This window comes from Pipra filicauda, unplaced genomic scaffold, assembly GCF_003945595.2.
Source record: "Pipra filicauda isolate LSUMZ 115617 unplaced genomic scaffold, ASM394559v2 scaffold601_size279085_pilon, whole genome shotgun sequence".
Taxonomy (NCBI): domain Eukaryota; kingdom Metazoa; phylum Chordata; class Aves; order Passeriformes; family Pipridae; genus Pipra; species Pipra filicauda.
In genome coordinates, this window is record NW_024104756.1 from 1 (window position 1) to 70,851 (window position 70,851).

At 54.1% G+C, this 70,851-nt stretch overlaps 1 protein-coding gene across 1 annotated transcript; it reads right to left on the reverse strand.

Annotated features, from left to right (window-relative positions):
- Positions 1-1,635: 1,635 nt before the first annotated feature.
- On the reverse strand, positions 1,636-37,616 carry AJAP1 (adherens junctions associated protein 1). Its single transcript, XM_027751396.2, has 6 exons — positions 37,512-37,616; positions 21,349-22,016; positions 14,009-14,096; positions 12,223-12,465; positions 10,909-11,039; positions 1,636-6,300 (listed from the first exon to the last, which is right to left on the reverse strand). Exons 1-5 carry the CDS (start codon positions 37,538-37,540, stop codon positions 10,967-10,969), a joined length of 1,101 nt encoding a protein of 366 aa, XP_027607197.2. The 5' UTR covers positions 37,541-37,616; the 3' UTR covers positions 1,636-6,300; positions 10,909-10,966.
- Positions 37,617-70,851: the final 33,235 nt, after the last annotated feature.

Below are 70,851 nucleotides of genomic sequence, written 5' to 3' on the forward strand. Positions count from 1 at the left end.
TTGATTGATGCTTAAAATATCCCCAGCAATTACTTCGCCCCGGTATAATTATAATAATTAAACTTGGATAATGCTTAGTCCTACTTTTTATCAGAACTGTGCGCTGCGGCACCAGTGTGTGGTGTTTTGTTTCCAGCCTCATTTTCCAGCCTCACCCTGTTGAGCAGTGCTGAAGGGACACGAGCTGGCAGCCTCCAGCTGACAAGGGGACATTCACCCTGTCACGGCACCTCCAGCCCCGGGAACCGCTCGTGGCACTATTTAACCCAGGGCACAGTGTGTGGTGGCCATGCCCTGGCCCTCGGTGCATGGTGGGGTGGGCAGCAGGAGGGGATGCTCCTGGCTCCACGCTGGGGTGCTGGGTGCTGGAGGGAGCAGGGATGCTGGTTCTCCTCTTTGGCCGCTCGCCTTGTTGTCCCCCCCAGTCTCTCTCCCACGGCTCAGCACAATATTTCTCCTCTGTGCTCCCAGCAGTGACACTTGGAACAGCTCAGGCTGGTGAGTATGTTTCCGGCTGTGATAAATATCAGGGAAAGGAATGAGATCCCAACACTGTATTTCATGCCCTGAAATCCCACTTGCATCTGGAAATGAAGAGAGTTCTCCAGCTGATATATGCAGCTCTGAGGCCATTCACATCCTGTTCGCTTGTACACATTGTCACGGTGATTTAAGCTGGCAATTTGGCCCTAAATGAAGAGCATCTCACTTTGTCCCTCCCCATTTTCCTATATATTTTCCCGCAGAAGGGAGCTTTTTGAGATTTGGCTGGGCTGGGGCTGGGCAGCATCCCTGGTCCTGGTTTTGTGCTGGTCTGGCAGAGAGAGCTGCAGAGGATCCCAGCACTGCGGGAAAGCTCCTGACGCAGCCTGGGAACGCGAGTGGCAGGTGGCTGTGCTGAGCTCTGTCTTCCCAGGTCATCCCTCTTTAAAGCCAACATGGACACTGAGAAAGGCTTTTCCCCCTTTTTCAGGTCAGATGGCGTTGTGAGGAATGGCAGCTGTGCTGTCCCATGGTGGTCTGGAGAAGGGGGACACTGTGAGAGCACAAGAGGCTATGGGAGCTGTCCCTACTGCCTGGCATGAGCCCTCCTCGTGCTGCCCGGTGCCCACGTCTGTCCATCTGTCCATTGAGCAGCTTGTGGCTGCACAGCTGCAGGGCCAGCTCAATTGTGAACCATCATCACCTGTGTCACACCCAACGTGCAAACCAGAGACATCACTTAACAGGTACCTGCTCATGGCCAGGACTCCTCAGGTAAAAGAGGTAACTGGGTGAAGTGATTCCATAGCAGAGCTGTTTGTTTAAAACATCATTAGTGACACTTAATTAATTCCCCCCGAGCCCTAGGGGTGCTGGGTAAGCCTCAGGACCCATCACCCTCCTGCCAGTGCTGCAGGGTGCAGAGGTGGGGGCTTCAAGGGGACCCGAGGGGATGTACGAGACCCTCTTCCCAGGATGAAGGCAGGGCCATTTCTCAGCCTCTCACCCAAGGGTTGCACAGCTGGGGACAGGGGGATTTCCCCGGGGAAGCACCCATCCTTGCTGATGGGTCAGTCCCCCTACACCCCAAACCAGCCCCGTCCCCTCCCCAGGAACCGCAGCCGCGCGCGGACGAACCCAGGCACCACCGGCTGCGCGGTTCTCATATCAGTTTTAATAGCAACATCAGAGTACTAAATATACACAGGGCAAGGGGACAGGGGGGGCATTTACAGTGCTTCCAAATACACGGCTTCCACGGACAGAGACAAATTAAAAACCACTCGGGAAGAAAAAGGTCCTTTTGGCATCGCCCCAGCTCAAGCCGCGGGCACGCGGAGCGGCCGCGATGCCGAAAGGCGGCAGCGCTTCCACCGGCGCTGGGCTGGCCCGGCACCGCACCCGGACGTGCCGGCTGCCCCTCCCGGAGCGGGATTTTCCCAGGAAAAGAAAGAAGTACTGGGTGATGTAAAACCGGTTACAAAGTAAAACTGTCCTCATGTTAGAAAACGGGTTTTTGGCGAAATAAAAATAAAGTGTAAACTTCGCTGTACATGTCCTATCGAACAAAAAAATAAACCCCTCGGAACCTAAAATAGAAGAATCTGGGTCAGAAATCTGTGCCCTTAGTGTACATTTTTGTGCAACATATACTTTATTCAAAGTAAATATTTTCTCCACTCTTGACACTATTAAAAATGTACCTACAAATGCTGAGAGTAATCCTTAAAAATGTGTGAGAAGCGTTAGATGAGCTCGGGAGACCAAACCCATGGACTTGGAAATGGCGAGGGATTTCTTGCTGGTTTTGAAAAAATCACTTACAGATTTTATACCTGGTTGAACGAAAATTCCAACCACATTCATCCTGAAATGGGCGGGCTGAGATAGGATAGATATATTTTTGTTCTATTTTATTTTTTAATTTTTTTTTTTATAAAATATATAATATGTGTAGAATATCTACTATTTAACTACCATTTGAGCTGAACTACCTTCCTTTGCAACAAGCTGCCAGTGGAGAAGAGGTAACCTGAAATCTGCCCCCGCGCCGGCTCTGCTGTCGCTGTGGTGACCTCGCGGTGGGCTCGGTGCCGATGGCCCCACGGAGCACCCACACAGCCCCTCCACGCCACCGCCACCGGCCGCCCTCTCTCCAGCTGGGAAGACAGAGTGAAGGTAAACGATCGGATCTGGAGAGACAGGCGGCCGCCCAGGACTGGCCCTGCCTGGGGTGCCGTGGGGTGATGCTGCCCTGGGGAGACCCCGGCTTACAAAGATCAAGGGACTGAGGATCAAACCCTGCCCACCCTGCCTGGAGGTGCCATGACATGGGAGCTCGGACCTGTAGTCCCAAACCAGCTCAGCTGGTGCAGGACAGAGCCCACTGGTGCCAGTGGTGCCCACGGCTCTGCCCGCAGCCCTTGCCCCTGCTGTCACACCACGTCCTGAGGCTCCTGCTCAGCGTTTGCAAGGGATTTGGAGGGAGGAGAGTCCTGGGTTTGCTGCAGAGCACAAGGAGAGCCAAGCTCTCCTTGCTGTGGGTGGCTCATCCCACACCACTGCCTCTCTAAGACAGAGCCACATGTGACACACAGACACTCCATGACACCTCTGGGGGACGTGGCGGCCTCTTGGCTGCCATGGTGTGTTTCTCAGGGACGACTCAGGGGCAAAGGAATCTGGAAAATGAACCAAAAAGAAACAAGCAGCAGTGGGCTGGGGGCTTACAGCAAAGCAAGGAGCAAAACTTTTCTTTTTGCAAGCTTCCAGGACCCCAGGGTGAGATGATGTGCCCAAAATATGACACAGCTCCTGAGGGAGCATGTCCGAGAACATCACGCTTCCCTGCTTTTCCACGGTGGGAAGATCTGCTCAACAGACTATGCCATGGAAATGCAACTTTCTGTTTTCATTTCTTTCTTGTTTTTTGGCTTTCATCAATAGGAGGGAATGAAACCACCACAGTTCATTTCACTGTGCAAGACCTTGGGATGCCTGGGCCCTGCCTTGTACATCACCACATCAGCAGCTCCAGCCCTGTCCTTTCTGCTCCTCCTCTCCCTCCTCCCAGCAGCGGCCCCGTGTGCCTGGCATGCATGGGGGGAGGCTTCCTCTGATAAAGTGCAAGTGCTGTTGGTCCTTATAAATAAGGGAAGATTGTGCATCTACTTTTGTTCCCTGGTTCACCGCTCAGCTCTGGGTGACCAGGATGTGTCCTGCTGCAGACTGTGGGGGAAGCTCGGGAAAATCCTGCTCTCTGAAACCTGCTCCTGTCCTTGGGGTCACAATTATTCACCTTCCTTCTCTCTCCCACACACACATACACACACACACACACACACTCCTTCCTCTCCTCTTCCCCACCTCCATAGGGAATTCCCCACGAGCCGGGTGCCTCTCCATCCCCATCCCCACCACCGCTGGCACTGGTGCTGCCTGCAACACCCTGCCATGCCCCGGCTCTGCCTGACAACTTCCCTGCAGGCAGCAGGTTCCATCCATGCAGAAGCAGAGCACTGCTTCGAACGCCCTGGAACGAGGGAGCTGAGATATATTTCATGTCATACTGCTATCATGATTACACCGAATACCCACGGGAATGAAATAAATAGGAAGATCAATGGGAGAAGCACAAGGGACGTGGCTCCAAGCTGGAGCAGATGGATTACCATGAAGTCACAAAAAGGAGGAGAACCCAACACCTGTGCCAGTGAGGGCAGCTCGCAGGGCCTGCACCACTGACACCAGTGCCACAGGAAAGCCCCAGGACACTGAGATGACCCTGGAGCAGTCGCTCAGACTCCACACTTTCCAAGGGCAGACACTCCTCATGTTTTCCCAGGGCAGGCTAAAGCTTTGGGGGGTCACTGCTCTAGCAAGACACTGTCTCCCCTCCTCTCTGGAGGCATCCAGTGGCTTTGGAGAGCTGGATACGAGCCACCCAGGAGACCCCACTCTGCCCAGGGGATGGTTGGCTCAAGTCTGCAGGTAATTGTCAGGGCTGGCAAGGAAGACTTCTGTCCGAGGCAGCATCCAAAAATTCAGGAAAAATAATCCAGACTGTGCAATTCCATGGGAAAAGGACAGAAAAGGACATGGGAACAAGAGACTGCACGCGTGGCTTTGCGCAACACCACAGGGTTCTACTTTTTTTTTTAAATGCACGTTCATTATCATAAAGAAAAGGAGCTGAGTAATTAGTAGGGGAGTAGAAATGTGGATCTGGACAATTCTAAAAAAACACTAGTATTTACCAAGGGCAGTTTACAAAAAGAACTGGAGGACTTTGGTCTGATCTCTGCTGTCGTTCTCACCCACCTAACACCGAAGGGACCCGAGCGAGCCCCATCCTGGTGTCTGATGTGCAGCACAACACGGTAGCACCCAACTCCATGGAAAGACTTGGAGAGAGGGCTTAGGGTCAGCTGGCATCCTCGTCAGCATCCACCACCACCACCCACCCCAGCAGGAGCTGGCTAGGCCATGGGTGTCTTTCTAGAGCAACACACCAAATCGGAACCCGCAGAACTGTGCTTCCCTGGCAAAAAATCCCATTAAACACCACCCAGGACTGTGGACAGCAGACTGTGTCTTCTCTTGCCACAGCAGAGCCAGCCAAGACCAGGAGAGCAAGGGAAGAAGCTCCCTTAATCCCACAGCTCTGGGCTGGGGCAGGAGGCAACAAGCTCCTTCCTCTTGTTTCTCAAACAGGGCTGAGCAAACTTTGGTGCTGTGGCCTATTTAGAAGCCATTTTCCAAAAAGACTCCCACATCCCACTGCCAAAATTTGTCTCCTGTGCCAAGAGAGGCCCATCTTTTGGAAGTCCACCCCTAAAACCCACCTTGCCCAGCCCCCTCTCATGGTGGGGATCTCAGCTCTGGACATGGGGCAGGCACAGGCTCTCCAGCTTCTTCCTATAGGCCTTGATGATGTATCTGGATACAGAAGCCTGGAAATACCTTCACCACTGCCTTGAGCTGTGTTCCAGATGGTCTTTGGGAAGCTCCTCCCCTGCTCCCTGCCAGCAGTGCAGCCCCGGCCGTCCCCCACCACAGTCACGTCACCACGCTGGAAAAGCATTTCCAAAAAGAACCAAAACTATATATATATATGTATACATACATATATATGTCTATACATACACACACACGTATATATATGTATATATGTCTACCTATATATACACATATAGGCTGACAGACAAGCTGCCAAAGTAGAAAACGTCAGATCACCCGGTTTGCATGATGCATGTTAAAGAAATGAGACTTTTAGCCCATGACATCTTCTTTAAAAATGAGTATTTAAGATCTTCAAAAATTGCTACAGTACAAAAAGTGTTTGTGTGTGTATATATATATTTTCTCTCTACATATACCATATGTATGTACGCGTATGGACCGGAATGGATGACCCCACCAGAAGAGACGCCCCACTCATCCTCCACGACGCTTCCAGGCGTTGCTGACACGGCTCCTCACAAAGTCTTTGCATCGGTTCATGGCACATAATGGTATTATTGGCACAGGTTCAGAGTCACCGTCCACGGCCGGGCTCCAGGCGCTCAGTCCTTCCCTCTTCGTCCCTCGCCAGTTCCTCCTCCTCCTCCACGGGATTCTTTGCTCACACACCTTCCTTTCTCTCCTCCCAAAACCGTGCTCCTTGACAATGCAGTTACCTATAGGCATGTTCATTTTTATAAAAATATATTTGGCCCATAGAACGCTGCTCTTTGAGTCTCCTACTGGTAAACAGAAATGGTAGGTACAGGTAACCCATTATTTTTTTATATTTTTTACAGGTTCACCAATGGAATCCTGTTGAGGACGAGAAGAAAAAGAAAGATTAAGTCATGACAGGGAATTGCACTGCAAGTGGGGGCTTTTCCCTCTTTCCCCCCGGCCGTAGTGGCATCCTGGGGGAGTGGGGAACAGAGGGAGTGGGGTACCAGTGACATCCTCCTCCTCCTCCTCACCAGCTGCCAGTCTGTGTTGGGGACCTGGGAGCACTACTTCTATCTCCCTGTGGCCTTCTCCAGGAAAAGATTTACTCTCAGTGATCCCTGTGTTCTGCAGCTTCTCATACTCAGGCCACGAGCAGTGAGTGCTCTGGCAGACGAGAAGATGATGACAAGCACTAACAAAATTTGCTAAAGTTAAATCTAAAGAATCAATAGGGAATTGGTTAAGCACCAAATCAGAGATCCTACTGAAGTCCTTAAGCTATTTATTTACTGTCTACACACATCCCTAATCCACGCTGTGCCCTCTGCCTGGCTGGGATCAGCACTCAGAATGCAGGGTGCTTTTTGTCCCAGGGCTATTTCTCCAACACTATTTTTAAGCAAGATGCCCAACATACACCATCTCCAAGAACAACCCCGGAGTCTTAATTAGCGAGACAGATTTTCCAGAGTCCTTAATCTCCTGCGCCGGGGCTGTGCTGGGACTGCTGTTATTCCTCCAAAGACAAGCTGGGATTTTTTATGATGACTCATTATCTGTTAATGTTAACACAAACCATTTGCTGTTGTTAGGCAGAACGGGGCCATCACGGCAGCTGCTGCCGTGTTCAAGCCTGGCATTACCACACAATGCTGTCAGCTCTCACCACCTCGTGCCAGGGTAGGGTCAGGCCGATGTCACCAAATCAGCACAGCTGCCAGGTCCCAAATCAACCCCTCCCTGCCATCAGTGCCAAACATCCCGTGGCTCTGGGTGAGCACTGGTTAACGTGTGATGGCAGGAGGTACAATTGGTATTGTATCCCAAATAGCCTCTTTGTGCAAAGTAGGTCAGTGCTTGATCAACCTTACAGATTTTTGTATAATCTCATTCCATGGGGTTTTTCAGTCAAAGAGAGTGGGATTAAGGACAAGAATAATGCGGAATCTCAAACTTCATTTCAGAAAGCCCCAAAGCCAGGATGAAATCAAGCCAAACCAGCCACCCTGCGCTGTGGTGCCTGGCCAAAGCCACTCAAGTCTTCAGCAAACGTCACCTGTCGTTCTGCAGAACATCGTCTGCTCCTGCCTCTGCCTGGATGCTGTGTGTCCTCCAGTACTGCTGGCACCAGGGCACAGGGAGTTCTCCTTCTCATACCTCCCTGCAGGTAATTCCTCAGTGCTTTCACTGACTGCTTCACTCCTCACCTACGCAGCCTGGGACGACACTGCAGCTGCAGCTACCCCGGGCTGCTGCGGATGGGCCGGCTCCTGTGCCTGCAGGAATAGCTGCCGAGGTGTGACATCCACCCAGGTGTGACATCCACCAAGGAGCTGGGGCCCGGCTGCTGGCACAGGCAATCTGCCATGAAGCTCCACCAGCTGCTTGCCGCGGGCGGCAGTGCCCGTGCGGGAGTGCCGGCGTCCCGGCAGGGCCCGCGCCAGTGGCACAGGAACCCTCCCAATCGCTCCTGCTGGCACAGGAGGAATCTGACCCTGGAAATAGCTTCAACATCTGCTCACTGTGTAATTATATGAGATTCACCACGTTTCCTGACAGCCCCATGCTGCCTGCAGCTCTCTGGGATGGAGACGCTCCGCGGTGCCATCCCTGACATTTGCTGCCTCAACTGCTCAGCCCAGCCTGACGAGGCCATCAGCATCCTCCAAGGCCAGGCTGCCAGTCGGACAGCACAGAGGTCAGCCCTCACGCCAGGCTGAGGGACTGTCAGATGGGAAGTTCACATTAAACTCCAACTGGGCTCCCAGTGCTCATCTCAATGAAACATCTGCAGCACCTCTGTCCATCCATCCCTGTCCCTGTCCATGCTGCCTGCCTTGTGCTTCCAGCTCCAGGTCCACACCTTTGGGAGCGCTAATCTGCCTATCAGACAGCTCAGAGATGTGAAGTGCTGTCAATTAAAGCTTGTAAAACACCAGAAGAAAGGGACTGGGAGGAGGAAGCCGCATGTAGCCCCTCCAGCCAGGAAGCTGCACATGCTCCAGAGCATCCTCCATCTCTGCTGAGGTGCAGTGGGTCAATGGCAACTGTCCCCTTCAGGCGACCTTGCTGTGGTTGTGAACACCAGCCAGGAAACAATCATTCCTCCGGCAGCAGCGCAGCCCAAGCAGCTGCATCTCCTTGTCCACCAGCCTCTCCTCAAGAGCTGGAAAGGCATCCTCCATCCCTCCACTCCTCCAGCACTTCCCTCCATCGCACTGCTCCTCTGGCACTTGGCAGCCAGTGAGAGCACAAGGCAGCCACGGTGGCAGGGACAGCCTAGCAGGGAGCTCATCTTAAATCCATCTGCACTTTACACAGCGACATGTGAAACTTGGGAGCGTTCATTTCACCTGAGGGATTTCCCACGGGCACCTGGCTTGGACCAGGACGTACCACTTATGCAAATGTATTCCAGAAGCACCCTAGTGCAAACACACCTACACACAGATACACGTGCAGAAAACAGGTTTTGGATTAATCTTGTTTTGTTATCCTTAACGAAACCAAGCAGCAGCTTCCAGAACTGTATGTGTAATTGAAACGCTATTACAGAGCTAATGCTCCAGGTAAAAGACGGATAGATTTTTCCAGAGCGCGTCAATGCGCGTTTTATGGATTCCATGAAAACAGGTCAATGAGAATTTCAAGGATTTAATAAGGCGTAATGGAATGGCTTCAGGCTATTTAAAGAAACATATGGAGATGGCCAGGGAACGGTCTTTGGCCTGAGGTTTCACAGGACCTTGGGTGGGAGCGGCAGCACTCTGAGCTGCTCCTTCTCCTTCCCTGGACTTGAGGCGTGAGAGCTGTGGATGCACCGAGTGCAGCTGGCTTGTTTTGTGTGTTATTTCTTTTTCTTAATACACTTTAAGTTGATGGAGAGACATTCCAAACTACAAAGCTGAGGGTGGAAAAGGCACACCCCAATTTGGTGAACCTGAACGTGGTAAATGCCAGGATATGTAGGAATGAACTGCACCCTGCCCTCGCCCCCACGGCAGCAGCACTGGCTCTCCCAGCCAGCATTCCCAGCTTTCCCAGTCAGAACTCCCTGCTCTCTCCATCTGCATTTGCTTTGGAGAGCCCCAGTCACTGCCAGAGTGAGAGCCCCGGGCTGCAGCCCAGGAGCAGGCACAGGGGGTTATTGCCTTTCTTTCTGAGACTGGTGTTCCCTGCAGAACCTCCCTGCTCATCCTCCTGCTGCCCTTGCTCCTGGCATCAGCTCCCACCTGGGTTCCTTCGCCCTCTGCCCCGTGAGACAGCAGCCACAACAAAAGAGTCAGAGAAATAAAACAAGCACATCAACAGGTGGGGAGTGAGAGCCCTTAACCTTCCCTAGTGAAGCCACTTTGTCTGAGAGGTTCCAGGGGGGCAGCAGGGCAGTGCCAGCCAAACCCCTGCTCGCTACCCCGCTGCGCCAGCACACACCTCACCCGCCCTGCCCAGACACTGCTAGCCCCAGCACAGCCGAGACCATTAACTTTTTATTCCCTTCCATTCTAATCTAATTATATTTCTGTGTTCAATAGCTGTGCATAATGTTAAACAGGCTATTCCGAGCGAGCTGCAGCCAGGGAAGGTTGGAAATTTCATTTACACTGAATATATGATTCATTACAGCAGGGACTTGGGACAGAGCAATTAATTCACCTGAGCGGGTGGCTTGAGCAGGCACCACTGCCCACGGTGAGCTGGCACACACAGACCCTTAACTGCTTTCCTGCCACCACTATCGGCTGCGCCACCTTCAGAAGGGACACAAGGAGGTGGAAATGGCTCGAGCCAACTCAACAAAAGACAAGAAAATCCCCTAAGTCTGTACTGTTGCAACCAGAACAACATCCCTGCACTCCTTTGGTCGCAGCATCTCCCCAGGTGTGAGAGGGAACTGGGGCTGCACACGCAGGGTCGGCTTTGCAGAGCAGGGGGGGCTCGGCAGCAGGACAAGGAAGAGGAGGAGGGTGAGGAGGCAGAGGACCCCAGCAGTGAGCATGGAAGTGTTTATGACAGCAAACAGCACCAAATGAGCTTTCAGGTGCTGATGGAGTGTGCATGTGGACGGGTGGCTCCGGTGAGGCAGGCTGTCCATCACGCCACCAGAGGTTAATTACAGATCAGGCCATTTCACAGCACGGAAATTACTGTGGCTTGTTGAGGTTTTAGAGGTGGGCTGGAACCATGGGATCAGGCTGAAGTTCAAGGCTGCCCCAGGGACCCTTTGCTCATCCATCCCAGTCTCCACCTGCTAGTGTGGCCCGTCTGCAATTAATCTCCCTGGAAAAGCCATTTGGCACTCAGTGCCCCACCCATGGCAGGGTGTCAGCCATCCCAGCCAGGTGAGCCACCCTGCTTGAGTCTGACACCCTGAAGGAAGCGCAAGTGGCAGGATGGCACCAGGCAAGGTACGATGGGCACGGTGGGGGGCACAGGATGGGTGTGGGATGGGTGCAGGATGGACACGAGGAGCGCGGTACGTACCAGGAAACAGCCCGCTGGCGTCTGCCCTGCCCCCAGAAGTCAAACAGGCTTCGGCCAGTCAGCAGGAGATTTCAAACCATTTCTCAGACACAAAGGCCACGGGAATAAGATGCCGGTCAGAAGAAGAGGGTCTGCAATGAGCAGAAAGAGGGGCTTGTACACGCTGGTACGTAACACACGGAGCAAGCCAGGGTGGCCTGCTGCAAAATCAGCTTTTTTAGGGGAAAAATGACATCTCTCTAGAGTGATGCTTTGAATGGGCCTGGGTCTGCCAGGCTGCTGGGAAGTGCTCAGGGCCAGAGGGTCGCAGAGAGTATCCCTGGATGGCAGAAAAGCTGTGATCCCTGCCAGCCAGAACACAGGCATCCTCTGTTACCTGGCTGGGGTTCACATCAAACTAATGCAGGTGGACACCCAACAAAATGGTGTGACAATCCCTGCCAGTTCTCCATCTTCCGAGGTCTGAGGATACCCTGGAAAATGTGGACCAGCACAATCCCATGCACATGCAAAAGATGCTGGTTAAGAAGATGTTTGTGAAGCTGTTGGCTCCAGACCTGTCCTTGGGGCAGGCAGACACAGTCTGTGGATGCCATGCACTCCATGGTTCCACCAGGCTGCTTGGAGGACTACTTGCTTGTTTTCTCCATTAAAACCCTCCTCCCGGCTTTCCCTCTACCTTTGATGGGAACACACATTTACCATGTGATAAAACCACACCGGCACCTGGTGAAAGGGCTCTGGTGCCAGCCTGGGGCGTGGGGAGCCCAACCCCATCACTCCTGATCCCCTCCCTCTGGGCAGGAGAGGGGCAGGCAGAGCATGGCTGTGTCCCTTGCACCACACCGGAGCTGCCACGACACCCCTTGTTAACGTGACATTATTTCACGGCAGCCAAAGGGTTCATTTGGCTCCCACCGCCTGCTCCTCCATTAATCACCTGCTCGTTCACAGCCCGGCAGCTCTGCTGGTGCCACTGAGGAGATAGCACAGGCTGGAAGATGGATCCAGCGGCATTTTACATGCTGGCAGCAGCAGCTGGGAACTGAACACACTGTGTGGTGCTGAGCACTGCTAGAGCTCGCCGAGCCATGTGGGGCCAGGGACTGCTGAGGCACCTACCCAGCCCCACTGGCAGGACAAGGGGCCTGGGGGCCAGTCCCACACCGAGCTACGGGGCAGGTGAGCACTGTGAGCCAGAGATAGATGGCTCTGCCACATGCCCCTGGGGCACTGCCCTTGGGCACCGAAGCCTCATCACCAGACTGGGACGACGCTCCCCAACCCACCGGGAAACCACGGCGCCCAGCTCACCTGTTTCCATTGAAGGTGGTTTTGTAATCCCCGGGCGAGTGCAACGTGTCCTCTGCGTAGACGGACACGGGGGTCCGGACGCACTCGTGAGAGCACTGCAGCGTCTCGTTGTAGGCGGTGAAGATGTCGAGGGCGCTGGGCACGCGGGCGGGGGCGAAGTCGGTCAGGTTCTGGCAGCTCTCCTCCTGCTGGTCCAGCTTGCGCTGGTGGCTGTTGCGCCGCGGGCGCCCGCTCTGCGCGCAGCTGGATGGGGAGACAATCAGAGAATCAAGGAATGCTTTGGGTTGGAAGGGACCTTAAAAACCGTCTGTCTGGGGCCAGGGCGTGCGATGTGGGTCAGCCCTGCCCTGGAGCACCGGCCCTCCCTGCACCAGCAATGCCCAGAGTCACCCAACACACGGAGTGAGGGACTGAGGCAGTTTGGTTAGAGCTGAGCAAACTGCCAGGTGCTGCTTCTCCACCTGGGATACACCTGGGTGCTGCCTGCACTTCCCTGCTGGGCATTTTTTCTGGTGATTTCCCAATTTCACTTTCTATAAACCATTTCTATTCTACACTGCTCACTGGATTAATTTTTTCCCCTTTTTGGCTTCAGCAGCAGTTACTGAGCTGTTCTGCCAAGCCGTGGTCAGCCGGATCAATGACTCGTACTGCTCACCGCCGCAACTGGAGACAAATCCCACAAGTGTTTTATAAACTATTTTCCCTGCTCCTTCACTGAAACACTGCGACGACTAGGGAGCTTTAGTGGAGTAAATCCTGTCTGAGATACAGGAGGGAGCGTCACCAGTTCGTCCCAAAGCACGCTCAGCTGTGGGGCCAGAACCTCAGCGGTTTGGGCCAGTTGCTGCGCTGAGTTACGGCTCTGCCGAGATGGAGATGCCTCCATAGCCCTGCAAAGAGCTTTTCCTCTCATCTGGGGAGCCAGCGGGCTCCTCATCAACCTGGTGTTCTAATTTCCTCCTGGCTGCAGGAATCAATTTGCTGCAGCACCCACAGAGAGCTGGGCTGGGCCAGAGGAGAGAGCCACTGGCAGGAGCGCACGGCCGCTCCCCCAGCCCCGCGCTGCAGCCGTGTCGCTACGCCAGCAACGCTGACCTCAAAGTAGGCCAGTTTCCCTGGGAAAATAGGTAAAGTGAGGAGCGCCTGGAGCGAAAGCTAACCTATTTTGCCATACGCCCAGCCACGCTGAGAGAATAAACAGGAGCAAATGAAGCTGGAACAGCACAGGAGCGCCCTGGGGGATGGGGCATGCTTCAAACCACGGCACCCGAGGGGCTCCGAAGGTGCCCTTTCATCCCTGGGATCCCAGGGAAGGGCAGGAGATGCAGCTGCTTCTTGCTGAGCCAGGCTGGGGATTTAAGGAGCAGCATCAAAGCTGCTTAGGGAAGGCAGCAGAGTTGCTGCCGGCAGCACCGGGCAGGTCCCGGGAACACCCACTGTGGCCCAACACAGGGCTCTGACCTGTCCAGGAGCCATCACATGACAGCTCAGCCCCACAGTGGTGATGCACATGTGTCCTACATGGGACTCGACCACCCAATCCCAGCCATGTGCTGGACCCAAAGCCACCAGCCAGGCGGGGAGAGGTCAGGGAGCCGCAGGGGCACGGCTGAACCCTGGTACACCAACCTCCTTCTGAGGGTATAAACCCCCCATTTCTTCCTGCAATGCCTTTCCAAAGCCATCCTAGCGGGTGCCAGGGGATTTGGCACTCACAGCTGGACACAGCTGGCATTCCCATCCCCACCACCCCCCAAGCCAAGCAGAGCAGGAGGGACCTTACCAATTTTTTAAGACAAGAGTTGTTATCAGCGCAGCTATGACCATGATGAGGGACACAGTAATAGTGATTATCTGATGAACTGCCAGACCTGTGGAGAGAAGAAATGAGAGAGAGTGGGGATGGGAGCTGAGGGGACCCCAGAAGAGCCCCCTGCCCTGCACAGCCCCCCACCAGCCCTTCCCAGTGTGCAGCCACGCGCAGCCCCTGGCAGCGGCGCTGCAATCCTCTCTCCTGCCTTACACAAAATGATCTGTAAGCCAGGCTCCTCATTTCCTATCCTCTCAAGTATGTTCCTTGTCAGCCCGAATTAGGCACGAAGAACGGAAGAGAAGTGAAGACGTCTCCCCTCCGGGACGGAAAGGGAGACGAGCACAGCCTTGCACTGGGCGCAGGATTCACCAGGGATAATAATCACGGCGCTGATGGCTGCTCACTTCGTGCATCGGGTGGGCTCATTTCCCCCTCTTCACCTTCTACAGGGTATCATTTTGGCTCGTGGATCATTCCTAATGAGCAGTTTGGAAACAAAAGCAGCTCGCTGTACAGTATGTTTGTGATTCTGTGCAGCCTTACAGTTGCAATTTCATAATGAAATGATTTTTCCTGGCTGCAGCCCAAGGATGTGCTATTTTTCACAAACAGATGTTGCAGCTCCTGATGGATGGTAGTTTTAATAAATAAATAAGTCTTAGAATGACAGGAAAATAAGCAGTTTTATATATATATGCATGCATCTGTGCCATACGTGCATAGCAGACCCAGCTCACACAGGTGCACGTGGCAAGGGAATCACTGCTCCTTCCCACACCAGAGCACACGGGCTCCTGGCTGCATGTCCATGGGCAAGGATGGTGTTGGTGTCGAGGCCATGTCTTGGCCGGAGCTGGGGGTGCCTGGGGGCCATCAGACTGCAGAGCTGGGCAGCACTGAGGCAGCCACTGCTCATGGGAAGGATTCACCCACAGCCCCGGGTAGGCAGCAGCCAACTCCTGTGAGCCAGAGCCACAGTACTCACTCCTCGGCTGCTCCACCTCTGGCTTTCATCTCTTGGGGGAAATTCACAGGGAAACTGCCACAGGGCTCCCCACCTCCCACTGGCACCCAACTCCCTTAAGGTTAGGTGTGGAGAAGGACTTCTGGCCCCACGCTTTGAGTTCCCGGAGGATGGTCACGATGGGAGCGTGTCCCGAGGGGCCGAGGAGCGCGGCTGGCAGCTCACACCGCGCCTGCCGGGTCAGCAGTGACGCCCACCCCGGCAGCAGCCAGCCCGGCCGCGTCCCGCACAGCAATCTTGGAGCAGCTCCCAGTGGGACGCTGCTGAAAAAGATAAAAGGAAAGACTCTAAAAATAAAGTCAAACCAGCCCAGTGCCCGATTCCTTTGAAAACAGAAGCGGTGTTGGGGACGAGACCTTCTGAAACACTGGGAGCTGAGGCAGCGGCGGCAGGGCCACGGGAGAACCTAACGATGCAATTAATCCTTGCATTTACGTAATGGGAAAGGCACAGGCAGAACAGATTGCAGGTGGCTGAGCACTGGGAAGGATGGCAGCTCCTCGGAGCAGGACACATGGATTTTAAGAAGGGCTGGATAATTTTAGACTCCATCACATACATAAGTTGCCATATGTACCAGCACAGAGGAAAGTTCCTTTGCATCGTGTATTAATTCTGCACCAGTGCCCAGGGGGATTTCAAGGGGACAGGACATATTTCTCCCAACAGTGGTGACAGACAGAGGGATTGGACTCGACAGGTGACCAGGATGGTTCCCTGGGAAGCCCTATAGCGACACTCACTGCAATAAAGGCTACTGGGTCTTTATTCTTTGCAAATATATCCAATCCTTTCCCCTGGGCCCTCAAAGAATGTAGAGCTGTACGGAGCAAGATCAGACAGAAATAGCCAATATTCAGGGGATGGGATTAATGGATGGGGTACCCTGGGAGATGGGAATGTCCCACAAGGGACACACAGCACCTGGAGGGGCAGGTGAGATGGAGAGAGATGCTGCCAAAGGCAAAGTGGTATTTTAGGCATGGCCCTTGGAGCCTAATCAGATGGAGGAAGGGGACTTGGAAGATAAAATCAATAGCTCATAGAGCAAAATTATCCTCCTCCTCCTCCTCCAGCATGGGAAGCTGCCTGGCACAGGCATAACTCCCAGTGAGAGACTGTGCCCCCAGAGAGGGACCCTGGGAGCAGGGATTACGATGCCAGGGTTTTGTTTGCTCATCTCCATGGCAAAAGCTCTGATCCCAATGGGCCACAGAACCCGGCAGCCACATAGTTACACATTCTTAACTGCAGAAGCAGGGAGCTGCAGGGAGGGCAGACACGGGCACGGGAGGACAGGGAGGGACACCTGGCACCAGCCATGGCACCTGCAAACACCTCAGCCCTGCGAGGGGCCAGGGAGGGCTCCCCCCGCCAAGGCTTTTACCAGGCGATTTGACGCAGTGACCATTTAACTGGAGGGTAATTACAGGAGAAGTATTTAATGGAACTGAAAGTGTGTCCAAGCCCCTGTGCTTCTGCTAGTGCAGCAGAATTCCGTGTGCCGCCTGCCAGGAGGGAAAGCTCTTCAAAGGAGCTCTCTGAACCCTCGGAAATGCTGAATTATTGCTGGGTTTTTCCACTCCCGTGACGTCCGAGCGCACTCCACTCTCACCAGGGCTTCTCATCCCCCCCCGTGGGGGGAGAGGGGCCACAGCATCCCGGCAGGCAGCACAACCCAGCTCCCAGTTCCCCACACCCTGGGCAAAACCCCAATCTTCTCAGAGCAAGCCACTGCCAGGGCTTTTTTTATCTGTTATTTTAAAGACCATATATTTGCTGCTGAGATGAAAGCGCTGAGGTTTGGCCTTTCTGGCCACCTTTTGAAACGGCTCCCGGACAGCTCTGCATCAACGGAATTAATTCCATGAGAAAATCCATTCGAGACTAATGTCTTGCTACTGCAGGAGCACGCAGTGGCAGTGAACAGGAGATATAAGCTCTTAATTAAAAACAAAGAGAACCTCTATCCCCCAAGGCCTTTATTTCAACAGCTCTGGTTAGGGAGCCTGTATTTTTCATTTTCCCAATAAAAACAGCTACGAGCCACAACTCTTTGAAGACCCTCGTCAAGGCCTCGAAGCTGCATAAAATTAAAACCGGAGAAAACAGCTCCGTTTCATTTGGCAGGGAGAGATCTGGAGTTACCATTATGTGCCAGATGCTGGCTGCACCCGGCCAGGGCTGCACTGGAGCATCCCAGCCCCTTCCTGCAGATGTGCCATGTGGATCTCCCTCTCCAAAGCAGAGCTCTGCACTCATCCTCATCCCTGACATGAGTCTCCTTCTGTTCTCACATGCCCTGGGCAGCGGGATGCCGATGCCTCCTCCTGAGCATCGCGGAGAGTCTGGAGCAAACTGGCTGGACTTGAGAGGCTTTACAGCTTCCCCAGCCATCAGAACTCATATCTGAGCCCCAAGAGCCTCATACCCTGATAAAGCTGCTTTTGGACAGAACAATTCAATCAGGAGGGTGTTGTGGCCACCCAGGGGGGATCAGCCAGACTCGGCCACAACATGAACCTACTGCTGGTTAATAGCTTGTAAGGAAAATAATTTACAAAAGCCACGAGGCCTAGATAAATGGGAGGAGACGTGGCAGGAGCCTTCTTTGAAAGCCTTGGTCCAGTGCACAGCCAGTTCCTCCGCTGCCTGACTCACTGTGCCATGAACTGCCTTGGGTCCTCTCTTTACACCTGGTAAATCAGGGTGATCATTCTAAAACCCAGCCCAGGGAGTGTTAGTCATCCTGAGGTAAAAATGCAGCTTTTCAGCAAAAAACCCACCAAGGTTCCTGGTAACCTCCTAATATTTTGGGCTGCACTGATGAAAGAAGGAAAATATCATGCTGCTGCTGCTTAGTGTTCCTGCCAAGAAGGAAGATCCTACAGGCTTATGCTAAAGACACTGGGACTTATCTTCTCAGGTGTTACAGCAAATATCACCGAGAAATAAATACTCAGTGAGCAGCAGAGGAGAGTTTCTGGCTCATTGAGACGCACGTGGGAGGATGTACAGAGGCACACTCACCATCTGTGCATCCCGGGGAGGGAGAGTCCCGTCTCCCTCGCAGGGAGAGCTCAGCTGATGGCCACGCTCCTTCCTTGCTTCCACCATCATCCTCCACCCTTCAGGAGAACTACAGCTGCTGCACGACCTTACAAGGCATCCTTTGGGAACCTCATGGGAAGGGTGACCGGCTGTGCTGGCCCAGGAGACACCATCCAGCCCCCTCACCTCCTCTCCATCCTCTCCGGCTGCGGCATCTCCCCACGCCTTGGCACAGCGGATCAAAGAGGCGGCTCCATCCCGACCGCCCAGGGTCTTCTTTTAAACACATTTTATCTTTAATTAATTCCTTTGAAGCCTTTTGCATCCACTATCTCCTTGCATCCAGCACCCCCCTACTGCACCCTGTTTCTGGAGGCAGGGTCATCCCCAGCAGGAAGCCAACGTGTCTTTATTACTATTTATTCCCAACATGCTCCCAGCCGGTGGCAGGGAGGGGGCAGCAGGTGGGCTGGGGACAAAATGGGCTGAAACCTGGCTGCTGGCACAGCAGGCACTCACACTCACACCCACGCAGCCCCTGCCTCCACCTGGGAGCACTCCAGCCCTGGGAAGGGGGTGTCCCTGAGCACCAGCTCCATCAGGAGCTCGGAGAGCGTGGTGCCAAACGTGCTGCCACCGGCCATCAAACACCACTGAGAGCAGCAGACGGCACGTGGAGTTTTCTGCCTTATAAAGCACTTAAAGGTCTAATTAAAGACAGCTTTATCCTAATGCTTCTGAAAGGAGCCTCGGACAAGCCAGTGAGTGCAATTCCTGCATCACTCTGACAGCTTCAATTCATTCCGCTCTCCTCTGCCTTGGCTGAGGCTGTGGGACTGGGGGATGCTCTGCCTTGGTGAGGAGCCCAGCCCACGCACAGAGTGCCTGGTGAGGGCTCCTCACAGCCCTTCCCGCTTGCAGCACGCTGGAATTTTAATTATTCCTCTCTTTCCCTGCTCCAGAGTAAAATGATTATGACAGCCCCGAAAAAGGAAGCACATTTTTGAAAAGCACAAGCATAACCTACGCCTGGGTGAACATCTTGTGTGCCCAGCTGATGCCAGCAGTGCTGTGCCGTGCCACAGGGGTGGCATCAGGACAGGCACACCTGAGCTGCAGGTCACCTGAACCCCTGTGGCAGCACCCACTGAGCCAGGGCATGAGCCAGCCGCTCCTCTCATCCCAGGCCTTACCAGCCATCACTTGTGTGCCATCTCTCCTGCCTATGAGCTGAATAATTCCTATTCCAGAGGAATATTTTTAAGCTTGTTTTTGCTGCCAGTAACTCACGGAGACATTGTTTCTGGCTTTTTTTTCTCTCCTTCTCAGTGAGGAGGAGGGGGGCGAGAGGAAGATGTCACAGAGCAGAGCTGTGTTGTTCATCTCAGCGACTGCTGCTGCCTCCACTCAAGTGTCCCCCCCGCTGTGAGCACCCCAAGGACCCCACAATCCCACAGCATCACCAGGTGCCCCGAGGTGAGTCCCGCTCCAGCAACACAAGGAGGGACAGAAGGACACGGCACAGAAGGGACCCGGGGGCAGCAGCACTGCTCTGCTGGGATTGAGGGAATGTGGGTCTGCACGGCTGTGGGACAGCTCTGGGACAGCTCTGCCAGCTCCTGGGGTGATCCCAGCTCCTGCGAGTGCCACACGCAGGTGCGACCACCCCGACCCCCCAGGCAGCTGCCAGGGACAGCTGAGGGACCACAGGCAGCAAGAGCAGCGTCACACCCGCCCCGGGCTCCCGTCACCGGACAGGGACTGGCAATGCTTGCTCAGGCAAATAAACCGTACAGGCGAGTTACCTCATCCTCATTTGTAGCCATATGTTTTTCCCAGCAGAGAACAAACACTTCCAGCCGCTACAGCTTATATAACAGAGCGGAGCAGGGCTGGGGAGCTGCACAGCCTTGCTCAGGCACCGCGCCAGCAAAACCAGCGAGAGCACGGACCCTGTCTGGAGACGGCGTCGGCTGCTCGCTTCTGAAACGCCGTCCCGGGGCACGGCAGGGGCACGGTGCTCCTGCCGGGAGAGTGCGGGGAGCCCTCCTGGGCTCTCAGCCCCAGCACTGGAACAAAAAGCAGATCTAGAGCTCAGGAGCTTTTCAGCTGAGGGTGGACGGGCTGGGATCAAACAGGGCCTTTAGCCCTGTAAAGGAGTTTATCACATTCACCGCTCAAAGAGAAGTTAATTAGCAAAAACTCCGATCCTGGAAAAAGCCCCTAATGAGAGCTAAAGCCAGCAGATTAAAGCAGCTGGGCCCCCTGGGAGCTGCCGGGGCTGCAGCTCCTGTTATTCTGTGGCCAGGCGGGACAGCAGTGGTGGCACTGGCGGGTGGCACCAGTGGGTGGGTGGCAGCACCACTGGCTCGTCCCCGCCTAAACAAGGCAGCTCACTCCAGTAAGTCTCAGAGCCCCAGCACATGCCAGGAGTTATCCTCCCACAGCTGGGGCAGGCAGAGGGGCTGCTGCAGCTGGCTGAGGGAAAAGAGCCCACGGGACCCCACATTCCTGGATCAGATGATGCCACTCAGGCTGAAGGCACTGCCCATGGCAGGTCTGGGGAGACCTGACTGACAATCTCACCACACAGCGAGGGCTTATCAATACTCCCTCGCTAATCTATCCAGCCAATTCCAGTGTTTGTAAAAGGTGTGTAGGTTGGGAGTTATTTTGCCTCTATAAATAACTCCTTTAAGTCAGGAAAAACATCCTGGTTGCATCGTTTCTTTCTGCCAAGCAGGGCATGCTGGATAAATTAATTGGGATTAAGATTAGGCCATAAAATTCCTTTTCATTTCGACTAGAAAATCACAGTGGGCTCAGAACAGTCGATGTACAGTGAGTAAATTCTGTAAACTATCCACTGATATCCCACGGTTTAATATCAGCAATAACAAATATAATTTGCAATAAATGTGAAGCAGCTTTCCCATCCATGTCCACGCAGCAGCCAGCGCTGGGGGAAGGCATCGCTGCGCCTCAGCGCTATTACGGGAGACGGCTGTGGATGGAGACTGTAATGGGGAAACACAGCGAGCGGCTGGAAAACACCTCGGGTAAAGGCGATAATCAGCACTGCTGTTCACCTCCAAGCATTTCTTTAATGTCACACTAACTCCTGTCCCAGGCAGCGCTGACACTGGGACACTTGTCTCACGGTGACCCCTCCGCTCCAGGACCCCCCAACCCTCCCGATGACGCCGCCATCGCCCCGGCCCCTGGCAGGTCCTACCTGTGCTGTCTCCCAGCCCGCGGGGTGGCCGAGCGTCTTTGCCTCCACTGCTGTGGCCGGCGGCCGGTTCGGCGGTGCTGGTGCGGCCGGGGCTGCTACGGGGCACGTCCCCGCCGGGCACGGGTGCCGGGGTGCTGGGGGACGCGCGGGGCGGCGTGGCAGCGGTGGCGGCGGCGGCGGTGGTGGCGGTGGTCGTGGCGGCGGTGGTGGTGGTGGCGGCGGCGGTGGCGAAGGCGCCGGGCAGAGTGCTGCTCTCCAGGGAGTCCTCCTCGCCCGTGGGGCCCCAGACGATGACCTCGGGCAGCACCGTGGGCCGCCCGTCCCGCGGGGCGAAGCCGCGGCCGCGCAGGTGCCGCCGGCCCCTCCGGGAGCGCGGCCGGCGCAGGGGGTGGCCGGCGGGCAGCGGGGCAGTGAGGGGCGGCCGGCGGGAGCGGGGTCTCTGCAGGGGGGGCGCGGGGGCGCAGGTCCAGGGGGGCCCGGGGCGCCGCAGCTCCTCCCCACTCCCCGCGCCCCACAGCGAGCCGCGGGACAGTCTGTGCCGGAGCGCTGGCCGCGGCGAGAGCCTCCCCCCGGCGCCGGTGGCTGGGGGCTGGCAGCTGGCAAGGTCCATGGCTAGGTGGAACATGGCTATTAAAATCCAAGCATGGCTTCCGAGCGGGTAACCTGACCTGTGGACAGACAGGGATCGCGTTAGAAGGGAAGGGAAGGGCAGCAACCCCGCACTCCCTCCCAGCACATCACACCCTGGCTCTCCAAGCCCAGCCACCCAAAGCAGCCCCCAGCCTGCACAGGTGCCATCGCCCTCCCTGGCACTCCAGCCAGAGTCCCCCAGAATGACATCTCAGGGCACCCTGAGCCCCCTCCCACTGCAAAACCCACCACCACAAGCATGGCAGACTGAGGATCCCCAGCCACAACCATGACTTTTCAATTGGTCTGGGAAAGCTGGGAACCACCTGAGGATGGGTTTTACCAGGAAGGAACTGAGGAAGCCAAACAGCCCTTTTGGGTGAATTACCCCAAGCAGTTGGCAGAGCAGAGCACAGGGGTATTGGGGAGCCTGTCCCCTGCTTCCCAAGCCAGGCACAAGGAGCCGCCCCACAGGCAGCACTATAAATCCCTCAAAGAGCTGGAGCAGATGAGTCCGTGGGCTCTTGCATTTGCACATGTAACCCTTCTCCTACTATGGCAGTTGCCCACACCGCAGCAGGAGCATCCTCCCACGGAGCATGGCACATCCCTGCTGTGGCACATGGCACCCAGCGCCGAACACAACCCTGTGGCACAGGGAGGGCAGGACGAGCAGCCCCTCTCGCTGCCCTCTCTGTTACAGAGCAGCTGGAAACACCCTGAGCTGCCAGCAGGCTCAGCAGTTACCATTTTGGTTTGATGTAACCTGTCACCAACACGTCACATCACGTCACAGCCCTCTCCCTTCCCCAACAGCACCGCACCGCGCGAGGCTCTGCTCCCCCTCCTCTGAGATGCTGCCCCACGTACAGCAGCAAGAAAATGCCTGATAAGCAAATTTTTGTTGTTGTTTGTTTTGTTTTGTTTTTGTTTTTTCCTGGAAAAAAAAATCATTAGGCTAAAGCCCAAAAAAATCTTTACTCCATTTTACTCAGCTTTTACACGAGAAAGACTTTTGTTGAACTCAGCAGGAGTTAATGAGAGCTTTACATGGCTAAACGGGCTAATCCTCCGCAGCAGCGCCCGCACAGTCCTTGGGAGCACGACAGAATGTGCATCTGGTTGACAGAAGCATTTGTACACTCCCTCCGTGCGTGAGCAAGTGAAGCTAAAGGAGCTGACCTGGATACTCCCAAGCACAGGCTTTTTCTGCTCAGAGGATCTCTGCTTTTTTCCTAATTGGGTATTTTTTCAAAGCGTAACAGCATTTATTTTGGGGAGGGAGAAGGCAACGCAGGGAAAGAGTGCAGAAGGAGAAAGGGAAGAGCCAGAAACAGACAACAGAAACCAAAATAGTTCAGGCTGGGGGAGGAAGGATTTCAAGGCTTTCAAAAACCACAAACCACCCAAATCGTGGTGGGGGTGGGTTTTTTTAGAGGCTGGCAGAGCGGTGTCAGCACGAAGAGTGTCCCCCATGTGCTGTAGGCAATGCTGTGTCTCCACCGGCAAGAAGTCAGGAGCTCAGGCTCCATCCAGCCAGAGCATCAAGCACGGACTCACCTTTGCAACACTCATGTTCGCTCCAGCAGCACGTCAGGCTCAATTTCAGCCTCTGTCCAACTCCCCAGCATCACCTGAAATGTTTCCTTGCAAGGAAGGAGAGGTGCTGGGCATCTTCTGGCACGTTACTCACACCCAGGTGCCACCTCTAAGCACCTGTGACCACCTCCAGATCTTGTCCCCTTCCCAGCTCTCTGTGTTGCCCAAACTCAGAGCTTTTATGAACAGCTAATGAACGAGGCGAAGGAAGATGTGCCCACCCAAACCTGGTGCTTACTGCACCCCAGCCACTGCCTGGAAGCTTCTGAAAGACAAAATGTGGGTTCTTGGTGCTTGGAATTGGCAGCTCACAGGAAAAACAGATATTCCCTGTTTCCACCTCCTCCTGCCTCCTCATGACATTCCAGTCTGCAGCTTAAGGGGTTTGCTCCTGCGGGACCTGCCCCAGCATCACTGCATCGTTCATGGCAGCATCGGGAGGATGTGTGGGAAGAGGCAATGTACAACCCTCGTTTTCCCCTGGGTCATGCTGGAAACTCATGTCCCAGTGTGGCCAGGCAGCGTCAGCGATGCCCAAACAGCAAGTGTCCCTCGCTCATGCCACCACTCCCCTGGCCAGAGGCTCTGTGACCGGGAAGGACATGGTGGGGGTCATCCAGATGGGGCAGACCCCACCCTGCCCTTGGGCCAGTGTGGGTCACCCTCCCACCTGTGTCCCTTCCAGCGATGCCAGACAAGGGGCTGTCACCCCAGGAGCACCCTCCTGGCCACCCTGCTGGCTGCCACAGCCCCAGGAGATGGATTCAGGGATGGAAGCAGCGAGTCTGGTTACCTCGGAGGAATTTTGCGTGGCATGCGATCTTCTGAGGGCTTTGCAACAACAGATAAGAGCAAGTGTCCTTCAGAATAAATAGCAGCGTGTAGGAGTTGCTGTTGTCTTGGCAACGCAGCGTGATGTGCCCGGCGCGGCGGCGGGGATGGATGCGGCAGCGCGTGGCACGGCCAGCGGCAGGACCACCTGGCCCTCCCCTGCCGACCCTCAGACCCCCACCCTGAACCAGCACCCTGCCGAGGCAGGGCAGCGAGACAGACATGTCCCAAAGGCACCCTGGGAGCGGGGATATATCCCGCCTGGAGCTCCTGCCACTGTGTCCTTGCCCCAGAAAACCTGGGCTGTTCCACGAGAGCCTGCTGCAACTGGCACGGCACGGCACGGCACGGCACAGCGCCCGGGGAGCCCCCGCCTCTCCACCTCCCTGCCGCCCAAACAGGCAGGAGAGCATCGGGAGCCTCCTGGGAGCGTGAGCACAAAGTCACCACTGCTCAGAGCCTGGGAAGGCGTTCCAGCCTCTCCGAGACATCAAACAGCTCAAACACCTCTCCAGTGGCACAAGCTGCCCCTCACTGGAGGCAGAGCAGAGCCAGAGGATCCTCCACTGCTCCCACCACAAGGGATCACTCCCTAACTGCACCCAAAGAGAGGCTCTGGCATAGGGAAGGGAGCGCATTGTCCAGACACACACGTAGCACCCATCTGCCTTGGTTTGGGGGCACAGAGCCAGCCCCGGCTGGGAGCACGTGTGGGCCAGAGAGATACATTGGGAAAGGCCTTGGTTATGCTGCTCACTCAGGAATCAGGGATTTGGTTATTCCTGACACCCCCATAAACACATACAAGCTTTCTTGCAAAGAGATTTGGGGAGCGTGGGCAATTTTCACATTACTTCTTTTCCCATCTTGGAAGTACATGGGAATGTTATCCCAAAATACTTCTCAAACTCAAGGAAAAACTCAGTAAAACTCTGAAACTGGGTTGGAAAAAGAAATGCATAGCAGAGATATTTGAGATGAACTCCTTTCCTTGCTCTCCTCATCCGAGGCCTTTGCTCCCACCAACTACAAATTCACTCCCGTGGCTCCGTGGATAGCGAGGCAGCCACACTCCCACCCAGGAAGGGGAACTTCTACAGATATTTACCTGCCAGAAGCACAAGAGCAGATTTCAAGGAAACCACTGAGCAAATGACATGGATCGGGCACACCAGGCACTCTGGGACTCTGCTGAGTCCATCTGTTCCAAAGGTGACGGAGCAGTGGGTGTCAAAGGTGCCACTGCAGCCACTGGCTGGAGCCACTGCAGCCTCCACACCCAACATGACACCTTTCAGAGCCCTCCTCTGTATGAAACCCCTTCCTGAATCCTTCCAGCTGCAGCCATGTGCTTTGAAGAGGAGGACAGTTGGCACTTGAGAGGGAGATTAATTTCAAGGATGCTGGAGGACACGAGCTCGCCGCTGCCTTCGGCAGTCGGGAAGAGGCTGCCGTGGAACTCAGCTGCTGCCGCCACTGCACACGTGGTGCCAACCTCCACGTGCAGGGAGGGAAAGCAGGAGTATCCAGCATGAAGTGGGACAGAAGAGTGCCCACCCCAGTGCCAGGGACCTTCAGAGGATGGTGGCACCTTGGGGAGCCCTGATACTGCAGACAGGACACAGGTTAATCCAGCGCACCCACTGTGCTCCCAGAAACCCCCAGCTCTGGTAACGTGTCTGAGAATTAACTGGGATCATGGCTTTGACAAACATTGAAACACCACCCGTCAGCACTAACCCACTTCCCCGAAGCCTCAAAGGCTCACTCGAGTGCAGTCCCTTTCATAAGGTCCTTGTTTGCTCTCCAGCACCAACCCCTTTCTCCCCTGCCTGTGGAAACACTTCACAGGAGCATTAACTGCAGAATAGGCTGATTTTTAATGCAGAATTATACAAGTGGAGCCATTCTTCCATTTCATGCCTCCCGTTAGCTAATCTATCGGTATTGCTCAGGGAATCAAGGTTATGTCCTTGTTGGGCTGATTTACGAACTCTGAGCATTTCATATCTCCAAACACTGAGCGAGGCAGAGACAGAAATATTCCTGTGAATGCCTGGAGCAGGAGCAGGAGCTGTGGTCAAAGAGATGGGGTGATGTTTGCTTGAGCCAGGCATGACACGGCAGGGAAGTGGGTGCCACGCTCTGCCATGCTCTAGGAAAAGCATCCTTGGCAGTGTGGCTGTGTGTCCTACAAAGGTGTTCGGAGCACGGCACGTTATGAGAGTACGTGCAGGAACTCGCTGCATACGGAATAGAATGAGGCCGCTGCATCCCACGGGTGACTTTCACGCTGGAGCAGGAGGAAGAGGGGAAAACTTCAGTGGCAGATACTTGGCCTGCAATTGTTTGTCCTCGCTGAGGTGGGGACTGCAGCCCCAACCGCAGCCGCTCTCCTCTCCATCCCGCTGTCCTGTGCAACAATCCCTGCAGTGCAGCAACTGTCCTTTGCTGTCGCACTACCAACCACTGCCAGGGAAATAGAGCGTTGCTGTCCTGCATTCCAGGCTGGACTGGGACCCTCCCCAGGGCTGGGAGGGGGGAAGATGCATGTTCCCATCCAAGGGCAGCATGGCTGGGTGCCAAAAGGCACGTGACAAGTTACACCATGCGATCAGCAGGAGACCTTGTGGACCACCCCAGTGGGGCACCCAGCATGTCCTACACCACACCACCAGTGTCAGTGGCACCATTGGGACCTTTCTGAGCCATGTTCTGCTCCGGGATGAGTCGCTCTGATCCCAGACCCAGTGAGAACTGGGAACATACTATTTATTTACTGTGCCGTCTGTAGCCCCAACTTCTTCCAAGATAATTACAAATTTGTGAAAATATGGTTGCCAAGCTCTTTAAAGCCAGGACTGGGACTTAAGGCACAAAGGCTGACACATAGTAGCACCTAAGTAAATTAAATGTGCCACATCACTACCTATCTATATTACAGACCTGAGCTTCAGGATTACCTGCTAATAAAAGTGATATTTAAAACAAGTCCTAAGTTCCTCCGCTGCCCCCTTCTCCCCACAAGTAATTAAACTGACGCTGCTTCCCGCAGAGGAGGGGATGGGATTTATCACGGAGGGAAATCAGCAGAGGGTGAAATAGGTAGAATCCTCATTGCCACGCTGCCACAGCCTGGCAGACAGCAAACACCCACTGCCTTGGGAAAAGGGGGCGGAAAGGGGTCAGTTGGGACTGGGAAGTCAGCGGTGCCCCCAGGATGGAAATGCCAGGATGGAGGTGGCTGGATCCATCCCTGGCTGTGCCTGGGGAGCCGTGAGAGGGGGGCAGGAGGGCAGCCGCGGTGGAGGGGAGCTGCTCGCTCTTCTGCCTCTGCCTTGAGCTCACCCAGCTGCAAATAAACAATTTTACCATTTGAATAGCCGCGAGTGCGGAAGGCATAATTAATACCCAGCGGTACCATCAGCCAATGTGCTGATGCGGGAGGTGCAGCCCTGCCAACGCCGTCAGCGCTCAGCTCTGGCGCTGCAGCGGCCTCGGCTGCTCTCGCCTCCGGGCCCGTCCTTTGCTGGAGGCACAGGAAGGGCAAAGCCCCAGTGCAGGTGCCTGGGGCTGGTGCTGGAGCCCACCAGCATGGGACCCCTCTGGCACATCCCACCCCTGCACCGTGGGAAGACTCAGGGTCTGGCAGAGCAATGTGGGGGAGAGAAAAATGGAGTGGACAGCAGTGGATGCACGTGGCATTGCTGCGAAGGCAAGAGCTGGTTGGCTCTACATTCCCACTTGCTGCCAAAGCCAAGCCAACCTTTAACCCTAGGTTTCAAGTTCAGTTCCCATTTCAAAGACTGTAAAGGACACTGACAGGACACAGGGTCCAGTGCCTGCGGCCAGCCTGGGGATGAGTATGAGAGCTGAGCTTACACAGTGAGCTGGCCAACACCACCCATGATGGCCAGCCCAGCTCACCTTGCTCTAGAAAGGGCATGACATCTGCTGTAGAATGTGCCCGCGGTGGGCACGGTGTGGGTGCTGCTGGACCATCCCCCTCAGTGGGCACGGTGTGGGTGCTGCTGGAGCATCCCCCTCAGTGGGCACGGTGTGGGTGCTGCTGGAGCATCCCCCTCAGTGGGCACGGTGTGGGTGCTGCTGGAGCATCCCCCTCAGTGGGCACGGTGTGGGTGCTGCTGGAGCATCCCCCTCAGTGGGCACGGCGCAGCCGCTGCTTCCCCCGCCGCCGCCCGGCCGGCAAACACTGGGTGCATTTAGCGTGGCAGGGCTGGACAGTGGGGCATTTCATCAACCCGGCGGCAATAACACTCAGCTTTTGTCCCGCCCGGATAAAGGGGGTTTGTGAGCACTGGCTTTCCAGCCCAAACCTGCACCTGTCGCCAAGTTACTCCACTTGTCCCCCCCCGAGCTCTGTGCCAGTGCTGGGGACCAGGCAGCAATAAGAGCTCCAGCTCAGACACAACTTGCTCGGAAGTTTCAGATTTCCACACCCACCAAAATCTTGTTGAAAAGCCACAGCTTCAAGCTCTGCTATTGCTGGTACTAAAAACAATCCATAAACCTAAGGAAATCAGGGTTTCCCCCCTTATTTTAGCTTCCTCTTAAACCTCCTCGTGTATTCCACCTCCTCACGGGCACCACAAAATCACTGCCCAGGCTTTACATGCTGACACCAACCTGGGAGGTCCCAGCACACAGGATGGTGCTGCCCTCTCCCATCCCCATCACGGGAGCAGAAAACACTCCTCCATGTACCAAAACCATGGAAAAACCGGTCTGCTGAGGAAATGCGACTGCAATGAGCACGTTAAACCCAGAGCCTGGAGATTGTCCCTAATGCTGCCCACAATAAATAAGGTCAATAAATAAGGCTGGGCAGGACGGTGCATTTCCCTGCAGCCACCAGCCAAGGAATTTCTGCTTTCCCTTCTTTGCTCATGAATTTTCTTCCTTTGCCACATGTCTGCCATCCTTCAGGATCATCAGGCCTCCTCCTTGGACAAAGGGACCACCGCATTGGGGTGTCCAAGCAGGATGCAATGCCCAAACGCTGTGGGATGTGATGGGATCGGATGGAAGAATGAGGCTCTCCCCACCAGGATTGCAATAATCCTGCTCGATCTCAGACTAGAGCTGGAGCCTTATGAGGGGTTTCCCTCCTCTGAATGCATATCCACAAAGTGATTCTAAGAGACAGCGACTAATTCAACCCAGCCCTCAGCTCTGAAGGACCTACAGAGAGGAAAACTGTGGCACAAGCTACAGGTTACACCACCCTTTAACCCTGCCACTTCCTGGGTAAATAATCTTATTTTCTAAATGAATTTGCCCAAGAGCATCATTACAATGAATGCAGGAAATGCTCTGATCTAAAAAAATAAGGTAAGTTGGCTCAGTACATCTAAAGCAGCAGCTTAATGAGCTTTAAAACAAAATAATTAAAAGAGGTCTGTGGCATTGTTGTAACACAATGTGTCTTTGCAGGAGCTGTGCATCGGAGCCCACTGCAGCATCTGTATCAACGGGAAATACCACCAACCATGGAACACAATCAGGAGAATATATCTCCTAATGGGATTTTTTATGATGAGCTCCCAAAGAGCCCTGCTTTCCCAGGAGCACAGATAAACACTGACCCGCTGGAAGTGTCTGGAAGACCAGCACAGGGCCCAGCTGACCCCTTCCCATGGCAAAGGTTGGATGTCTGCATAGGGAAATCCGACTAACTCAGGTCTTCACTCCAGCACCATGGTCTCCTGGTGGAGCTGCTCTCAATTTGCAGTGGAGTGAGTGAGATCCAGACCTGTCTTTCTCCCAAGAAGTCCCTGGCAGCCCAGGGATGCATAGGCTGCCGGGAAACCTCAGCAGCCATCCCCAGGAATGAACACAGGAAACATGTCAAGAGTTTCAAAAGCTCCTGAAACTCTTACAGAAATGGAGGTGAGAGGAATGAAGCCTCTGAAAGCAGAGAGAGGCACAGATGGCTTTTATGGAGCAAGAAATACAATGGGAAAAAATGGAGCAGCAGAGCTCTCTTTGAAGGTGTGAAATGTCAGCAGGGAAGCCAGGAGAAAGCCAAGGCCTTGAGCTGGGAGCTGGGAGCTCAGCACAGGGCTGTGTTGCCTGGCTGAGGCTCCAGCTGCAGCACAGTGCTGGGGAGCTCCCAGCCCCCTGCTCCCGAGACAGCACCAGCTCTGCCCAGCCCCTCCTGGGGACATCCCACTGCCAGAGAAGGCTCAGTGTGACACACAGCACAGAGAAATGTGAACAGTCCAAAAAGATGTTGAAAAAGCCAAGCCAAAATAGAAAGCAAAGGCAGCGGAAATGAACTCTGGGGCAAAGACTCTTGATCCTGTCACAGAGAGTTTTAAATCCCCTTTTAGCACCAAGCAATTTCTTTTCCACAAAGAAGAGCCTTTCTCCCTGCCATGGCCACCTCACTGCATATACAGCATCCAGCCAGCTCACAGGCTCTCCCATTCCACCCATGGCAAAATCCTGGTGGATCAAGGTGATGGTGAGGAGAAGCCTCCAGCACCTCAAGAACACCGTGCCACTGGGGGCAAGTCCCACAAGTCAGGAATCACTGTGCTCTGCATCTCATTAAAAAAACAATAATCCCCTTTGTGGGAGAGATTAAACTTTCGGAGCATCATCTCTGACGGGTCAGCAGCAAGGGATGACCTCCTGCATCCCTCAGTATCTCAGTTTCCTTCAAAGGCCCCTGAGCCAGCAGCCTCACTTCCACTCCTCATCCATCAAAATTAGCAAAATTGATTTTGCCAGAGAATATGCCACTTTGACAGGAACCCAGAGTAAGTCCTGAGTACATTATGTTGGAGGAGCAGAGCCTCTTACAAAGCCCAGAAACAAGAAGATGAGTAACTCATCCTTGTCCTTCCCACGGAAAACTGGAAAACCCATGAATGGCAGATACTTGTAGAAAAAGGGCTGATTCTCTTTGGGAGCTCTTCCTAAAATAACACATCCGGACTTTCCCTACATCACATCCCACCGCTGCAGACTCAGCTGTGCTTTGGCTCTGGCCGAGCAGAGGCAGAGCTGACCACGCTCCCAGCGGGATGCACGGCCTCATCTCCCGGCATTAATCACCCATGTTCCGGTGGGTCCTTAAGTGGATGTCCTCATCCATGTCAATTAACTGACGCTTCATTACTCGAGTGCTGCAGACAGAGCAGAGATGCTATCGCAGGCTCTGGGAGCAGGGCTGAGGTCACGCACGGGACTCCGGCAATTATGGAACATGTCCCTGAGGAAGCCGTGCTTGCAGGAGGCTCGGCTCACCAGGCAGGCAAATCCCAGGGGGAATAACCCGGGCTCCCCCCAACCTTGTCACATCTTCAACCTGAATGACATGCAGTCAAGTGGCAACATCAATTAGTGCCGTTTGCTCTCACCGGCGCCTCAAATGCCGCTGAGCAGCGAGTCCCTGGCCCTCCCACACCGAGCACAGCAGCTCTGCACAGCTCCTAAGCCAGCAATACACAGCCACATTCCCAACTTATAGGGCCATAAACCATGGCTGGAGTTTCTCCTGACCATCCCAGGATGCTGCAGAAGAGGCACAGCCAATACCCTCGTGGACAGGAGCCGTCGATCCCCAACAAGCCTTAACTGAGCACCACAAATCCGCTCTCCCGCCTGGCACATGCAGTCCCTCACACGGTGTGTGCTGTGCTGCCGGAGTCCCACAGCACACAGTCACCCCTCACCGTGGGTCTCTGTGCCAGCACGGCCCCATCCCCTCGCTTCTCTTGTGCTAGGGCACATGCCCTCCAGTGAGCTCCTGTTTTTCCACCTCGAGGATCCAAACTTGTCTCTCTCTTGCAGGAAGCACCTCGCCACTCCCAGACATGTTGTTTTTGAAGCAACTTCTCCTCAGCCTTTATTTGGAAGTCAGTGGAGTTGGCAGCTCTGGCACCACAGACAGGCCAGGGAACTTCACTGCTCCCACCCTGCCACAGCTAAGCCTCATCCCATGGATGCTTCAGCCGGGGTCCGGAGCAGCTCTGCAGCCAAGGCTCCGCTTTTCCTCCCTGCCAGCTTCTGCAGTAGGAGATGAAGAGTCCTTTCCATACCCACAGAGATGCTGCGCCAGGGAACGGCTTCTGCTCCCAAAGGTTTTGGCTCATGGGGACACAGCAGCCACTGGCAGAAGGGACACAGTGCCGCCGGGATGCTCCAACACTGCCAGGAAAGCAGAGCTGCCAAGAAAGACCTTCAGAGCAAACTTCAACAAAAATCATCGCATGTCAAAGCGTATCTCCTGCCTACGCATCATCTCCAAGTCACAAGGAGACATTTTGCAGATCAGAGTTGGAAATGAGCACTTTGTGAATGACTGGCTTTATTTATTTTTTTAAGTCCTCAGGCAAGTCCCAGTGGGTGCTTTGGCCTCCAGCCCCAGACACACAGTGCCTGCAGACCCTGTCCCTGCCCGTCTCCATGGAGCTGCTCATCCACCTCCAGCCAAGCTGTGTCTCTCCTCCTTTTCTCACTGCTGCTTGGGACCAGAAATGCCAAATCCCTCAGCACTGCTGGAAGACACATCCAGCTGCACTTGAGGTATGTCCCCACCCTGCTCCCAGAGCACCCCGTCCAGCAGCCCTGGTCCCAGGTGAACGTGCCTCTGCACAGCACCCAGCCCTGCCACCATGCCACGGGCAGCATGGGCGCTTTGCCTCCAGCCTGGGCAGCCGTGTGAGACAGTGGGGGGAGATGGAGCCAAAATGCCCATCGGTTCCTGCTGTGCCCCCACAGAAGGTGCTGAAAGGAGGCTTTAGTGCGGCGTCGCCTCGCAGAGCCAGAGAAAGCAACTGAGAATCCCAGAGAGCAGGAGAGATTCAGCAGCAGACAAAACCTCATTTCACAAGGAATCCTCATAAAACCAAATTAATGTTGAAGGATGAAGGCAGGTAAACCTCCCACGGTTAAGTTCAGGCCACTGAGACTCAGTTTAAATCTCTCAGCAGTTCTGATTTAATCAATGCATTTCCAAGTGAAATTAGATGAAGTACATCTCCATCACAGGAAATTATATAAGCTATCAAAGTCTGTAGGTGCAGGTCCCGGTAAGAAGAGCCACAGGAAATATTCATATCAACTTGAATTCCATTTTTAAGGACGTAGTTCAGGTCCAGAGTTTAACATTATTTCAGTGAAAAAAGTCACTCTGATGAAAACAGTAAGCCAAGGCAAGGAAGGGCCAAGCAGCAGCTTTGGGAGCATCCCCTGGAAAACCTGCAGTGGCTGCTGGGACACGGGGTTTGGCCAGAAACCCCCTCCCAGCAGTGCCACCCAGCACAGTGAGGGAAGGAAGATGGAAGGAAAGATGGAAAGAAAGACATCCACTGATCCCACCCAACACACTCAGCCTCCAGGAATTACCCTGCTAGAAGAGTTTTGCTGTCAAAACCAAACTCTGTTGGGCTTGAACTGCTGTCACCTACCTGGTGACCACCAGCTGTCAATGAGAACAACAGGCACCACAACCCAGAGCAGAGCAGCTCCTGCTCCTCTGGCTCAGCACATTGATTCCCGTAATCTTTCCTCCTGGTCCTTCTCCCATTAGTTATATTTAAAGACTTAGGCACGCATACATTTCCATAATGAACCTCAGACCTGTGGATTATTCATGGATTATTCACCCCCTACAAAGTTGTCCTTGGGAGCCACTGGCAGTGCTCACCACCGCCCTGTATACGTGTGCACCCTACAGATACTGAGGTAAATAAGCTGCGTTGAGAGAGCTCGCAGATCAGGTTGGGTGAGGGAAGATGGGAACCAGGCTGGAGAGCTGGCCTCTGCCTTGCTGCCATTCCCTGCTCCAGGCTGGGCTCTGAAGGAACATCAGCAACTCCTCCTTTCCAGCAGATGACCATTACATAAGGCAGAGCCAAGCCGCGGTGCCCCAGTGCCGGGAGCAGCCGGACCAACAGCTCGCCCGTCCTGTGTCGCGCACGCCAAGGGCTGGCAGGGTGGCTGGGACATGGGGCAGCCTCCAGCATCCCAGGTAAGCGTCAGCACCACGACAGCTCCCACCCGTCACCCCACCGGAGACACCACAAAGGCAACGTGGTGGCTCCGGCGTTATTACAACAATTATTCATGCTCTGGGAAGTGCTGCCGGAGCCCCGCGCCGCTCCCCTCGCTCATGAGGGAAATTGCTGCCGGCACGAGGTACGAACGGCTGCATAAAAGCGCAGTTTATTCAAGCATTATTGTGGCTGTTAAGTATCATAGCTGGTGACACCAGATGAATTTCTGTGGCAATCAATCCACCTGGGAGCAGCCAGCTCAGCCCCTGTGTGGATGCGGGATGAGTAAGGACTCCTCAGTGGAGGCCATTAACTCCCACTGCTTACTGCTCTCATTACTTCCCAGACTGCAAGGCTTGCATCTTTGACAAGCGGCTGAATCTACATTTGACAGCATGAACCTGGTGAGTGAAATTCATGGAAAATGTTTGCTTTGGCAGTAACTACAAGGCCCATAAAGTTTCCTCGGAGCCAATGCGCAGGGATGTATGCCTTTTAATGAGTTGTTTTATACAATTGCCGAGAAATTGCAAGCGGTGGTTTTACTCCTACTGCAAATCACTCCGGAGCTCAATGCTGTAAGAACCGTGGCATATTGTTTAAAACATTATATTCGCAGCTATGGAGGGGAAGTCCTCGGCGGCGCTGGCAGCCGGCACCCGCAGAAGGTGCCGTGGCCTCGCAGGCGCGCAGGCACTGACGCAGGCGTGTGCACGCACACGTATGTCCCCGCACACGCGGGGAGCGACAGGGCCACCGCCGTCCCCACAAAGAACAGACTTTGCCCCGCAGCACCCACACCTGCCGAGGGCGGTGCAGGGCTGGAGCATCCCTAGGACCTCCCAGGGGCTTTCAGGGCAACGCTGCTCACCCAGCCCCGCTCCAAAATGGAGAGCAGCAGCTCCCCTTCACATGAACTGAATAATTCTGAGCGATGCAGTTGCACAGGTCTTGCCCTCCCCAGCAGAGGACTGCAGCTCAACGAGAGGTCAGGCACTGCTACTGCCCCGGGGCGAAAGGGATCAGACTTGAAAGGAGCAGCAGGGTACCATCTCCCTGCCGCAGGCAGCCGCTCCAGGCAGAGGCTGTGCAGGGTGAAACAGGCACTGCAAAGCTTCACTGCTTCTCCTGGAGCTATTTTTCTAGTACTCTTCAAGAAAATGAGGAGAAATGACATGGGAAATGTCAGAAATAAAGCCAGAAGCAATTAGAGTTATAGAGAAGGGAGAGCAGCAGGCAAGGTTAGCAGTAAAGTTATCTCTTATTAAAAATAAAACAGGGAGGGACTGGAAGCTGATGAGGTGGTGGAGAGGACAGCCTGGCGCTGGGGATCCAGGATGAACAGCACAGAAATTCACAAGGCGAATGAATCGAGGAGGGAAGCAAGCAGAGGGCTCCCGTTTCCATTTGCTAAACTCTGCTCAGAAATAACAAAGCAGAGGGCATCCTCTGTTCCCAGCATTACAGCCTTCTGTCGCTCCGGCCCTGGGAAATGGGCTTTTCACCTGCCAAGGATAAATCCAGACACGAGGCACCCTGAGAAAACGTTCAGGTGCTTTCCCCAGGAGGAATTCCTAAGGTCACTACATCACCACGGACTCTGTCCTTCCCACACACAGCAGCACATCCTTGGCAGACAGACAAACAGACATCTCTGGCGGCAGCGTGAAGGTGCTCACGTGCCCGGGCCATCAGGGTGCACCAGCCAAGGGCACGGGACAAAGCTCGGGGAACGGGAGCCGGCTCGCCACGTGCCGCTGGAATACACGGCACGGCACACGCGAGGGTAACAGAGAGGCCGAGGGCCTCCCCCAACTCCTCGGCACAGACAAAACCTCAGTTCAGGTTTCACCCTCCAGGACTCCATCCACAGCTCGGGCAGACGGACAAAGCCTCCAGTGACTCGCCAGGGGTGACGGACAAAAGCCTCTCGCATCACCGCTCGCTGCCCGCGGCGCTCGGGGGGCCCTGCCCGCCTCCCTCCGTGCCCCCGAGCCACAGCCATGATCTGCTGGAGCGCAGGGGCGTGGGGGGCAGCGCGGGCTCGTGGGCTCCCCGAGGTGCTGCGTGGGGTAGGGGTGGTGGCGGGGCTCCATCCACCCATCCATCCATCTGCTCATCCCGCAGCCCCCTGGGCACCCAGTCCTGCTCTTTTTGGGGAGCAGCCGCAGGGCCTGACACGACCTGCGGTAGTGGGGTGGTTGCTCGGGACCCCTCGCCTTGGGACCCCTCCCGCAGGAGCAGGTGACGTGCCAGAACCACCGTCCCGTTCGGCAGAGGGAGGTTTGGGGTTTAGCCCCTGCCTCACACAACCGCTCAAATCTCGGACTTTCTAAACACAAAACCGGGTTGGGGGGAGCGGAACGGATCGTGGATCTCACTTTTCCTTAGGGTCTCACTTGTTTAACCCGCTGCTGCTTTCACTCGATTCCACCGAGATGGGCTTAAACCACCAAACCCCAGGTACTGCTGTGGCTCCGGGGCCGCGCACAGGCAGAGGCCGGGGCTCTCCAGCCACAGCACCATGGAAATAATAAGATTTCGGCTCAGATGACTTCGCAGCGGTAATGAAAATGTGTTACGTAACAGTTTGCCTCCGTCTCCTCTGCTTTGCAATTCTCGATTAATCTCCCAAACACATCCATCCATCCGTCCATCCATTCATCCATCCATCCATCCGCCCGCATCCCGGCCGCCCCCCCCGGCCCCTTCCCCCGAGCGGCCCCCGCCAGGGCGGCCGGAGGGGAGCGAGCAGCCGGCGAGGGGACAGGGAGCGCGGATCCATCTCCCGGGCAGGGCGGGCGAGCGGGGCGGGGGAGCCGGGCGGGGGGAGCCCCGGCACCGCGCGGAGCGAGAACCGGCCGCGCTCCCCGGACGCGCCGGCAGCTTCCGCTACACCGCGTGCTCGCCGCTCCGCTCCGCACACCGCTCCCCATCCCGCTCCCCATCGCGCTCCCCATCCCTCTCCCCGCTCCCCGCTCCAAGTTCACGATTTAACTCCGCCGCTCCCCGAGCGCGCCCGGCGGCGGGATGCGCCCGGCGCTGCCCCGCGGGGCCGCCGCTCCCCGGCCCTACCTGCTTCCCGGGAGCCGTCGCATCCACATCGTCACGTCTCGGCCCGGCCCGGCCCGGCGGGGCTCAGCGCCTCAGCGCTCCATCCGGGCGCGCCGCCCCGCGCCCGCGGCGGCGCTCAGCGGCGGGGCAGGCGGCGGCCGGCGGGGCGGGCATGCCCGGCGGCGGCGGCGAGGACGGGGGTCGCTGCTCCGGTGCCCCGGCCCCTCAGCGCCGGCGGGGCAGCTGCGCGCCCGCGGAGGATGCGCGCCCCATGCGCGGCTTGGCGTGGCTCGGCTCGGCTCGGTGCAGTTCACCGGGGCTCGGCTCGGCTCGGCTCGGCGCAGTTCAGCGGGGCTCAGCTCAGCTCAGCTCGGCTCGGCGCGGCGGGGTTGGGCGCGCGCGCGTCTGTGCGCGCACCCGCGGGGCGGGGGCGGGGGGCCGCGGCGCGGGGAAGTTGCGCGGGGCGGAGGCGGGGGCGGAGCGCGGCCCCTCCGCGCCGCGGCCGAGCGGGGGTGGACCCGGACCGGCACCCGCACCGGGACCCGGCTCCGACTCCGTCTCCGTGGGGGTCGCCGGGCAGCGCCGGGATCCCGACGAGAACGGCCCGTCCCTCTCCGGGACGTCGCCTCCGGCCGCCGCTTCCCCCCGTGAAGCTCTCCTTCCCCCGGACCCCACGAACAGCCGCTCGCCGGCGACCCCGGGGAGCGAACCCTCCGCTCCGCCCGGCGGACAGCGGCCCGGCAGCTCCGCGCCCCGGGACCGCGGTGTCACCGCGCGGAGCCCCGGTGCCCGCACGGGCGGGCGGCAGGGAGGTGCGAGTTCAATCCGTGCTTTGCGGGCAGGGCGAGGGATCCCCTGCAGTTCGGCAGCTCCGGGGAGCCCCGGCCCGCTGCCCCGCGGAGCGGGCCCGGCTGCCGCTGCAGCGGGCTCCACCAGCCGGCCGAGCGGGCATCCTGCTCCCGAGCCAACCCCGGGAGAGTTTCCATCCTTATCCTGCACAGCTGCCCCGCAGGGACAATGTCGGGCCAGCGGGAGCGCGGATCCGCAACCGCCGCCTCCGGCCCCCGCACCGAGGGATGTGCAGCCGCCACCGAATTCCCCCCGGCTGAAAGCGCCTTTCGTGCTCTGTGCTCGCCCAAAGACAGCCGAGCACAAAGGGGAGCGTGCGGGGAGAGGCGCTGGTTATTTTGGGAGGTGTTTCATCAGAGCCTGATGCGTTTTCTCTCTTTCCGGGGGTGCTGCCAGTAAGGAGCAACATTATTCCTGGTGTACTGAAAGAAAAGTGTGTCTCTCAAAAGCCAAGCTGCTTTGAGTGGTTTCTGTTCAGCTGCTGCAATAAAAGAAGTTTTTGTATGAATCTGAGGAGAGATTCTTTGAAGCTGCTCCTGGCTATGAAAGAGGAGCAGGACCGCGGTGTGCAGAGCCAGCGCTGCCGGGGTGTCCCCTCACAGGGACAAACCACCCACAAGGAAGGGGCACATCAATGACCACGGAGCGCTTGGCTCTGATCAGTCACAGCAGAAAGCAAGGCTTGTGTAGAGACGGGTCTCTCCACTGCCTTTCTGACTCACTGGGTTTCTTTTCTGCCTCCAGAGAAACTTATTCTCCAAAGAGAAGGAGCCTCCTGCTCACAGGGCAGCTGGATGGAAGGTCAGCATTGTCCCTCGGCTGCCTTGCCAGTCCCTGCTCCTCATGTGTGCTCCTGCTGGATCGGCTCCATCTGCCACTAGAAGTGCTGTAGTTCAGAATCCAAATCCCCACTTTCCTTGGAGCTGGATTCCTGATGGGAAGGAACCTCTTTTTGGCAAGGGGTTGGCCTAAGGATCAGCTTACTCTTGGAGGTGGCAGGTGCCAGGGGAGACAGACGTCTCCTGTCCCAGCCCAGGGAAAACCCATAAAATGGCCAGGCTGTGTTTGGTTCTGCCTAAGCATTGATCCTGGCCTGTTGGGGTGGTTTGGGTTCAGTTCTCTCAGACCCACCTGGCAGACCTTTGGCAGTGCCACAAGGCCAATGCTGGCCCCTCCCCATCTTCCAGAGGGAGGCCAGTGACAAAGTGGCCACGGCTCTCTCCAGTCTGAGAGAGAGGAGGGAGCCCTGAGCCCTGGGGTGTTCATTACATACAATCCCATGATTGTGCACACCGTGTTCACAGCTGTTCAGCACAGACCAGTATCAAAGCCCAGCACTCACCTGGGTGCAGCCTCCCTGGAGGCTGCATGTGCAGGGACTTGAAAGAGAAAGCTCAGCTTTACTGCAGGCTCACGGACTTTATCACCATTAAACCCAGCTCACTAACATGAAAGATCTTTACAGAGAAGAAGGGAAGAGCGTGCAATTGTCAGTCTCTTAAGAGGCTGTTCTGGAGCCTGAGAGATACTGGAACGCAGTTAAGTAGAAGACAATCAATTAAGGCTTAAATAAACCCAAACGAGCAAACGTTAATGAGAGCTATCTTGTATCTCAAACAAATCCTCTTAACTCAGCCCCACTTAAAAAAATATTATTTCCCCATTTGTACCAAGCACATGGAGCTGGCGTGGAATTGCAGGGAGGACACTGTTGGGGGATCTGGAGCCTGGCAGTGAAGGTTGAACTTCTGGTTTTTTGGCTATAAACAGCTGTTATAGTCTAAACACATTGGTCAGGCAAGTGACCACAGGCATGGAAAGGTCCCACACCCTCACCATCAGCTTTCCTCTGGCCCTGAGCCTCTTCTCAAGCTTCTGGCCTCAGCTCCGCATTGCAATGTCACCATCCAGAAGCTTCCAGAAAAACAAAAAAGAGATCAAAGGACAGCTGAGGTTTTCAACAGTACCAAAGCAGGTGTGCAGGCAAAGCTTTTATACACAGGCCATTATTTGGGTTCAGGGCTGGTTTGGGATGCTTGGAGTGGAAACCTCCCGGGGAGGGAAATACCTGGCCAGAGTGTGGGTGTCCTCCCTGCCCTCCAGAGAGCCCTGCCCACCGCCGGCCAGGCGACACGTGTGGCCCTCGCTCTGTGCCTCCCCAGAACAGCACAGCATTTTTCAGGGCTGTTTGAAAGGCGGGTGGTGGCACTTGGCAATCTTGGCAATCTTGGCCCCCTTTGTCTGGCTCATCTCCTCAGCAGCGCTGCCGAGGGTGCCTGCCACGGGCAGGTGATGGAGCAGCGGCTGCGGGAGCAGGAACCACGAATTATCCCACCATTGAAGTAGGAGGGAAGGAAGTCATTAGAGAATTCATTTGTCTAACTTCTTCTCAGAGTCATCGCTCCAAGAGAGTGAAGTTCCTGACTGGTGCAAAGCTGCAGGCACTGACTGCACAGATGCTCACTCAGAGCCGTGTTCGGGGAGAACAGAGGGGTTTTCCCATCCATCCATCCGGTCTGTGCTTCCCAGGTTCTCCATAACAGCACCTGTGTTATCACCCACCCACCGCGAGCCGGACCAGGTGTGGGCACCCCAAGAGCGCTGCCACCCGCGGCGGGGAACATTGCCAGCTGTGCTGCACTTCACCCACTGTGTTCTGAGGCAAAATCGGTTAATTTGCCTCTGACTGAAAAGAAAGATGCTGCCCTGGCTACACTTGCCAAGGAGGAGTGAAAATTGTCTCTTCAGTAGAAGTAGGTTGTCATTACCCATTTTCCTTTCATATGGGAAAAGCAGAAGTGTTACTTAGAGCTTGTGAAGCAGAGAGGAGTATAATGCAATTTCTGCCTCCTTGTAGCATTGTCCTTTCGTTTTTCAGACCAATGCTGACAGGGAATAGGATTCTGGAAAGCACCCTGAGGATTTTATACCCTCAGCAGCTCTTAGGGGACTCTGAGACCTTCATTCCCTTCAGAAAGCATCCCCCACTGCCTCAAACTCCTCTAATGGTCTTGACGGGATTGTCTAGCAAGGCACAGCTCCAGCCTGGCACCCTGGACCCCGGGAAGGAGTCATGAGGCAGAGGAACGGGAGGGGAGGGCTGAGAAGACGGGGAAGAGCTGGATGGGATTTCATGGGCCCATTCTGCAAGCCCAGAAGAGTCACGCAAGCCCCCGGCGCCTCCCTGCTGCAGGGGCTGCGTGCCTGGGGATGTCAGCCAGCTTTCCAGCCACAGCTCGCTTTCCCAGGGAAAAGATAAAGCATTATCCCACCTTGCAGGATCTGCCTCTTTCCCCCTATCTGGCTCAAAACCCAGTTTGTTGCTGAACAAAGCTCCGTTGGTCGATCCACCCTCTGGTGATCACCCCCTCTGCATCTGGGCTGTTCTGATGCAAATCAGAGGTTTTGCCACCACACACCTAAAACGCTCGTCCTCCCCTGCGTTTGGGGGGGTGCAAACCTGCAAAGCACCCTAATGCTTTGCAAATGGCATGTTGTTGGAGTCAACAACCTTTAACATTTCAGTCTCTCTCACAGAGCTGCTCCCCAAAGCTCGCATCTTGTGTAGTATTTGTCTGGCCAGGCTGCTCTCATGCAGTTTCTTCCTTTTTTAAGCTAAACATCGCTAATCAGCTTCTTCAAGCTCCAACATATGTCCTATAAATATCCCTTGTGGAAGCAAAATCTGTCTTGTGTGTGTATGCAAGACAAAAGAAAAAATTAGAAAGCGTGAAACCCTGACTTAGCAGTGCAGCAGCAGAACTGTGCTAAAGCCTCGAAGCTCAGTGAAAGCAGGGAACATGCCTGTCCCCTCCATCCCCCTCATCCAGCCCCACGGCATGCCAAAGCCCCGGACCCTCAGTCCCCACAGCCCCAGAGCTTGCCCAGGCTCCACTTCTCCTCCCTCTTGCCTGCAGGTCCCTTTGGAGCCACTCACAGACTACCAGTGCTTTGGCTGAGTGCTGGGTGGGGATGGAGCTGGGGAGCACTTTGTCCTTGGAGCTGAGCAGGAAGCTCAGTGCTCCCTCTTCTTGGTATTCAGCAACAGTCCTGAGGTTCTCTTACAACTCTTATTTCAAGCTGTCTTAAGAAATTTATGAGCCCCTGGTTGAGCTTAGGGTAGGTTGCCTCTCCCATGGAGTGGGATGGGGACAAGTTCCTTGTGCAAGATTCCTCCAGTCACAAGGATCCTGAAGGCAGATTCAGGACCACGTTGATGAAGCTCCTCTGGCTTTGCCTCTCTTCCAGCATGACTGATAGGAATGAGGGCTGATAGGAATGAGCTCAGATCAATCATCTGTCACTCACTGGCTTCCCTGGCCAGGCTGCAAAGCCCAGACTGAAGCAGGACCCCGAGGACAGATGAGTCTCTGAGCAGCTTAATTGCCTTCAGCACAGGCAGCAAGAATTCACCTGCTCATCATCCTCAGGTACCTTTTGTTTTGATAGAGGCACAGGCAGCTCTTGGACTGATCTCTGGCACACGGGCTGCAGAGCCAGGGGGTCAGGCTGGGACTGGAGAGCCCGGGGGCACCAGCTGGGGTCAAAAGCAGCAGCCTCAGAAACAGCACTTGCAGGGCCTGGGAATGGAGCTTTCACCAACTGGAGAGGTGCCTGCCTCTGTTACCTCTGCTGAGAAATCCTCGGCATCATTAGAGGGGTGACACTGCCCTCAGCATTGCCATGGTTTCCCTGGGGTTTCCATCAAGCTGCTGCAAGGTGAAGCAAGGTGGCTGAAGCAAGGTGGCTGAAGCAAGGTGGCTGAAGTAAGGTGGCTGAAGCAAGGTGGCTGAAGCAAGGTGGCTCTCCTTCGTGGGGGCTGTCGGCTGGGAGACGTTAACAACCTGGAGATGGGAAGCTAAAGCAAAGGTCTCCTCTGCCCTGCCAAGGAGAGGGGCCATCACAGGTTCCTCATGGGAAAGAAAAGCTAATCCTGTCCTGGGTGCTACGGAGCAGGAGGTAAACAAAGCCATCGTGCTTCCTAGGACCCATATCCACATGGAATTTTGGGGTTTCATCTTCGATGGGGGTGCACAGGATGCACAGGTCGAGCCCTGCTGGTCCCATGTGAAGAGGCTTTTGTAAGAACAAAGCACTGATGCTGAACCCAGCTCACCTCCAGCTCCAGTGCTGGGATCCTCATCCTGCATCCCTGGCTGATGAACTTCCCCAGCTCTCCATTGCTGGAAGGTGGTTCAGAGTGGAATGAAATTATAGAGCTGGGTTTCATGAACAGTGTGTGCCTCTTAAACCCTGCGAGCATCTCTAGCAGGGCCGTTATAGATTCCCTTTGCTTTGGCTGTATTTGTCTCATCAATCTCAGTGATGTTGACAATTGGCCACGGTTTAATTCTGCAAATCTGAGGAATGATCAGGCCAATTTAGTTCACATTTAAAGCATTTGTGTTCACATGCTGGAAAGCCTTTTTTCTTCCTTGCTCCTTGCCCAAGGCCCTTATTATCTGCTGGTACTATTTATCAATGCACAGCAGGTATATTACAGGAAGGTCTCTTTTGTAAAGCAATACGAAATAATCATTCCTGTTCCTCGTCTGCTCAGCAAGAAAAGTGAGCCTGGCTCTCCTGCCTGTCAGCATTCCTGAGCCACAGCATTTTTATATTACTGCAGGAGAAGTGATTTAACTCAATAAGCTTCCCTCATAAATAGCAATAGTTTGATAAAATAAAGGAGGAGTGTGAATGAACACGACATTCCCCTTCAGCTGGGTGGCTTCGGGCCCTGCCCTGAGTGGGGGACACTGCAGGACCCCCCAGCAGCTGAGGGACTCAGCCCCTCTCCAGCTCCGAGCTTTCACTGGGATGCACTTGGGACTGGGAGATGCCTTTATAGGGCAGAAAAAATCCATTTTGGCTCCTGAAGTGCACGAGATGAAGGATCAGTCTTTAATAATGTCTGGTGCCTCTGAAAAAGTCCCTCCTTCCTGTGCATACCACGGCTCCTCATCCCCTCCCCAGTACAGATTTGTCTGGGGTCAGCCAGTTTTGTGCCATTTCACTGACCTAAACACACAGATTCACACGGGGCACTGGTGCTTCACAGAGGAGACTGGAGATACCTGAGCCAGGTGCTTCCTCCATTAAATCCTTCCTGAAATGACTGGAGATGTCTGCACACCTGGAAACCACTATGGAAAGTACAGTTGGGAAGGCAGATTGGGTGGTCCCGGGAGCTGGAGAGGAGCAAATTGTGTGGAGAGCCCTGAGCATGGGAGCCCTGGCTCCCTGGGATGGGATCCATGGGAATCCCAGCAGAGATGGAGCCCAAGTTCTGCCCTTGAAACAACAGCCTCTGCAGAGCAAAGGGGTGATTTAACGTGCTGCCATTCTTTGAGCACCAGAACTGTGGGTTTGTTTGGCTTTCTCCTCCCCCAGGGACTGAGGTGTAATATCACCTTCCCATTAATTTATATGAGAACATTTCCAAATAGTAAACTGCCAATAAATTAGTAATGCTGATCTATAAAAGGGAAAAAATGGCCTGTTGTGACTTTATAGCTCTGTGGAAAAGACATTAAACAGAGGCTTCCTTAGCATGGAGTGCTCTGAGGAGCCGGGGAGGAGAACTCTGGGCTGGGACCCACCTGGACGTGTTTTGCATGGTTGATTTTTAAACCTGCTCCCCCCAGAATCCCTCTGGAAAAACAGCACTGAAGGATTCCCAACGACCAAACCAAAGACAGTGAAAAATGAAGGAGAAGACAATGCAGCCTGGAGAGGACAAGCAAACTACCTGGAGCAAATAGCTTATTTTAAGATGCTAACAAATTTGCTCCAGAGGCCTGTGGAAAAAAGTCAGGCACCACACAGGCAACCATTCCCTTATTTATAGAATAATTGCCATGATTGATTAGCCGGGATCAGAACTATATTTACGGCATGGAAGTTTTCAGCAATATTTCAAGTAATTCACCTCCTCACACAACTCCCTGGCGCTGTCATCCCAGCTCCACTTTTTCTCCCCACGAAGCCTGCTTGCACCAGGATTTATGGCTTTGTTTGTGGGAAGAGCAGGTGTCTTGCTCCAGAGAACAACAGCAAAACAAGAGCTCAAGGGTAAAACCCTCACACCAGAGCCCCCCAGCAGCTCACTGTGCCAGCAAGGGTGTCCCAGTGCTTGCCTCCTAAGGGATGGGTGCTTGGACCTGGAGGCAGTGCCAGTGGCCATGAGGTGCCAGCCACTGTGGCCACGCTCTGGCAGCCCCTGCTCGGCGCACGGCAGATGTTCCCCAGGTATGGAGGGTTGGATTTGTGAAGTACCACTAAAGCCATTAGTGCATGAGGCTGCAGACAGACAGAACTACAGACGAGCGGGCGCAGGATCTCTGTGCCAGCCTAGAGATGCCCATGGCAGCTCCTGGCTCTGCTGCTTTCTGTTGCCTCCAGCCCAAGGTAGCAGAATTTTATTTAAACCCTCCTGCACTCCTGCCTTGTCTCTGTTTCTTTATCTCGCAATAAAAGTAAGCTGCTATTTCCCTTTTGTTCCAACTGCCCTCATTTATCCCCCAGTACCCGCAGGGCTGGCAGCTGGACTGTGCCAGCACTTGAATACTGAGGGGAAAAAATGGTCCTACAGGCTGGAGGTCTATAGGAGTGAGGGAAGCTTGATACTGCTGGAAATAGGAGCTGCTGCAAACCAACTGATCCCCATCAGCTTGTGTTTGCTTCCCTGCATGGCTTCAGGACTGGCTTAGGGCACAAACATCTCCCCCTCCTGCTCTCTGGCTTCTCTGGGCTTTTCTCTGGGTCAGGACCTGCCATGGCCTGTCTAGAAGGCTTTAACCCTGCTTTTAAAAGGTGGAGGCATTTCACCACCCCAAATGCTGGGTTTATTACAAAGCTGGGGTCACAAACTTCATAAAAGGGGATTAACCCTCCCCTCCAGCTACTCTGCCACTAGCAGGCAATATCAGCTCCCTCCTTCCAAGGGCACAGACCTGGCAAGGGGCAGGTGAGAGGCAATTAGACAGTGTTAATTGGCCACTGAGCCCTGCTCCTGCCCCTCGGAAACCTGCTGTGGGAAACAGCTTCTGAGAGCTTTTCCTTTGCACCCTCTCAGAGTAATGTGGATTTCACGTGTGTGGGACAGCAGGGGCTGACACCAACAGCATCAGTGACCGGGGACCAGGAACAGCTCCATTATGGTTTGGGAATTGGACACACCTGGGAGCAGCCAGGATATCACTCAGTTCATTTGTTAAAATAACATCTATAAAGAGAAGCCTAAAGCAAGCCCTATCTGGGGGCCCCAGAAGACAGAGAAGAAGGATGGCCCCTGTCCTGGTGGCATTTGTTTTCATTAAGTGGGTGGAAGAGAGCTGATGGAACGGGGGAGCTTGAGCGTCGGGTGACCTTGTTGACTGTGGAACAGTCGGAAGATTTCAAACTGGAATGAGCAAACCAGCTTGATTAAAAAGAAATAAAACCCAACCTAAGCCAACACTTTCTCGTCCTTCAGCATCTTGCCCATGTTGGCAACTCTCCAAACACTGGCTTTCCACCAAAGCCCACCCACAGAGGACATGGTGGTGTTGTGTGAGAAATGCCTTGGCAAGCCAGGGCACTCCTGAAAGCCCCTGCACAGCCCCTGTCCAGGACACTGGAGTTTCCTTCCTAAAGGGCAACCCACGGAGAGAAATGTTTAGTTCCGTGGAGAGCATGGCCTTGATACCAACCCACCGCTCTCCTCACTCAGCTCGGCTAGAGCTTGTCAGCATGTCCTCCAAACCTTGGCAGTGAAGTTGTACAGGGCAGTTTAATGACTTTTCAGAACAGGTAAAACAGCACTCAGCCCTTCTGCCTCCTCATTATCGCTCCTCTTCCCTAATATCTTCAAAGTCATGGTTCCTGTCCCCCCATGCCCCTGTCCCCATTAGACATATCTAATTATGACTCCAGGCTTATGTGTTCTTTGACTAGTCTGGCTTATCCACTCGTGCTTGCTCTGCCATGACTCCTAATCCTTACCTAAAGTGGCTCCTAATCGTTCCCTCTGTCCCTGTGCCTTGTGCCTGGCTGGAGCAGCCTGGGATGCCCTGCTGAGGGCTGAGGGCAGGAACCTCATCCAGGAAGGAGGCAGGGAGCAGTGAATCTTTTCTTAGAAACAGAGAATCACTTAAGCTGGAAAAGACCTCTAGGATCATCAAGTCCATCCATTCTTGCTCAGGCTGAGGGGATGGTGCACGGTGCAGAGGGGTGAGTGGCCTCCGAAGGATCTGCACACAGAGCAGGGTGAGATGGGGGCACAGAACCTGCTGCTTGCTCCTCTCCCTGCATCTCCAGGACACTTCCCCTGCTCTCTCTGCAGGAAAATCACTGAGAAACGTTCCCTCTTCCCCATTTGTTTGGGTCCAGGCTGCAGTGCTGACCCTGAGCATCTTGTTAGAGTGGCCGCTCCTCCTGGTCTGCCTCCTGCGGGATCCATCCCCTCCATCACGGACACGGGCCATGAAAGTGGCCCTGACCTGCTCGGAGACCTGTCCTTCCCTGCAGCAGCTCCTGGTTACACACACTGAGACAAAAGGTGCCTCACCAGCAGCTCTGCCATCTCATCCCTCTGAAGCTGGAGATGGTTTTGATAAGCTCCTTGTTTCCCAGGCACAGAGCACAGAACTATTTTTCTTGCACTGAGCAGACAAGATGTTGAAATGTTTTTTCCTGTGATAACTGAAAGTGGAAGGAATCCTGCCTGCAATTCTTGTCAAGTCGAGGGATCTCTTTGTAGTTCAGTGAATCATTTCATCCCCAATGTTAATTTAAAAGCAAACAAACAGAGCTGAATGCATTTGATAGTAGAATTATTTCCAGTGCATTTCAGGTTTTGTTGCTGTGTGTTGTAAAACACCACGGCACGAGCACTGCGTGGTAGAGCTGGGGGGGCTGGAGACTGGGCTGTGCCCCACTGCACCCCACTGAGCCCCACTGCACCCCACTGAGCCTCACTGCACCCCACTGAGCCCCACTGCCCCCCATCCCAGCCGTGCTGGGAGAGCAGAGCACCCGGCTGCTCCCCAGGAGCATCCCAGTTGCATCCCGTGGGAAAGACTCTCCTTCCCCAACACAGCCACAAAGCAAACCAGGAGTTAAAAACTCCCCTTGAAAACGGGAGCTGCAAAACATCAGCCTTGTTCCACCTCAAAAGAGCAAGAATGAATCGGAAAAGGGCAAAGTGCGTGAAAGGCTGAATTGTAATAAAAACGGTGTTTAAATGTGCCACCGAGAATTAATCGCTCCTTCCTTCGCAGCTTCCCCTTTGCAGGCTATTCCTGGGAATTTGTGGAAGGAAGCAGGAGCAGGGAATCAGTTTTATTTTGCATGTAAACTAGATCAGGTGTGTACCTGCCCTGGTTTAGAGGCACACAGCCGGGGTGTGCAGCCCTGCACCCCCCGCCCGGGAGCTCTTGGAGGGGACAGGCTGTCCTGGGGGACGGTTTTAGCTGTCCTTGGGCTTGGCAGCCCCAGTGACTCGCTGGGGGAGACAGAGACCTTCCCACCTGTTTCTGTGGAGGTGGGGTCCAGGTGAGAAGTGCCCCGGCGCCGGGAGAGTGGGAGGTGGCCACAATTCGAGCCCAGCACCGCGGGGCCCGGCTGCCCTCCAGGCTCAATAAATGCCTGGAATTGGAATGCTTATCCCCGTTGAGTCAAGGGCTGGCAGTAACGCTTCCCAGCGAGAGGCAAAGCGCTCCATCTGCTCCGTGTGTCGGGAAGGAGCCAGGGGAAGGAGCCAGAGGCAGCTCGTCGGCTGCCTGGAGGAGCGGTGGGCACGGAGGTGCCCCGTGGTGCCACGCCGGGTCCCACCAGCCCCAGGCAGAGCCACAGGGTGGGCAGTGAGGAGGGCAAAACCAGAGAGCCCAGGACCTGATGCTTTCCTGCTTCCCACCTCTTCCCCCGCCCGTTCCCTGGGTTATCCACGGCGCTCCCTGTGGCAGCGACACACGGCGTCGGCGAGTGCTTCATCACCAAACCCCCCTCACTGCCAGCCCGGGGAACGTCACCTTTTCAGAACACAAAATCAATGCTGTCCTATATCCCAAAACCTTTAAACACCAGACAGGCAATTTGTCTTCGCTGACGGTGGCTGCACGTTGAAAGGAGCCCAGCCAGATTAAATAAACCAGCAATAGCAATTTGAGGTCATTTTCATCATATTAATGGGTTTCCTGCCTATAATAAAAAAGGGAGCTGAGGAGATAGGCTTGGATCAGCTCTGCAATGGCACAGCTTTTCTATGGAGAAGCTGGTTTTGGTGATCATTGGCACAGAGCAGGAGTGATGGGAGAAGAGGCAGTGATGGGCCTGGGCACACATGGATGGCATTGCTGGGTCCTGCCTGGGATAGCACATGCTGCATGGGGATGGGGTTTGGCCTCTGTGGGCTGTTCCTCTCCTCAGCCAAGGTGCCAATGGGAGGCAAACTATTTGAAACTCAGCTTTCCCCCCTTCTTTTAATGAAGAAGTAAATAGAGTCAGAGCTTTGTGAGTCTGTTTGAATGCTTCAGTGCCAAAACGCAGCTGAATATTTTCCAAGAGGTTTGGGTGAGGAGCTCTGTGATTATGCACACAGCACCCCCCCTCCTCCTCCTCCCAACTAGGGGAAAGGAGGGGAGGAGCTGAAAGTAAGAGTATGCCTTAGAAAAGGAAAGCAGATTTGAGATAACATGAAAAACATCATTTGACATATCTGAAAGCCTTTTGTAAGCACTTTCTGGGAATATTTTACGGCCTCAGCTTCATTAGCAAGAATACCTGCAGAAAGGCACCTCTCAGCGTGAGTGCTCCGTGTTCAGCACTTGCAAATGTTGTATTACAGATTCTGTTGTAAAACACACAACGTGTGCTGTGAGATAACTCCCAGCAAGAGCAGGAAGAGCCACGTGTGGCTTGTGGGATTCCCCAGCACAGCTGGTTTTGCCAAGCTGAGAAACCCCCCGAAACTCCCTGCTGGGGGCAGCCTCAGAAGGATTGGGTTTGTTTGCTGAAGGGATGGTCCTGCAGTCCTGCAGAAGGGTGTTTGCACACAAGGATGGGCAGCTCTCAGTTCTGGGGGAGGAGAAGCTGCTCTCCTGGGCACCACCAACCCTGTGCACGCAGCATGGATCATGATGCTTCCCACAGAATTCAGGGAAAACTGCGGGTCCATCTGATAACACCACTGGCTTTTCACTGGCGACTCATGAAGATCAAGAGAAACAAAACTCACCAAATATGTAACTGCTTGCAGGGGTTTGATGGAAGCCACGTGTGCAGGGGCTGGCTGGGGGGCTCCTCTGTGCCCCCCCTGAGCCTGGTGCTGTGCTGCAGCACATCAGGAGGCCGGTGCTCCCCCTGCCCTGCCAGGATCCGGGCCCCAGCCCTTCCCCAGCTCCCTGGACAATCTGTCCTCGAGGTTTCTCTGCTTCAGCACACTGCCAAGAGAGACAGTGACAGATACAGGAGAAGAGCTCCACATAACCTCGATTACCCAAGGATAATGAGGCCCAGCGCACCCTCACGCTATCAGTAATATTTGTATCTATTCAGCTTTTTCAGTGCTAAAGGTAACCATTTATATCCATTAAAAGCAGACAACTGGATGGCAAGCGGAGCTCAGCCCCGGCTGCCTCTTGATGGGCAGCATATATCACACCCTGTGTCCTCAGAGATCTCCTCCAGGGCTCCCGACAGCGCTGGGCTCTGCCAATGTCATGACACTCCAAAGAGCTGCTGTGACACACCAGCTTTGAGGCCATCCTGCTGTTTGCAGTGTCCCCATCCTGTCCAGCCTGTGCCCTGTGTGGTGCTTGATGGAGCCACCACTGTTGATTGCCACACTTAATTCCCTTCAACCCTCAGGAGACAATGCCAACAACTCCCTTTTTGATGGCTGTATAACACCAGGCCAGTTCAGATCCATGTTTCATATTAAGACCCCTCCAACACCTATGCAGATTGGGCCTGGCTAGGAAAAAATATTGTATTTCCTACCAGATTCATTTAACTGGATGAAGAAGTAACTTTCCTTTAGCTTATAAAAATAGAAAACTACATGTATTGGTGTTAATTCCTCGTATTAGGTGAAGATGGTGTAAGAAATAACGAACAGAGCCCAAACCATATAGGATGCTGCTCTTGCCTGAATAATGAGGTAGCGTGGTGATGAACACAGACCACAAAGGCACAGTACACGTTATCGCTTCTGTTTTTTCCTGGACTGTTTGGCCTCCTTTGGATGCGATATGCAACCCCACTCAGGTAAATATTTGGCCAGTGGATGGGGTTATCTTTCCCTCTGCAAGTCCCTTATCTGTGCAGGCACAGCCCGAGCCGCTGGCTCCCGAGCCCCGACTGCAATTCCAGCAGGAGCGCTGGCAGGCACAGCTGGGGGAAGGCAGGGACAGCCACACATCTGCCATCCTGCTCTCCACCCAGAGAAGGTAATTGCTTCAGCAGAAGAGATTAAGCATCATAATGAAACGACCATAGAAAGAGGCCTCGCTCTCCCTCCGTGGATCCCAAACATTGCAGACTTGGCCCGCTGGGACACCCAGCCCAGCAGGGCAGTGACAGCTCTGCCCACACCGTTGTGGCTCCAGGGCTGGGGCTGCCTGGGACCCGTGGGTGGTTTGGGTGGAACCACACCATGAACTTGCCCCAGAGCTGCAGCCCCTTTCTGCCTTCACCTAATTTCCAGTGTTTTGGCTGCCTTTTGCTTGGCTTTACTTCCGCTCTTGGGAAGTGTGTGAGGGGCTCAGCATCCCTGTCCGTGCCTCTAAACCCTGTGCTGAGTCTCTCAAACCTGGAAAGGGAGGAAACATCCTTTTCTAGAGAAGCCACACATACCTGAGCCTCAGGTTTGCAATGCAGCAGGACATCACTTTACCAGAACAGGCAAAAGCACAGAAGGCTGACAAAGGCTGTTTTATCAGCTGGAGCCTTGCAGCGACATGAGCTGGGACCAGGCTGGCTGTGGGAGCCAGCACTCTGCAAAACCTGCCTGCCTTTTTCTCCCTTCCCTCCACAGTGCACAAGTCCTGCCCAAAGCATCCTTCTATTGTTCCCAGCCTGGCTTTTCTTCCTCAACCTGTCACCCCTGCTGGGATGCTGCTGTAACCATTGCAACCACATCAGTCCCCACCTCACCAGCTCCCAGGAGATGAGTTTTGCTCATGCCAGAGGTGCCTCAAGGAGGGGCCAGGAACGTCTTAGCTGCTGGGAATCCACTCAAGGAGTACCTCACCCATTCATCCCATTCATCATCTCCTTGGACACTACAGAAGAATCTGCCCACTCAAATCAGGATTATTTCTGGGTGGTAACCTGCAAAGTTAATTTGGTTCTAATCTCTTTAAAGTAACCAGTAATTGGAGTGCTAACGACTCTCCTGGAGGGCTCTCCGGGCCGGGCTTGCAAGGGCATGGGAAAGTCTGTGGGCAGATAACCCCAACCTCCTGCCCAGCACAGCGGGATGACACCAGCATGGCACTGGGAAGAGCAAACCCCCTCCACGAGGGGCCACAGCGCTGGGCTGGGACCCTGAGCACCCTCAGAGCAACGGGTCCCTCCTGCCTGTGTCCATCCCTCACTGCCTGCTTCCAGAGAAAGAGCCTGAGAACAAACAGCTTTAATCATACAATCCCCACTTCCTATTGCTAATAATATTATCATCATGATATTAAGCCAGTTAATTCTTTCTCTCAATTTATTTGCTTTTGTTTTTGTACTCCCATGTTGTAATTTTCAATTTAATTAGTTTCAGTGTTTCTGAGGGCAATAGGTCCTGGTTTATCTCTGCAGCTAATAGTCCTAATTGTTTACCCTTTCTTCAGCAATATCTCATTAACTTTATGAGCCATCATTTTCATGGCACCTACCAGATTAATTCCTTCACTCTTTGAACCATATTCCTAAAATCTTCATGGCTTTTTGCTTCCCTAATCCTGCCTGACCTTGCCCATCCTTGCACTGCTGGCTGCTCCTGTGGCTCAGCACTGCCACATCCACCTCCCTGGGCAGGAGGTGGAGGACAGACTTCCTGATAGAGGGAAATCTCCGGCTCCCACTTGGGCCCTGTGGGGATGTTGGCTCTGGGCAGAGCTCTGTATCTGCCACCTGGTCACTGTGGACATTTCTCCTCTCCTTGTGTCCTCCCACAGTTGCTCCTGCTCCTCTAGACAGGCTTTAATCATTGTCTCTGCCTTAAACAGCCTGGGTTCACTTTTCTTGCTGAGGGAGGGGTCTAAATGTTCTCCTTGGCTCCAGCAACTGCAGAATTTCTTCCCTCCATCAGGAGAAGAAAACACTGTAGGGAAACAAAGGCATCCCATCACTGTTGAGGCAGCTGATGAGGCTTGATGCTGGGTTTTGGGAGGGGGGACTGCACTGCTGGGCACCCCTTGTGCTGGTTAGAGCGCTCACAGAGAGCTTCCCTGTCCTGGCTCCTGCCTTCAGACCCCATTAATCATGGTCTTGATGAGTTTATATTCACAGATGAGATGTTTTTGGCCACGGAGGCAAGTTGCAGATGATACCATTGACTGTACTGCCCTGCTCAAATGATTTGTACCAGGAAATGGGTCTGAATTTTCAGGTAAATCATGCTCGGAGGGTGAGCTTGGAACCTGGGGGGGCCTGTTTGGCTGCAATGATTGCAATGCCTTGGGACTTTTCCCCTTTATGTTCCCTGTTTTCAAGTCAGCTTCACCCTTAGGTCTGATCTCGCTGGTGTCAGAGGATGGCAGACCCCGAGCTCCCTGGCTGGTCCCTGGCTGCAGGGGCAGAGCAGTGTGGGCTTGCTTGGCTGCAGGAGGATGCCAGGAATCTCCCTGGGTTACAGCTCCTGGCTGGGCACTGGAACGTGCTTCCCCATTAAGCAGACAGGGAGGGGTCTGCTGGTGGCCACTGAGAGGGCACCTGAATTATTGATTGGAACACGGGCTCCAGCCAAGGCACCGAGGGCAGCGAGGGCGGCTCCTTTCCAGCAAACCTCGCCTGCAAATTCGCCTTGCGGCAAATCCACTGGCCAAGTGCCCCCAGTGCTGCTGCTCTGCACAGCCCAGGCTTCACGGCTCCTAGGGAGAGCTCAGGGAGGGCACAAGTCATGGCAGGGAAAAGACAGCTGGAATTTTCTCCAGCGTTCACGGGGGTTTGGATAAACGGCTTTGAGAAGCAGCCGAGGGAAGGAGAGCATTCCTAAAGCTCCTCAGTCTGTTACAAGAGGATTTTGCTGTGGCTGAGGCTGGCGTGCAAAGTGCAGGGGGGCGAGCAAACACACGTACGTGCAGCATATGGAGAGACACACCCGAGGAGCGGGGCTGCCATCTGGGCACACGCTGCTGCCAAACGCGCTTCCCTCGCGCCTTCCTTTGGCTATTCCCCATCTTCCATTGGCTGCTCCAAAGGTGCCGGGTCTCCTTCCTGCACATCCCAGGCATAGCACCACCTCCCACCCCGCTTTCCACGGGCCAGGCTGAGTCACTTTCTGGATGCTTCCATTTCTTAAATTTTGTTGTATTTGTCTGCCAGGTTTTGCAGGGTTTTGAAAAAAGGCTTCCCGAGGGTTGGTGGGTGGGGAGGCAGATCTGATCTGAAGTGGGAGAGGTGATGGTGCTGCGGAGGCGTGTGGAGCAAGAGCCAGACGTGGCAGACTGAGCCAGATGTGGCAGCAGAGGCTTCTGGAAGGGAGCCCATGGCGACCGGTGGCATTTCTCTAACCCCATATTGACTTTGGCTTCCAGAATCAATTTTCTTTATTAGCTGATGAATCTCCTCAAAAGACTTTCTGTACTGAATCTAGATAAATTATTTAAGCAGTAAATTCTTTCCGCTCTAGCACTGCTCCGGCACAGGGATTTCATGGGGAAGAGCAGCAGAGAGGGGTGAAGAGCCAAGGTCAACATCAGCGGTACAGGAACAGGTTTGCTAGTCAGTGACCGTACAGCTGAGAGCGACTGTAAAACAGGCCATTAATAAGAAACAGGTTTTTGACAAAATGCTGGGATTAGCAGTGAATATGAGGAGCAAGTCATGGGAGACTATGGCCTTAATTATTCATGTAAGCAAATAGCTGCGGATGAAGGGAGAGCGCGGTGCTGATGTGGGCAGGAGCAGGCAGGGTTGTCACCTGCCCTGGATGCCCCAGAGGGGGAAGAGATGCTCTGGCCCCTGTGGGGACACAGGGACGTGCAATGTCCACGTAGTGTCAGGGGCTGTGGGCACCGGGATCATCAGCTGGAGAGCACAGCCAGCCAGGGCTGGCATGGGAAGGGCTCTCTGCTCTGCTGCCCTGCCTCTCCCAAGGTCTGCTGCCAGTGTCTCGTTTGCTTTGTAAATCGGGCTTTACACACTTGTCAGGGCTGGGCAGCCTCAAGGCCAGTGCTCACCGACGAGCCACGAGCAAGAAATAATTCTGCCTCCAAGAATAATGCTGGCTCACGAGGTCAGAGAATTCCAACATATTTATAGCCAGTAAAGAAAATGATTGTGTTAAACGGCAGCTGAAGTACACGGAGACCCAGCCAGAACTGCTGGCTGTGGCCATTTGTTATGTTACCGGGAGCACAATTACGCAGCTCAGGATTCGCATCCTGAAGACTTCACAGCAATCCCTCTCAACAGCCCCTCTGGGGATCAAAAGCTGAATGTATATTTTCTGCAGAATGAAACTGTGCATGCGAGGCTGACCTCGGGCTCACGAGGTGTCGGCGGGTGCAAGGTCACAGCGGTGCTGAACAGAGGAGCAGGAGGGTCCAGGATGTGTGTGCATCCCCCCGTGTGCATCCCCCAGTGTGCATCCCCCAGTGTGCATCCCCTCGTGTGCATCCCCCCATTTTCCATCACTGAGCACAGGCACAGTGCTGGGGACGGGCAAAGGAACTCAGGAGTTCCTCACTGCCGGTCTCCTTATGGAAACCACATTGAGATGAGTTCGACCTGGTTCCAATAATCAGCTATAAATAGCAATCTCAATTAAGGCAACCAAACAAAGGCAATGATGGATACCTGCACAGAAGGGCCCGAGGGATGGGGGGCAGGGAGTCTGGGGTTTGCTTGTGCAAACACCACGTTTTTATGTAAAGCTGCTGACAGCAGGTCACGCATGGACGAGGACAGAGGGGCCAGAGGGCCACACACCAAATGGACAGAGGGGACAAGGAGGGCACACACCAACTGCACACACACAAGAAGCCAACATGGCAAAACATCCCTCCTGGAAGGGCTGCTGTGGTGCAATGCCCAGCCCTGACCATCACCACTGGGTCACAGACCAACTCCAGCTCCTGTTCCAAAGCCCCTTGCTCACCACCAGCAGCAGCTGCTGTTCCAGCCCATGGATCCCCTGGGATCAGAGCTTTGCCATCTGCACAGCTGGCTTGGTAAGCAGCCCAGGGAAGGTGCTGAGCACGTCTGGTACCAGTCCTTCAGCCCTGATCTGTAGGGAGCAGAGGCACAACCTCATAAGCCACAGTGATGGGCAACTGCAGAGGTGATTGGTTGGCTGAGCCCCTCTCGTCCCACCAGCGTGCCCTGGCAGCTCCCTAGGGAGCTCATCAGCACTCCTATTATCCCCGTAGCAGCCGGGGCTTGGGAGCAACAGGAACCGAAGGGATAAATTTGAAATACACACAGCTCACAGTGTGTACATCAACCCCAATTTATTCAGAGCAAGCAGCTCAGACACGCTCGCAGCAGCCTCGAGAGCGTGTTTATCAGCCGGGCTACTCGGGAGATCATTGCCATTGATTGCCGTGTCATTGTCACTCCTGGGCACAACGGGAGGCCGGAGGAGTGAGATGACATTGTCGGCAGGAGCTCCGTGTCCCCGGGCGGGCGGGTGTGCCCGGGTCAGGTGGAGCTGTGACGCTCCACGGAGCTGCCTCACGCGGGGAGAGAACCCCAAACACTCTGAGCTCTGCAGAGCCAGGACTGACAGTGTGCCCGGCCAGAGCCATTTGTCATTTACTGCTATTTGTGTATGGATTGCTCTATGGCCACCTGCAAGGAGAACACGGGGGGGGGGGGTAAAAACGAGAGAGGACAATCCCACCTGATGGCAATGGAAACAGAGCAAATGCTCTGCAGGAAGGAGGCAGGTGAAGCTGAGCTGAGGGCTGGAAAAATCTCTCCCCCAAAGGAATTAAGGAGCTCAGTCTGTTGAGCTTATTAGAAGAGTCAGGAGGGATGTTTGGCCCCTTGGCATGGAAGGGAGAGCCCTGCAGGGCTGCCAGGTACAGTGTAGCATGAAGAGACCCAGAGGATGGGACTCCCTAGTTCATTTGGAAGGCCATTTCTTCCAATAGCAGCATGGGCTATTAATGATGTCGAAAGAAATGCTGGACAGTCCCAGCCCAAGGAGGATCCTTTCAGCTCCCCGGCACTGAGGCAGGGAGGGAGGGCTCATTCAAGGGGCAGGGAAGGCACAGGTCGGACCAAGAGGCTCTATGTGCTGCTTAGAGCCAGAAAGGATCGGCCACTGGAAAGCCCAGAGCTCTTTTATATGTACTCAGACTCCTCATTCCTAATCCTGACCTCCTGGATGCAGCTGTGCATCAGCAGATCTCCGAGGACTGGATGAAGCAGGTCATTCTCATTGTCCCCTTTTTTGCAGACCAGCAGGTTGAAGCCAGTGCTCAGCCCTCTGAAAATGAGGCTCTAAATAACTGGGCTGGCAGGGACAGGGTATCACAACCCAAGCAGGACAGTGTCCAGGGCAGCAGGGCAGTGATTCCTCACCGGTGGAGCGGCGGGAGGAGAGACTCCTGGAAAATGAATGGAGCTGCAATTCCTCTTGGAGAAACTCCCACCAAAATGACTCGGTTTGCAGTCACCGCGGGCTCTGGCTTGTTTGCCTGTTTGCTCTTTGCTCATCACATTTCCAGCTGCTCTTGTGTGTATTTGCACTTTGCAGGCTTTAATTGGGATGGCTGAGCAAAGCCCGTCTTCAGCCGGTGATGCTGCGGTGATAAGTAACAGGAGGCACAAATTAGAACAAATAAATCTGAATCCAATTCAATTCCTTGTGCAATCAGGAAGATCAACACGTCAAAGTGCAGGCACTATAAATTAAAAGCCGCCAAGGAGACAGTGGAAGGCGCTGCCTGGCTGCCATGGCTGGTGTTCAAAAGGCTTTTCTTCCTCGTGGAGCGAGTGAGAGCCTGTGAGATGAACAGCAGGATCTTGTCTCTGCTGCCAAGAAGGCTTTTTGCCACCAGAAGATTCCTTTCAGCAGATATGAAAAACCTCTGCTGTGGAGGTCTCAGGCTGCGGTGGAGGAGGGTTCCTGTCTGCAGCAGGAGGCCAAGGGCTGGCTGTGGGGGGTGAGCATGGGGATGGCTCCCCTTCTCCTGATTTCAGCCCATCCTCCTTGCAATAAACAGCGTGCACAGGTCAGCTCTGCTGGGGAGCTCTGGAGCAGGACCCAGGTGGTTGATGTTCCCCCAGGCATCACATCCCTGGGGCCTTCTGCACACAGCAGGAGTGGAGGAGAGAGGAATCCCACCCCTGATTTGGAAATTAAGGTTTCTCTGGCGGATTAGTGCACTTCAGAGAACAAAAATGTTCTAAAATAATGTGAAAAAATTTAAATCAGTGTATTGCAAGGGACACACGGGCAGATAAGCACGCAGGAGGCTCGCGGTGCACTTGGTGCCATGGCATTTTTCACGTTCCTTTGGCCATTACCTGTTTCTGTTTGATCCACAAAACTGTCCGTGCCTGCATGGCCCAAAACAAGTTGCACAGAGGGAGGAGGGGTAGAACACACCTGTGTGAGGGATAAGCAGAGCTGTCCCCTGCAGCTCAGCTGCTGCCGAGAGCTGTGCCCACCTCGGTGCTGCGGGTGCTTCCCTGCCCAGCAGCACAGTTATTGCTTTCCTGCCCACCCTGTGCCGTTGGCTCCTTCACCTCTCAGCCACCATCTGAATTTTATTGGATTCTTGTGTTTAAAATTACAAGCAGGTCCTTGGAATTGGCATTGGCTCTTTAAAGATGTGCTGCATCTTCGCATGTCACGCCAGCACGAGCCAAGCACATTAGAAGCTGCTGGATAATAGGCAATTACTGCTCTTAAACAGACGAGGCATTCACGGGCGGAATGGGCTGCATCTTAAATCATCCATAAATCCTCTAATAGTGCTTCTATTAATACCTGGTTTCTGGCACATTCCTAATTATTGTGTTCCTTATCAAAGCACCACTTTTCCTCAGCAAAGCAGCGCTGCTGGGGAGAGGAGGAGCCGGTGTGGAGCTCTGCGAGAGAAGACATGGCAGCCCAGGATGGTGTTGGCTGCACAGGCACAGGTACTGGCATGGCTGTGCCAGGCTGGAGGGATGCCCCCGGACCAGGGGACTGCAGTGAGTGGGCAGGCAGGGTGAGGGCAGCTCTGCCTCCACCCCGTGGGCATCATCCTCCCCGGGAAAGCTGTTCCACGGCATTGCTGGGGTCTCCCCTTTGCCAGGCTTTCCTATGTAGGGTGCCTTGGCTCTGGCTTTCCCATGGTGCTGTTGGACAAGCAGCATGTTTTGGAAGGGGATGAGGCTTTAGAGTCAACAGAATCTCCCTGGGTGTTCTGGCTGGTGCTGGAGGAGCCGAGCGGGCACCTCGAATTTTGGCTTCTCTGCGGACACAGCCCCGCTCAGCACATGAGACTGGTTGTAAACACCATTCATCGTCCCTCTTGAACCATTACACACTCCTGAGGACGAGCGTGTACAATTCATGTCTCATTAAATTTTTTTTGAAATATTATCCTTTTCTTCTTCCCTGCGTTTTTCCCCCTATTAAGCCAAAATTGTGCTTCCTTCAGAGGATACGAGTCATTTGTTCCCATAACAACAGCTCTCCATCCTGAGCGTGGCAACACTCCCCTCCCAGCAAACTGCATCTGCCTGAGTGTGGGCAGGACCCCTGGTGTGGGCAGGACCCCTGGCACTGCTGCAGCTCCACAAATGCTGGGGTTTGACGTGGCCATTGGTGTTCCACTCTGGCTCTGAGCTTTGGAGGATTCCAGCTGCCTCTGGCATGGCTGGCACGAGCTGGATCCCCACATGCAGCATGGCCTTGGCTGCTCTCAGGAGGAGCAGGTTGACAGGCTTCAGCCAGGTCCACCCTGATCACAGAGTCCCCACGGGAGGAAACTCTTCAGTTCTGGTAGCTTTGATTGCTTTTTATAATCACCCCAAAAACTGACCCAATCGCAGAGGAAAAGCATTACTCCAAGATCATCCTTCTCCAGGTGCTGCCTGCTACTGCCTGTTGGAAATTCCCTCTCCTGTCCCTAGATCTTTGCTGGGCTAGGATATAACCCTGCCATGTTCACATGAAAATTAAACATGAGAGATGAAGCTGCTAAATTGGATTCACTTCCATGCATCAAAATTCCCCTTGGAAGCTCAGTCCATGGCAAAAAGTGGGATTTTTCAGACATGTGAGTTGTGCATGGTGCTAATGCCCCACCTTTGTGAATTTCCCTGACACTATTTGGCTTTATTAGGTCCATAAAAGAAATTAAAATACAGTTAAAATGGATTTCCTAAATGGGCTTGTAAAAGCTTTTGATGGAAGAACCACTTTATCCTTCTAACTTTTTTATGACATCTATTCCCACTTTTCCTTTCACTATGAACTTTTAATGAGTTGGAATCTTTTTGCAAACCAACTCATTTGTAATTCCCTGGAGATACCTTTATGTCACAGTGTAAATCTGGTGGCAAAGCCAGACCTCAGTGACGTGGCTGGGACAGACCCATTGGGTCTCTCCAGTGTGTCCAGGGACTGCTCTTTGGGCTGCTCCTCCCTGGAGTGCATGGGATCAGCCATCAGATGCCCTCAAAAGTGCTAAATGTTGTTATTATGATATCACCAAACTGCACTGTGCTCTGCTACATGTGCTGCCATGTTTATATTAATGGGGGTATTGATAGTGGTGATGATGATACAAATGCTGCCCATTGCTTCCCTCTGGCTGTGCCCAGGCAGAGCATCACGGAGGTGGCAGGTCCTTGGTGCCTGGGGACAGGCAGGGTCCAGGGCCCTGGTGTCACCCATCACCTCTCCCATCCAGGCAGGAAACACAGTCCAGCCACTCAATGCCACAGCGCTGAAATAAAGATGATTAAGGAGATATTCCAGCCTCTTCTTTTCTCCCTCTCCTCAGTAAATGTCATGCTTCAGGGGAGTACAGCCAAGAAAAGTTCAAAGTAATAATATCAGAAATCTGCTTCTCTTTTCCTTTTGACATTTTATTGTGATATGAAATAGCAGGGGATAAAAGCTCTAATGGGGATATTTGGTTCTTTCTTTCAGAGAGCATTTGAAGCACTGGCTGGTTATGACTCACATGGATTATGATATATGCAAATCTTTAAGGGCCTCATTCACAAAGCCAAGGCAGCCACGCCGCTCTTCCAGGGGATTTACTGAACGGGAGCCAAAGCCTGGATGACTGATGCCCAAGGTCCCCACTCTTCACCAGGCCTCTTCCTGCACGCTCTGCTGTCCCCAGCTCTTCATCCCAGCTGGGCAAGCTATCCCAGGGACAGTGGGGCTGGGACTGCGCTCACCAGCACCGCAGAGCCCACGGAGAGCACGGGTGACTCCAGGGGGAAAACCAGCCTTCTTCCACCTTGCCTTCCACGTGAGACAGCTGCATCCAGCACCCACTTTCTGCAATTAAGGCACGAACTGTTTCTCCATCAACCACTTTGATGATGTTTCTGTGTCAGCTTTAAACTAGATATTTCACACTCATAAACACTGGCAAGTAACCAGGCTGTAAAATACAACTTTAATAATATTTAGCTGGTGATGTGCAGGGAGTCTTGTTGATTGGTGTAGGGGAAACCGGGTTGATTTAAAAAATAAAATAACCCCCTTGTTTCACATTGAATCCTCTCCTAATTAGAAGCTGTTATTGCTCTCCGACAAATAATCTTCCGAACCAAGTCCATTCCGCAGAGAGCGATCAAAGGGTGATTTAATTAAATTTTCATGTTTAATTTTCGTTTTTCATTCCGGACTTTTTTCATTTCTTTCTCTCACAACTGCTGCTGGAGGAGGGAGAGGGGCTGGTGGGGGCATGGCAGCAGCCAGGCCCTGCCCTGCTCTGGATGGGGCATCTGCCCACCGGGCACACTCGGCTGCCGAAATCCAGCCAGGACCCCGCGGCGTGAGCCACCAGAGTGCGGGTTCCTCTTCACGGTGTCTTGGTTTTAGTTGTCTGGTCCGCAGCCAGCTTAAATGTTATACTTAATTTAGAGCAATAACACTTAAATTATGAATTGTCTGCTGTAAGTATAAATTATACATTTTGGAGATGAATATTCAGGTCCTAATTCAAAGCAGCAGATGTGGCATGGAAATGTTTGCAGGCAGATACGACTCCAAGCCGTGATTTGGTTTGATTTTCCCTGGGAAGCCGTCCCCTGGCAGTGCTGGGAGCACATTTGGGGGCTCCAGGACTACCCCTTGTACCCCCAGGCTTGTTTGCTCTGTGTCTTTGGAGGGTTGGGGTTTGGTTTGGCAGCTGGCACAGCCAGATGCCGTGGGAGGTCTGCAGTTGTCCATGCACGGCAATGAACCAACACTACTGAGATGTGCTCACCCCACAGACCATCATCAGGCTGAGCACCATCAGCACCAGGTAAGGGAACACCGGAGGTGAACTTGGCCGTGGATATCCTGGAGGGACCTTTGCTATGCCAGGGCCAAAGGGCTCACTCCTGGGGAGCAGCTCAGCTGTGAGCCAGCACTCCTCCTATCCATGTTTCCCATCTCCAGTCTGTGTTAACAAGGAGACAGGAGATTGCAGATTAAGGGAAAACACACAGACTCTTCTCCGAGATGAAGCTCCCTGATCCAGCCTGTGCTGCTGCTCTGGCTGAGCCCGAGCCTCCCTGTGCTGCCGCTGATGTTCCTAAAGAATTCATCAAAGTGACAAGGCTACAAAAGCTGTGCGTTACTGCTCCTCTATTCCCTTGCCACTCACCGGAAAATAATGCCCCTGCTGAGCTGCATATGATCCGTTTCAATTATTTTTTAATTTTCGACATGTTAGTCAAACTCTGACACCCAGAGAAAAAGGAAAAATTCACGCAAAGTACCCTCGAAAACTCCTGTTCTGGTAAAAAGCCCTCATGCCATGAATACACAACGGCTCCTGGAGCTACTGGTGAGTTAGTGTGCATTCACAGAAACCACATTTACATACAAATATGATTTCAGCTCCACATCTAGAGTTGGAGAGGGATCTCCTTTCTTCCCCCAGCCATGCACTGATTCTGCTCTCGCTGGTTTAGATGCTCACATTAAGACATCTGCTGACACACATCTGTTTCATAAGAGGATGGATAAGGAGCGTGGTTTGCTGCCTGCAGTGTTCCTCCCCCTTTTTTCTAATCATGCAAATAATCTTTCCTCAGGGATTAACAGCTGCATCCGTGGGCACCGGGATGTGGGTGGGATGGAGGTGTGGGTGGGATGGAGATGCAGGTGGAATGGGGATATGGGTGGGATGGGGATGCAAGTGGGATGGGGATACAGGCAGCAGCTGCTCCTGGCCCTCAAGGCACATCTGTGCCAGCCAGTTATGCAGGGCTGGACTGGTGCCGTGCAAACTTCGGGTGTTTGCATTCGGCTCCAGGGCTGGCAACAGCCCCGTGCTACCGGTGCCAGAGCTGGGTGGGAGAGTCCGTGGCAGCTCCTCATCCCCAGGCTGAGCACAGTGGTGGCTTTCCACATGGTCACACTGGCAATGCTCAACTGCTGGAATAGTGACACGGAGCAAAACAAATCCAGCACAGCCTCCTGTTTGCTCACAGTGCCTGCAGCTGCTCTGCCCAGACCCTACACAGCCCCCGTGTTGCAGAGCACCACGACCCTCTGCTCGCCCATGGTCCCCAAATTCAGCAGACTGTGAAGGCAGGTCCCAGCCTACCGGACCTCACCCTCAACAACACATCTCCACAGTCCACGGTGATCACTAAAATCTCCACAATCCCACGGAAACAGGACGGGTCCAACGGGCAAACAAAGCCTGTGAGGCTCTGGCTGGTGGCAGAGCCCAGCAGTGCCACTGGTCAGTGCTGAGCTGCACAGGGAACCATCCTGGGGCTGGGATATTGGCCTTTCTCCACCACTCTGCACTGGGTTTTCCAGCTCACACTGTATCAGTGTTATTGCTGATGCAAAGCTGCCCCCCAGCCACGCTCACGGTGCCTCCCTACACACAGAGGGACACCGGGCCCTCGCCACGCCCATCACACCACGACCTGCTCGCTCCTTCTCCCTTTCCTGGTTAGTCCCCACGGATCATTTACAAGACAGAACACTGCCCTTGTGCTCCCCACAACCTCAGCTTCTACACAAATACTTCTCTGATGGAAAAACCTTCATTTTCAGCTTTGCTTTTTCACTGAAATGCAAAGAATTCCCCTCAGACCCCTCAGTAATGAATCGCAGAGAAAGTTTCTCTCCAGTTCATCTGAATGATGCTCAGCTGAGGGGGTGGAAAATTACCGAAAAACTTTAATAGTAAGTAATAAAAAAAAAAAATCTTAAATTCATCCTTTATGGCATTTCTAATCACATTGGGCATGATTCATTTCACATGCAAATCCGGCCCCGCGCTCTCTGTGCCACTAAAGCATCTGACTTCAAACCATCACAGCACAAAACTGCTGGGGCAGATTCAGATCTTTGCCAAAGAGTAGCCAGAATTCTAATCTGATTTTAAAACTGAGGATTCCTTTTGCGAGGGGGGAGTGGTGGGCGTGTCTAAGCCCATCCTCTGACACGGCACCTTTCCCTCTCCAGCGGCGGGTCAGGAGGGGTCTCCCCTCGGTGGGGGTTTGTATCCCCACAGTCACAGCAGCCCCAGAGGTGGCAGCAGTTCCAGCCCTCCTGCACGGCACGGGCTCCCCAGGTGTTGTGCAGGTGTCCCTCATCTCAATACTGGGCAACTCAGCAGCTGCCTCCCTCCATTCATCTCTCAAGTACAAATTAATGGGTCACTGGTCCCATGGGACTGGTGGCAGTGGGGTTTTGTGCCAGTGACTGGGCTCACTGGGGCAGCACTGGCACCACGCTTGCTGCCCATGCTGCCCCCGAGCCCAGCCTGTGGCCACCTCGACCCAGGGCTGGGATCTGGCTGTTGGTCCATCCCCAGGTCCTGGGTGTGAGTGGTTCACTGGCTGGCTGGGGACAAAAGCCCAGAGCTCTCCAAAGCCCTGCTGTGCCCTGGGCTCTGCTACCCTCGAAGCACAGGCCTGCCTTCCTTCCCTCACCTGGGACACTGGGACACTGTTCACACATATGCAAACACTGAAACTTTCACCAAAGAGGTTTTTCATGGAAAAAAAACCCCACTCCAAATCCCTCAAAGCCCCTCCGAGGGGGAAGCCAGGTGCGGCACAGCTTTTATCAGCTCATTTTTCTTCCTTAGGTTTTTAGTCCAAGCCAATTGCTCTTTGCTCCTTCCTGGCAGCGGGATAAATAAGGCACGAAGTGTTTAAGTGATCAATAGGGAGGTGATGAAGCCGCCGCCGCGCTGACAAAGGCGCGGTCAGAGGGGGCTGTGCCTGCGAGGGACACGGGCTCAGCCTCCCCTGCGGCTGCAGGCACAGCAAACGCTTATTAAGGTGCTCTTAATTAGAGTAAGCTGAAGCAGAAAAGGGAAATGAAGCAGGGAAAGGACCTGCATCTTTGGAAGAGGGCCCTAACCACCCCACAGTGCTGACGTACAAACCCCAAACCCTTCAATTCCAGCAGCACCACAACTGGAATGATGAGCAGAAAAGCAGCCCCTTGCTGTGAAAGATGTGGACAAAGCTGATGACAAGTTTCCTTCAGCTGAAGGGAGTTGGGGACTTTTCCAAGTGTCAGTTTTTCTGTCTTACTCCTTCTCTTACTGCATTTCCAACCTCTTTCTTCTGGAAAAATACCGTGAAAGGAAGAAAATTTGTTCAATGTTCAGATTTGCATTGAAACCATGAGAACAGGTGATGGACCAGGCTGCACCCAGCTGAGAGCTCGCCCGAGGGCAAAGGTGTTTCCATGTGTGAAAAGGAAAATGGCATTTTTTACATTGCTTTTGGCTCTGAATTGGACACAGTTTCCCATAAGGAGATAAAATATTTAAAAACAAGTGTATGAAAGTCAGCCTTTATTAAATGACTTCATCGTTTGGGACTGATGCCTTCAAGTACTCTTGTAATTCATCCTTATAGATATAAAATTATCATCTGAAGGAAGATTGTTAATAAAACTGACACTTCCCCATCAGTCAACTTAATTCACAATATCACATTTTCCAAATCCAATTATGCCTGTCTGATGACTGACGTTCTCTTCAGCGTTATTGTTCATGTGGAAAAGCGGATATAAAAGTCACATGCAAGGAATCTGTGGAACACCGGGACAGCTCTGGATAACTCAGTGTGGGCTCTGCAGGACCTGGCAGTGACAGGTGCTGACTCTGAGCAATCAGCACATATTTCTCAATCCATTTCTAATGTTGACTTGATTATTTTCCATGCACGATCAAATGCTCTACCAAGCCACTGCTTTCCCACTACCTTCTTGTGATAATGGGTTTTTTCTCTCACATTTGGATTTAAAATGAGGAACTTGCATTCCTGTAGGGGATTTGTTGTTCAAAGCAGCAGAGTTATCTCACAGAGTAACTCTGCTTGTTTGCTGAGGGACAGAAGGCACTTCTGTGAAATTGTCACTCCTTCAATTCGGGGAGCACAGAGACCACAGCAACAGACTGCAGGCTGGGCATTGACCTGGGACGGTTCAATAACCACCAAAAAATTAGTTATAGATATCTTCCAGGCCACATTATGTCTGGAAAACTGCACCTGCTGCCAGGCTGTGTCAGATGGTCCTGCTCCTCGGTGGGATGGGATTCTGGGAAGGACTCTGGCAGAGCAGGTCCGGGCACGGTTTGGGCAGCGTGTGGTTCACTCCTGCACAGCGTCTGCTCCACCTCCTGCTGCAGGTCGGGGGCAGCTCCACCTCCGGCTGCAGACACCCGGGTTGCTCCCTCTTCTTCCCCTCTCCCCATAACGTGAGCCCATCCATTCTGTCCACAGGGCTCCCTGCTGCCTGTGCCTCCCTGGGGACTCCAACACAAGCACGTTCCCCTGGGCAGAGCACAGTGTTTGACTGAAGTCAGGCGGACGCGGCGCCACAGCAGCGATCGCATGGCAACCATTGCCAGGGAGACGGAGCTCTGCGCTGCCTGGCAGCTCCACGAGCACCTTCACTGAGGCCAGGATGGTCCCAAATCTCCCTGGTCTGTGCTTTGTGCATCCCAAATCTCCCTGGTCTCTGTGCTTCATACTCCTTCCCCCCGGGTGAAAAATCCATGAAAATTAAGATAACGGACAAGCATCAGACATTTGCAGACCCCCAGGACCGGCAGGAAAGGTGTAACCTGCCTCTCCCTGTCCTTCAGCTCAAGCATCAATAAATCCCATTGGCACAGCCAGGTATTACCTGCCATGGGAGCAGGGAGCACCTTTGGAGCAACAGCTGCTCAGCTCAGGTTTTTCTCTCAGTGTCACTGAAGAGTGATTGTAAAACAAAAAGGAGCCTCATACACTGGAAGACAGCTCTTGGAACAGCCCTGGGACTGTGTTTTATCAGTTGCATCCCCTCATGTGTTCACTCCACCTGCAGCATCCTGGCAGGCCTGGGATGAGGAGTGGGAGTCACAGTGCTGCTGGCACTGCTCGGGGACTGCGGGCAGCCACAGACACCATGGAGCCAGTCTGCCCTGAGCATTCCTCTGGTTAAGGCAAAGGATAAAATCCTAAGTTCTCACCTAAAGGACAGCATCAGAGAAAGCTGAGTTCCCAGGAATCACAGCACATACCTGCCCTGTGCAAGAGAAACCAGAGACGGGCCATTTCCTAACCCAACCTCACAGCACAGCAGCTTGGGAGGGCAAACAGTGCCCAGCACAGGACTCAATTTGCTTGGAAAGGTTGTGGGGCCCAGAGCACAAGAGGCAGATGGATGGTTGGAAGAGCTGGGCTCATTTGTCTTGCTGCCCTGCTAAAAATATCCACATGTGCTTCTCTGCAGGGTGGAAACGTTCCCTTCCCACACGGGGTTTCTGCGCTTTCCCCATGAAATAACCCCCCCTCAGCTGCCTCAGGCCGGGCACCATGTCCTGCACCCGGGGTCCTGGGGGCTCCCACCCTCTTCCTGAAGGGACCAGACGAAGCTGGCAATGCTGTGGTGTGCACCGGTACCCGGCTCCATGCCCGGCATCCTGCAGTTTCCATGGCAACTGGAGATGCCAGCAGCGCTGCCAGGCTGGGGGGCAGCGTGGGGCCTGCCCCAAGGGAGATCTGTGGGCACAGGGGGAGTACACTGCCCTCGAGGCTGAGGGGGGTTTAAAGACCTGACCAGTGGGGGTTTGCCAGGCACTTGCAAACGGGACAAAGAGACCCTGGGGTGTTTTCATGGCCATTGGTTCTGAGTCCCCTCAGGATTAGGAGGAGCTGCCCTGAAGTCTGACAAAGGAGCTGAGAACACCCTTTAAATACCACCTTCACTGAGATTTCAACTGTGTTGATCTGAAACCACATTATTCTCTGCTTTTCATCCCTCCTCAAGAAAATATCAGGATCAATTAATTTCAGCAGCACAAGCACTGAGATCCCTTCCATGTGCTTTTGCAGTGATGAGCCTCAGGGATCACTTACTCAGATTATTGAAAGAACTCGCTCTAGGCAAAAGATTAGGACCCAGACACCCAGCTGATTAGGAATAGTAGAGCTTAAAAAAGAAGTCCCTTTTCATCCAGACGCAGCATTCAGGGCTTGAAGTGACAGTTTGTCTGCTGACAGGAGGGTTTGGTTCTGCTGGTGTCAGGGGGGAGCAGGCAGAGCAGCACACACTGTTGATACTTGTGTGATGTTTAACTGACAGAATCAATCTTCGCTGCTCAGCACTTCCACGGTATGTATCAGTTTCCTATTTGGTCCTTGGAGAAATCCCAAGCAGCATCAACGAGCTGCCTTAAAACATCATTAGGTTGAAATAAAAGGCAGAAGAACCCCAGTCCTTTGTGGATTTACAAAGCTATAAGCAATGAACACGTGATGCCCCATTTTCCAAAGCCCCTCTCACCAGCTCCGAGTCAGAAAGCAGCAACTGATAACTCATAGAGCAGGGATGTGACAAACAGGAGGGGAGCAGCCATCTATCACAGCGGTTCCCGGAGCCTCGCAATAAAACAAAGTGCCAAATGGAATTCTAAACCATCGCTGGTGCTTTCAGGCCACTGGGAAGCCACAGCATAAATAACAGGGATGAAGGGCTCCGAGCTGGGTCCATGCAAAAGGTTCTGTGCTGCTGCAGAGGGGAGCTGCTCGACTCTTCAGGGATCCTGCACAGCAAAGCTCCGTCTGTCGTTGGAAGGATGCTCGAGTTTGAGGAGGGACCATTTCAGCTTTTCAGAAGAGCCTGAGTACCACTGAATCACCATCTTGTTTTTTCTCCTCTCCTTTGGCTTTTATTCATCTGTAACTGTTCCCTTTGCTATTAAGGCTAAAGCAGGAATCGATGAGGTCCATATGCTCCCAGCAACGTTGCAGGAGCCCAGGACTAATTCAGATCTTGAGCCTGTCTTCAGGCCATCTGTTCACAGCATCACACGAGACAATGTGTCATTATGGTCGGGAATTTGCATAACCACTGTGGAGGAATTGTGTCCAACCCCATTCATACCAGCCACAATGGATTTTCTCACACTGCAAGAAGGGGCTGGAAAAAAAACAAGCCAACGAGCATCACGGCCACATTTCCCATGATGGGCCCAGCCAAAGAGTGCACTGAGGATCCAGGAGACCCCTTTGAGCTGCTGGGGCAGCAGCAATGCCATCATCCTCTGCCCATCCATGCTCCCATCATGCCTCCAGCTGTGATGTGACACAGCATCAAACCTGCACCGCGGGGCGGAGTGCCAGCGCCTCCAGCCTGCCTGCACACCACCTACTCCACCAGGTTAACGCATTAATCCTCCCAGCTATGACATCAAAGGCTTCAATCACCGTGCAAATAATAGATCCTGCTGCAGAAGGCTTGGAGGAGCCACACGGTGCTGCAGCTCTGGGCCCTCTGCCTCCATAAGCGATGCCAGCGAGAGACAGTGGGGGCTGAAATCCCACCTCAGACCGAGATCTCCTTGCCGGGCAGAAACCCTGGCTGGGGAGCTCAGCCCCAGCCCAGCCCATTTCTAATTCCTTGTGCCAACCACCAACGCCGATATTTGGGTGACATGGGTGCAGTGGTGTGCCAGGACCTTCCCAGCTGCCAGAGCAGGCAGGGGAAGGGAGCAGGCAGCTTCAGCCCCAGCCCCACTCATCCTCCTCTTGGCAAGCAGGGAGCCAGCCTGGAAAGACTCACCCGCCGCCTTCATCAGCGCCAGGAGCACAATAGCCCTTTAACGATAATTACAGGCTTGCGGCAGCTCTGCTGGTGCGTGGGGCTGGGGCTCTCTGCTAG

Excerpts from the sequence above, each read along its gene's own strand:
- AJAP1 (XM_027751396.2), bottom strand. The coding sequence starts at position 37,540 with ATGTGGATGCGACGGCTCCCGGGAAGCAG. Across the intron at positions 22,017-37,511 it reads CGACGGCTCCCGGGAAGCAG|GTCAGGTTACCCGCTCGGAA; the intron begins GTAGGGCCGGGG and ends GTCTGTCCACAG. Across the intron at positions 14,097-21,348 it reads CGGGCTGGGAGACAGCACAG|GTCTGGCAGTTCATCAGATA; the intron begins GTAGGACCTGCC and ends TTCTCTCCACAG.